The sequence below is a fragment of the Nicotiana tabacum genome, chromosome 15, assembly GCF_000715075.1.
Source record: "Nicotiana tabacum cultivar K326 chromosome 15, ASM71507v2, whole genome shotgun sequence".
Classification (NCBI taxonomy): domain Eukaryota; kingdom Viridiplantae; phylum Streptophyta; class Magnoliopsida; order Solanales; family Solanaceae; genus Nicotiana; species Nicotiana tabacum.
Window position 1 is genome coordinate 113,796,130 of NC_134094.1, and position 72,089 is coordinate 113,868,218.

The 72,089-nt window shown below is 38.1% G+C and overlaps 1 protein-coding gene, 1 long non-coding RNA gene and 1 pseudogene across 2 annotated transcripts; 1 reads left to right on the forward strand and 2 right to left on the reverse strand.

The window, feature by feature from the left end:
* Nucleotides 1-19,233: 19,233 nt before the first annotated feature.
* Nucleotides 19,234-22,442, reverse strand: LOC107782592 (uncharacterized). Its single transcript, XR_001647269.2, has 2 exons — nt 22,021-22,442; nt 19,234-19,427 (listed from the first exon to the last, which is right to left on the reverse strand). It is a non-coding gene; the product is annotated as an uncharacterized LOC107782592 (long non-coding RNA).
* Nucleotides 22,443-36,706: 14,264 nt separating this feature from the next.
* LOC142169805 (serine carboxypeptidase-like 19) lies at nt 36,707-49,470 on the forward strand (annotated as a pseudogene).
* Nucleotides 49,471-68,239: 18,769 nt separating this feature from the next.
* On the reverse strand, nt 68,240-71,550 carry LOC107820597 (putative glutathione peroxidase 8). Its single transcript, XM_016646911.2, has 6 exons — nt 71,360-71,550; nt 69,868-69,944; nt 69,460-69,521; nt 69,082-69,200; nt 68,541-68,708; nt 68,240-68,450 (listed from the first exon to the last, which is right to left on the reverse strand). Exons 1-6 carry the CDS (start codon nt 71,411-71,413, stop codon nt 68,418-68,420), a joined length of 513 nt encoding a protein of 170 aa, XP_016502397.1. The 5' UTR covers nt 71,414-71,550; the 3' UTR covers nt 68,240-68,417.
* Between the last annotated feature and the right edge of the window lie 539 nt (nt 71,551-72,089).

The window sequence follows — 72,089 nt, forward strand, 5'->3', positions numbered from 1 at the left end:
ACCCCAAGTCCAAGAGCAAATCCACCACCTCCATTGGCCAGTTTGAAGAGCCAGGGGTAGTGGCCACTAGGTCCATGCCTTCCACAGCCGAGTGGTCATCTGCTGCCATGCCACATCCATCCTCCGGGCCATCCACTTCTATCCCCCCATCAGTGCCTTCTTCATCAGCTTACCCTTAGACTACACTGAGGGTAAATCAGACTTTGGCCGACATCAACAACTGGATGCAGGTAGCTACATTAAAGCTATCTCCCTTATCCAGTGCAGTAGCAGCTCAGGCAGTTCCAGCACAGCTCCAGATGCCTCCATCAGTGGAGGAATCATTGAAGAGTATTCTTGAAAATCAAAAGAAGATTTTGGAGTCTATGGGTACGCATAAAAAGTTAATCAAGGAGCTGGGTAAACATGTGAGGAAAGTGAAGAAGGGTCAAGATGAGTTGAAGAAGGAGGTCCATAAATATCCTCATCCTTAGGCCCTCGGCCTCACTCAGTCATCAACCTCCCTAGTCTCTCGGACTTTCAGAAATCATGATAAACAGCCCAAAAATAATGATATGATACATCAATAATAAATAAGAGAGACTGAGGTATGATATAAAATGAATAAACATGACTGAGTGAAAAATTACAATTTGATCATATTATTCAACCACAAAAATGACCCCAGTAGGTACCAACAATAACAACATATGCCTAAGCATGATTTTTAATACGAGTCTCAGCTCAATTTTCTATGACATGCAGAGAATGTACGGATATCAACAGATTATTCAACTATACAGTCCCATGGAATTTGACCAAGTCACAATTCCTACAGTGCATGCCCACACGCCCGTCACCTAGCATGTGCGTCACCTCAAAACCAATCACATAACACATAATTTGGGGTTTCATACCCTCATAGCCAAATTTAAAACTGTTACTTACCTCAACCCGTGAAATTTTTTATTCTGCAATGTCTTTTCCTCGTGAATTGGCCTCCAAACGCCTCGAATCTAGCCACAAATAATTCGATTCACTCAATAAAATTTATTGGAATTAATTCCATAAGAAAATACTAATTTTCCATAAAAATCCAAAAATTAGCTCGAAAATTGCTCGTGGGGCCCACGTCTTGGAACCCGACAGAAGTTACAAAATATGAACGCCCATTCAACCATGAGTCCAACCATATAAATTTTACTCAAATCCGATATCAATTCGACCCTCAAATCTCCAAATTAAACCAAGAGGGTTTTCACAATTTTCCAACTTAATTCACCGATTAAATGTTAAAAACGACCATGGATTCGGGTAATTTAACCAATATTTAGTTAAGAACACTTACCCCATTGTTTCCTCTTAAAATCTCCCAAAAATCGCCTCTTCCTGAGCTCTAATCCGTCAAAAATAGAAAATGGGACAAAGTCCCATTTTTAGAACTTAAACTCTCTACCCAGACATTTGCTCTACGCGATCGCGAACATTCCCACGCGATCCCGAAGAACAGTTTTCCACAGCCGAGGTTTAACCCTATGCGATCGCGATGAACAACATCATAGACCTACGCGATCGCAGACTCGTCCATGCGATCGCGAAGAACAAAACACGCGACTTCTACCTCCGCTCCACTTACTCTACGCGAACGCGACCTTCTTCATGCGTTCGCGAGTTACAAAATATCAAAGCCACGCGATCGCATCCCGCTTCACGCGATCGCGAAGCACAAACCTCAGCAGCCCTCAATTAACGTTACGCGATCGCGTATATCCCCACGTGATCGTGAAGCACAAAACCTCTACTGACCAGCTAAGCCTACGCGATCGCAGACGCATTCACGCGATCGCGTATATGGAAATCACGTACAGATATCAGAAAATTCCAACAATTGTTTAAGCCCAAATTTTGATCCGTTAACCATCTGAAACTCACCCGAGCCCCTCGGGGCCTTAACCAAATATACCAACAAGTCCTAAAACATCATACGAACCTAGTCGAACCCTCAAATCACCTCAAACAATGCTAAAACCATGAATTATACCCCAGTTCAAGCCTAATGAACTTTGAAATTTCCAATTTCTACAAATGACTCTGAAACCTATCAAATCACGTCTGATTGACCTCAAATTTTGCACACAAGTAATAAATGACATAACGGGCCTATTCAAATTTTCATAATTGGATTTCAACCCCGATATCAAAAAGTCAACCCCCCGGTCAAACTTCCCAAAAATTTGACTTTCGCTATTTCAAGCCTAATTTCGCTATGGACCTCTAAATAATTTTCTGGACACGCTCCTAAGTCCACAATCACCATACGGAGCTATTGGAATTATTAGAATTCGAATCCGAGGTAGTTTACCCATAAGTCCCTATCCGATCGATTTTTCTAACTTAATTTTTAATTATGAGACTAAGTGTCTCATTTTACTCCCAATTCCTTCCAGACTTGAACCAACTAATCCGGTAAGTCATAAATCAATTGTAAAGCATAAATTGGGCAGTAAATTAGGGAACGAGGGTATAATACTCAAAATGACCGGCCGTGTCATTACAAATTGGTACTAGTCAAAGATTAGGGTCGAGGATGACCAGTTGGGGGCTCCTTCCGGATCCGTTTATCCAAACAGGACCATCGATGGAGTTAAAAGGGATATTGACCGGGAACCACGGTCAAATAGAGATCGATATCTGCCATACGGTGGAGATCGGAGAAGCACCACGACTATCGAAATACAACTTCAACATTGATGCATCAGCTATTGTATCGGCCATTGGGCGCATCAAAGACACCAGGTGGCCCCAACCACTACAGACTAATCCGGCCCAGAGAAATCCTAGTCAAATGTGCAAATATCATGGCACTCATGGTTATAGAACAGACGATTGCAGACAGTTGAGGGAGGAGGTAGCCCGTTTGTTCAACGAAGGGCATCTTCGAGAATTCTTAAGCGATCGGTCCAAAAACCACTTCAAGAATAGAGATTCAAACAGACAGAATGAGCAAGAAGAGCCACAACACGTAATCCACATGATTGTTGGAGGGGTCTATATTTCTCAGGGGGTCGTATTCAAACGCACCAAAGTGTCGATCACGAGGGAAAAGCGAACTCGAGACTACGTACCAGAAGGAACCTTATCTTTCAAAGACGAGGATGCAGAGGGCATCTTACAACCGCACAACAATGCACTGGTAATATCTGTCCTTATGAATAAAAATCAAGTTAAACATGTTTTGATTGATCCAGGTAGCTCGGCCAACATTATTCGATCGAGGGTCATAGAACAGCTCGGCCTACAAGATCAAATTGTGCCCGCAGTCCGAGTACTTAACGACTTCAACATGGCAAGCGAAACCATGAAAGGTGACATTACTTTGCCAGTGAACGTGGTCGGGACCATCCAAGAAACAAAGTTCCATGTGATCGAGGGTGACATGAGGTAAAACGCCCTGCTCGGAAGGCCTTGGATCCATAACATGAGAGTAGTACCCTTAACCCTTCACCAAGTTCTGAAGTTCCCGACATCGGAGGGAGTCAAAACAGTGTACGGGGAACAACCCGCTGCCAAAGAGATATTTGCAGTCGATGAAGTGATACCGGTATTGGCGCTCTCATCAACGAAGGGAAAGCAGGAGGCCAAATAACAATCACAGACACCGGCCTCGACCCAATTGCAAAAGCAAGGGATCCTTCATAATTCTCGATGACTCTGACACCACCAAATCAATGGTCGAAGAACTGGAACAAGTCACACTGGCCAAGCATTAGCCCGAACGAAAGGTATACCTGGGCACGGGGCTAACCCATGTGCTCAGGAAAAAACTTATTCATCTCATTAAAGCTAATATGGATTGCTTTGCTTAGTCCCACCTAGATATGACAGGGATCCCACCAGAAATTACCACTCCCAAACTAAGCCTGGACCCTGAATTCTGCCCAGTGAAGCCAAAAAGAAAGCCCATGTCCGAGGTCAAACATGCATTTAGCAAGGACGAGGTAACCAAAATTCTCAAAATAGGATCCATTCGGGAAGTAAAGTATCCCGAATGGTTAGCAAATGTAGTGGTAGTCCCTAAGAAGGTAAACAAACTTAGAATGTGTGTAGATTATAAAGACCTAAATAAAGCATACCCCAAGGATTCTTTTCCTTTGCCTAATATCGATCGTATGATCGATGCCACGGCCGGCCACGAGACTCTCAGTTTTCTCAATGCCTACTCCGGGTACAACCAAATACAGATGAACCCGGAGGATCAGGAAAAGACCTCATTTATCACTAAGTACGGTACATATTGTTATAATGTAATTCCATTCGGTCTAAAAAATGTTGGTTCAACTTATCAACGCCTAGTAAACCCAATATTCGAATGACAAACAGGAAAATCAATGGAAGCTTATATTTATGATATGTTAATTAAGTCCCTGTGAGTAGAGGACCATTTAAAGCATTTGTAGGAGACTTTCGATATACTGTGGAAGTACAATATGAAGCTTAACCCCAAAAAAGTGTGCATTCGGGGTTAGCTCAGGCAAGTTTCTTGGTTTTATGGTGTCCAATCGGGGAATCGAGATCAACCCCGATAAAATCAAAGCTATCATGGATATCACGATAGTGGAGAATGTAAAGGTCGTGTAGAGGCTGATGGGACGGATAGCCAACCTAGGACGATTCATTTCGAGATCCTCAGATAGGAGCTACCGATTCTTCTCGTTGCTTAAGAAAAAGCATAATTTTGCATGGACTCTGAAATGCCAGCATGCCTTAGAGGAACTAAAGCGATATTTATCGAGCCCGCCGATGCTTCACACCCCGAAAGTGGACGAACAGCTTTATCTGTACTTGGCAGTCTTAGAGATAGCGGTAAGTGGAGTCCTGGTCCGAGAAGAACAAGGTACGCAATTCCCTATCTATTATGTTAGTCGGAGCTTAGGTGAGGCCGAAACTAGATATCCACACTTAGAAAAATTAGCGTTTGCTTTAATAAGCGCCTCTAGGAAACTAAAACCATATTTCCAATGTCATCCAATATGTGTTGTAACAACTTATCCTCTTCGAAAGATTTTGCACAAACCCGAGCTTTCGGGTCGATTGGCCAAATGGGTCGTAGCAATTAGTGGGTACGATATTGAGTATCGACCTCGAACCGCCATCAAGTCTCAAATATTAGCGTACTTCGTGGATGACTTTACGCAGGCCCTCGTACCCGAGGTTGAAAAAAAAGTACTAATAAAATCGGGTACATCTTCGGGAGTCTGGACCCTCTTTACGGACGGTGCTTCAAACACGAAGGGGTCAAAATTAGGCATCGTACTAAAATCACCCACAGGTAATATAGTTAGACAGCCTATCAGAACTACAAAATTAACTAACAATGAGGCCGAGTATGAGGCCATGACTGCAGGTCTCGAACAAGCTAGAAGCTTGGGAGCGGAGGTCATAGAGGCTAAGTGTGATTCCCTCATCGTGGTAAACAAAGTTAACTGGACTTTTAAAGTCTGAGAAGACTGAATGCAGAGGTACTTGGATAAAATACAGGTGACTCTAAATTGATTTAGCGAATGGACCTTGCAACATGTACCTCGAGAACAGAACGGCGAGGCCGACGCTCTTGCAGACTTAGGTCCATCGGTCGAAGACGATGAACTCAACTCAGGGACTGTCGTACAACTCATGAGATCGGTAATCGAAGAAGGTTGCGCCAAAATAAACTCCACAAGTTTAAACTGGGATTGGAGAAACAAGTACATAGAGTACTTAAAGAACGGGGAGATTCCATCTGATCCAAAGGAGTCGAGAGCTCTGCGCACAAAGGCAGCACGGTTCACTTTGTCCGAAGATGGAACGCTATTTAGAAGGACGTTCGATGGGCCAATGGCAATATGTTTGGGACCGGGAGATACTGACTACATCCTAAGGGAAGTTCACGAGGACATTTGTGGAAATTATTTTGGTGCCGAATCGCTGGTCCACAAAGTATTCAGAGCAGGGTACTACTGAACCGATATGGGGAATGATGCAAGGGAGTTCGTTCGAAAATGCGACAAATGCCAGAGGCATACGCCCATGATTCATCAACTCGGGGAACTACTCCACTCGGTCTTGTCCCCATGGCCCTTCATGAAATTGGGAATGAACATCGTTGGCCCTCTCCCGTCGGCCCTAGGTAAAGTTCAGTTTATTTTGTTTATGAGTGATTATTTCTATAAATGGGTTGAAGTACATGCTTTCGAGAATGTCAGAGAAAAGAAAGTCATAGACTTTATTTGGGACCACATCATATGTCGATTCGGGATGCCCTCCGAGATTGTATGTGATAATGGAAAACAATTCGGAGGCAAAGTAACTAAATTTCTCGAGGATCACAAGATCAAAAGGATCCTATCAACACCTTATCATCCCAGTGGGAACGGACAAGCCGAATCGACCAACAAAACCATCATCCAAAATCTTAAGAAGAGATTGACCGACGCCAAAGGAAAATGGAGAGAAATACTACCCGAGGTTCTATTGGCATACCGCACAACATCAAAATCCTGTAACAGAGCAACACCGTTCTCATTAGTTTATGGCACCGAAGATCTGATCTCGTTCGAGGTCAGAGAACCTAGCATCAGGTTTCGATATGCAATAGAGGAGTCGAATAACAAGACCATGAATACGAGCCTAGAAATTTTGGACGAAAGACGCGAAGCCGCTCTCGTCCAAATGGCTACCCAAAAATAGCGAATCGAAAGGTACTACAATAGAAGAGCCAATATTCAACATTTTAACATCGGGGACTTGGTGCTAAGAAAAGTCACCCTCAATACCCGAAATCTGAATGAAAGGAAATTGGGTCCGAACTGGGAAAGACCGTACCAGGTTCTCGAAATCATCGGAAAAGGATCCCACAAGCTCGGCACGATGAATGGCGAACAACTACTGAGTAATTGGAACGTATCGCACCTAAAACGATACTACTGCTAAGGTGCGGCCCCTTCCATTTTCACTTATATTTTAAACTAACCCTTGCATGTGTTCGACCAGAAACAACGATGGATTCTTCGACACGAAGCCTTTAGGTCTGAAAGCATGCGTTGCACTCTTTATCCCTTAGACCGATTTTGTCCCAAATGGATTTTCCGGCGAGGTTTTTAATGAGGCAAATATTGATCGTGCTAACTTAGAACAATTCAACAGTATCCGAGGTTTCTTTACAATCAACCTCGAATACTTGGGGGGCTTTGCCCTCGAATGTCAACTTTGATGCGAAGAAATTACTTCATGGCAGAAGGGTCTCGATAGGAAAAATTTGTAAGGGCCAAACGGTCAAACGAACCTTGCCCGCGTAGTTTTATCAAGCCCTGGCACAGAACATGTACGCATGTATAATCATTTATAAAGAGAAGTATTTTTCTTTACCGATATCTCACTCCTTAGAAATTTTTTTTCTACTTTACAATTTCATATTCTCGGTCTATTATGTAAACAAGCTTAAGTGTCAACCATAACCAGAGTTCGGATAATTACCCCCACGCTCGGGGACTGCCGTCCGAAAAATAAACGAGAATGAATTATTAAAACTTCAAGATTATAAGACCTTTTAGGCAACCCTCAATGTTTATCAAGCCTCGAAAACTCTAATGAGTACAAATTTTTTTGAACTCTCAAACAGTTCCTTATTGCATGCTAAGGCATTACAAGTTTTGCAAATACAAATGATAAAAAACCTTTTCAAGCCAAAAAGGGGAGAAAGCCATAAACAATCTTTTTACAAAGGCTATATAGACCTAATACAAAAGCCTAATTGCTTTGAGTTCGAGAAACCATCCTCGCTCAAATAAAAAACCTAAGAGTTACCTTACTTCGAATTCGAGCAAGCACTCACTCGATCGTAAAGCCTAAGGGCTATACTAGTTCGGTTTCAATCAAATTGTCTAAACCTCGGACCTTAGAATACAACTTCATAATTTTATAAGGCATATAGAAAGAAAGTTTATATATATATGTCAAAAATCATTTACAAAGGCAACATGGCCCGATCAAATTTCTCTACAAAAGACCAAAACAGTCTTAAAAGAAACACAAAAAATACTAATCCTAAAGGACTTAGTCTTCTCCGGGAGCAGCATCTTCGCTCTCGAGGCCTACTCCGATTTCAGATCCGCTCATACTCCCAGAATCATCATCATCATGAAAGGCCAACACTCTGGCTTCAGCTTCGAGCTCCTTAGCATTCTCGATCTCGGCTGTAAGATCGAAGACAAGAGCATGGATCTCCTCGAGAGACTCCCTTCGAGACTGGCATTTAGCATGCTCGGGAACCCCGTTTGCTCAATCCTGAGCAGCTTCGGCAACCTCTTTTGCTCGAACCAAAGCAGCTTCAGCGTCGGACCGATAGATGGCCACCATTGCATCAGCATTAACCATGGCCGTTTTGACCTCTGATTTGGCCGCTGCAAGTTCTGTGGCCAGCCTCTCTCGATCGAAAGTTGTTGAACCCAACCAAGACTGGAACTCCTCAATTTTCTTGGCTTGCACCAAGGCCTTTTCTTTCAAGATTCGGAGTTGGGTCTCAGCCGAGGCCAGTTAACCATGTTATTCTTCCACACCTCGGTCTCTGCTTTCACTGCGTCCACTTCCTCACGAAGCTGTCCGATCACATCGAACTTTTGCTGAACCTGTATGACCAAACTGTTAGCCACCGCGCCTAGTTAGTGTCATTAACTTCAAAGATTCTTTTTACCTACTCGGGCAGATCAACTTGTTCTTTCTGAGCTGCTTCTAGCTTAGCCCGAAGTCCTTTTGCTTCCCCTTCTCTCTTCTCATTGAGACACTTGAAGGCATCTCTCTCCTCAGTAAGCCCTCGGATTTTGGCTTTGTACCGGCTCAGCTCCCCTCGGGATCAGAAGAAAGCCTCATGATAAAGCACAGAAGCCTAAAAAAATAGAAAGAAGGAATTATATAAGTGGAGAAAAGTACAAGTATGAAAATTGACAAAGAAAATATGAACTTACCCAGTTCAGGGCATGTTGGGCTTCGTTGAAAAGACAAGGCGCTCCCACCTCGTCCATCTGGGCTTGGTCTTTTTTCGTGACCAAACTTCGGAGGTAGCTAGCCACCCCTATGGGGGAAGCAAGAACCCGGGCATCTTTCGAGACCGTGATAACGATTGTTCGCTTGCACCCAGGATCAGCACTAGGGGCCGAAAACTGATTGGTCAGTTTAAAACTCAAGGAAGCCTCGCCCGAACTCTTCATCGGAACCTCCAAGTCACTCAGACCGGTGACACCTTCTACCTGAACAAAATAACCATAGAAAGGATCTTCCTCTCCGTGGGCTCCTTCTCCGTAACAAGTCTCCACGGCCTGAGCGTCGCGTATCATCGACTCGAAAAATAAAGGAAACGAGGGGGAATCCCCTATCTCTATTTCCCCAAGTGGGTCTTTTGGGGAACCGCCTCCGTCTTGGGGAGCCTCGAACTCGATTTCTGCACCAGCATCCACCACATCTTCAACGGTCTCTTTGCCTCGAGATAAAGCATCTTCGGTTCCTCCCGACTTGGGGACTTGGGCCAAAGTCTCCTCCTCGACCTCATCGAGCCTAGACGGAGTAGTATCAACTCCCACTTGTTCCGGAGTTCTCCGAATCTCGGTGCTAGCTCGCGTATGGGTCACTAGCCCAGAATCATCTTCTTTCTCTTCTTCTTCTTCTTCTTCTTCTTCTTCTTCTTCTTCCCTTAGCCTTTGGACTGACTCCATAGTAAGAAGGATTGTGTTCGCCTTGGGTTGTCGGGCTGTTCTCTTCTTGGGTTTTTGACCCTCGGAGTTCGAGGCCCTTTTCCTCCTATTCTCCTTTGCCAGTTTCGAGATAGGTGATGAAACTTCTTCATCACCGGACAAGGGTCTCATAGTCGCGTCCTTTCCGAAACCTACGAAAGGAGAAAGTAAGTAAACTCATGTTTGAAAAGATGTTTGAACGATAGACAAATCGGTAAGTCAGGAAAAAGACTTAACATGAGTACGAGCCTCCCACCGAACCTTTGACAAATCGCGCCATGCGCGCTCGGTGTATGTTGACGTCGAAACTAGGCTCCTAACCCATTTCTTAAGGTGGGGAATCATACCCGACATCCAAGCAACGACTACATTGAGAAAAACACTAATGAGAAATGATGAAGAAGTAAAAACAACGAACATAAATTAAAGACAGAATTATACTTACCTTTCATATTCCATTTCTCAAGAAATGGCATGCTCTCAGCCGGGATTAGGTCTGTGGTCTTCACCCGAGTGAACCGGCCCATCCATCCCCGATCTTTGTCTTCATATATACTCGAGATAAGAGCCTTGATGGCCCGACATTGAAGATTTATCAGCCTACCTCGATAGAGTCGGGGGGCTATATAATCTTATGAGGTGGTCAAGGGTGAAGGGAAGCCCGTCGATTTTGCTCACAAAGAAACGGAGCAGTATCACGATCCTCCAGAAAGAGGGGTGAATTTGGCCGAGGGTCACCTGGTATTTCTTGCAGAAATCTACGATGATCGGATCGAGGGGACCCACAGTGAAAGGATAAGTTTAAACACTCAGAAACTCTTCCACATGGGTGGTGATCGCTTCTTCTGGTGCCGGTATCACAACCTCTTTGTTTCCCTAGTTGCAATCTTTCTTCACCTGGTCGAGGAGGCTTTTGGGTATCGAGCATATATATCTCGATATCGGCTAGCATCGACCAGGAACCGATGAGGGTTTCTCGACCTTAAAGTCGGAATCTATGACACACCCCTCGGGAATAAGTTCTTCAGGGCGTGGCTCCACCACTGGTTTCTCGTCGGCCGGTCGGCCGAGATGAGGAAACATCCTCTTTTTGCGAAACAGTTTTAAATGTTTTGGCCATTTAGTTTTGTGGAAAAAGAATAATGGAGACTGAAGTATTTGGTGTTTTAGGAAGAACAAGCAAAGTAACTCAAAGATCTGAAGATAGGAAGCTTTGAAGAAGGCAAAGAACTATGGAGATTGGAATGAAAAAGATTTGAAAGTAAGGTTTGAAATAATGAAGAACAACAACAACAACCCAGTAAAATCCCACTAATGGAGTCTGGGGCTATTTATCATTTTCATAATGACGGCTCAAAACTGGTAGTGGCCAACCGTCGATTGATGCGTATTAAATACCTGGGAAATTGTACCGACGAGACGTTTCTGTCACTTCTACTGCTTATGTCAGGACGATTACGTCATGATCGAAGGCTCAAATCATTTCTTGTCATTACTCTCCAAAAAATGAGGGGACTATCTGTATACGGTCAAAATCAGGCTTGCCCGATTTTGTATGGTTAATCGAGACCGGGGTGGCAGACCGAGGTTTAATTCCAAGTTATATTGGATCGTTACATGAATTAATATTGCCTAGCTCGTGATTCAGGGATCGATCGAGATCGAGACCAGCTAAGGTCGAGACCGAGAAGGATAGAGATCTAGCGAGATTGAAGGAAGCCTGCTAAGTCGAATAACAGAAAGCCGAGGAATCCGTGACCGGGCGAGTATTGTGGCGAAGATCTCGGCATATATCAAGTCAAGACCAGTTGATTAGCCAATCAGAAGATTTCCTTCTGTATTTAGAATTGTTCCATATGTAGAACTCCTCTAATATATAAAGGGGGTTCCAACCATGTTGTAAGCACAGATTGACGCATAACAAAGCAATATATTGTATTTTTTCTCTTAAGCTCGCTTATTTAGTAGTTCAGTTCTTACTCTTCAATAATACACTTAGTTGGTGCGAGGGCAACCTAGCTCAAGGGCCAAAGTTGTATGATATATCGGTTTGCTTTATTTTACAGTTAAATTCTAACTTCAATATAATTTTCATGTTTCTCGGTTTGTGCCAAATGAAATCACATATCCTTAAAACCATTTACAAATTTAATTGTTATCCGATTTTAAGAGTAAACACTTACAAAGCTCGTAACCTTAAGGTTACGGGTTCAAATCCAATTTTCACATTATCTTGTTTTGATAAACTATTTTGGGGTTGACTCTGTTAATTAGTAATTAATTCCCGAGTCTCTTTTGCGGTTTATAATAAAGTGGCCAGCGTATCGATGCAGAGATCAGCACTTTTTAAAGTTAGTTGCATATATTCCCTCTCCTCCCCCAACTTTCTTCCTTTTTACTTTTCTTTGTGAAACTAAACGGGGATATAGTATAGTGTATTAAGTATTTCCTATTTTCTTTCCCTAAGTTTTAGATACAAAAGGTTTGGGAAAATTGTGAAACCTATTAATTCAGTAAAACCTATTCCAAAACGAATTAGGAATTCAACTGATTACGTGCAAAAGAAGTAAAGTGATCAATTTCCCAACTAAATTAGGGAAATATATGAGGGGCGATCTCTATTTATAGTTCATTGTGTTGGGATTTTAAGCTTGTGTAACTTAAAGAGAGTGAATGAGAAATGGATGAAAAATGAAATATTTGAATTTCCCTCCTTGGCAAAGGGACATTGTCCCATATTAGAGGAAGAAAAGGCTTTTGATGGGTATATATATAATTGCTCTTCTTCTAACTCTTAAAGAGTTAAGAAGAAGGCAAGCATCGCGCCGTCGCCGTCGTCGCTCGCTCGGCTTCGATTTCGGTCAACGATTGATTGATTAATCTTTTTGGACAAAATTTCTTTCAATTATTTAATTAAAATTCAATCCGGAATAACCCATGACCCGGTCCGGTCAGGCCCATTTTCTTTCCCGCAATATTTCAAACAACCCTGTTCCAACAGCCATGGCTGTTTCTGAAAGGTTGCAAACCTTTTCAGAAACAATGCCAGCAACTCTATAACCTAGAATCTTTCCTTACGAAATTTTCTGATCTTCTTCTTCTTCTGCACAAAAAATCCAGTGTGTTTTACAGCCTTCGAGTGGCTCGCTGTTCACCGGCGTTTTGGTACCAACACTCTGGTGAGTTAAATCGTTCTATCCTGGGAGAATATATTCCAGCACCTCGGGTACTTGAGGGGAATAAATTTCTCAAGGACACACTGTGTATTCAGTAGGCTCGATTTTTTCCTAACTGTTTTTCTAGAATTTATTTCGTTAAACAAGTATTACCAATTATATTTCAGAAAGTTTAATAGTTTATAAAACTATAACACATTGTCCCTCGAACTTATTATAGGTTGTTTTCTGCCGCTGTTCGTTGCAAGAAACCATGAGTAACTCTCATACTCATCATTCTGAGGCACATCATTCTTCTCCAAATTATAATGGCAATAATCACAGATCAGTTCATCATCACCAGACAAATTATATTCCATCTTCTCCTCCTCAATCAAGTTATGCACAATACTATCAACTGGTACGAATAGGGTCTTAAGGCCAGGTGTAGTAGACAATCTGCATCAGATCCTCGCAAAATAGTAGCAATCCGACAATTTATGCTCAGTTAATACGTGAAGTAATTCAAGACCATATTGATGTCACTGATCCCTTTGATTTGCTTAGGTTAATGCTTGATCGCCATGATTCTCTTCATCTTACCGGTGTTCATGAGGAGAAAGAGAAGGATGTTTTGTTTAGGCATTTGAAAACAAGAACACATCATGTTCCTACGCCTAAAGATGACGAAGTTAATAGTCCCACGAAAGCTGAAATAGTTGTTGATAAAGAGTTATCAGAGATTTGTGCGATATGTAAGGCAGAATATGAACATGAAGAGAAAATTGGAACACTTCAATGTGGATAAGAATATCATAGAGATTGCATCAAACATTGGTTGTTGAGGAAGCATAACTGTCCAATGTGCAGAGCTTCAGTTTTTCCCTTCACAACAACATAGATTATGGAGAGGAATTAAATTACCAATCATGCATGTAAATCAATAGCATTTCGAGATTATTTCGTTCAAAAAAAATTTCAATCTGTACTTCTATTTTTCGTTTGCTAGACCAGTCGAGTCTAGCTTGGTGTGTATAATTTAAAGATCATCTCATTAAACTTGGTAAAACAAGTTATTTTTTCTTGTGCATGGCACACACTATCCCTGCTATGTACACACACACATATATATATAAGAACATATCTTTACAATCCAATTTCGAGCAATATTTTTAAAATAAAATATTTATTTCAAGATTTAAATATTATATATCTATATATATTATATTAAAGGATAGTGGATAGTGATATTAAATAAGTGACAGATTAATAAAAACCACATGAAAACGTGATAATATTGTATATTTGATAGCATAATAGAAAAATTAAGAAAAATATTAAAAAAATTAATATTAGAAATGGAAGGGAAAAACTATTTAAACTTGAGATTAGAAATCAATATTAGAAATTTCGTAAATCATAACTTCGAAATTTCTAATTCAAAGTTATGATTTAAAATAAAATATGACACATTATTTTGATTATAGTTAAAACATTAATGTAAAAAATAATTAAAAACTTAGTAGGGAAAAAACCGTGTAAAGAGGAAAATAGAGATAGTGTAAGGATACATATACTTTGAATTAATTTAAAAATAAATAAATTAAATAATACTTAAAATAGTATTGAAAGTAATGATAAAAGAGTTCCGAATAATTGATCTCATTTGTCCAAAACCCCAATATTAACAATTACTTTTCTTATTGTACTTTAATTTGTTAGTACTTTTTTCATGCAAGAAGAACATGATTTTAGCTATTTCTGGGAAGAATTTGTAGATCAGGTATTCGGGCACTCACTTGGATGGATTTATTGAGTAGCCTATTTGTATATGATGAACTGACTTCTTATTAAATTATAGAAGTTAAAACTACTGAAAATTTGGTTTACTGCTTATATATTAGTAAAATATTTTACTCATTTCACATTTGGATTATGTTATGTTATATAAGTAACATATGCTGGACTTTTCTAATATGAAGGAAGCTTCTCGATTAGTATGTTTTTACTAATTATAGTTAAAATTTTATTGAAGAAGCAACTAAATTTTATATGTTATCCTTTTTGGCTTAGCTTGATAAAGATGGAGTTTAAAAGTGCGAATGTGACGACCCTGAATCCCAATCTCGGGGTCGTGATGGCGCCTAACATCCACTTGCTAGGCAAATCGATGTGAGATAGTTAAATAGCCAAATTTTCAACAGTTTAAAGAAAATGATAATAAATAACGAGAGATAGGAACCCAATCTAATACAATACCAGCATAAGTCATGTAATAATATCTACCCCAAAAGATCCAGAATCACAAGTACACGAGCAACAAGAAGTTCTACAAACAAAGTCTGAAATAAATACAACTATTTCGAAGGAAATGAACAGTAAAAGAGGATAGAGGAAGGGGACTTCAAGGTCTGCGGACGCCAGCAGATCTACCTCCAGTCTCCGTATGCAATGATCCGAGATGACACACCTCACACACCTCACGCACCGCTAGGACCAATACCAGAATCTGCACAAGAAGTGCAGAAGTGTAATATGAGTACAACAGACCCAATGTACTCCGTAAGTGTCGAGCCTAACCTCGACGAGATAATGATGTGTGTGTGTGTGTGTGTGTGTGTGTGTGTGTGTGTGTGTGTGTGTGTGTATATATATATATATATATATATATATATATATATATATATATATATATATATATATATATATATATATAGAGAGAGAGAGAGAGAGAGAGAGAGAGAGAGAGAGAGAGAGAGAGAGAGAGAGAGAGAGGGAAGGATACGATAACTACGGCAGGAATAACATCATGTAATAGCCAAGTAAATCATCAACCAATGAAGACGGATAAGCCAATGATATAAAATAAATTGTACGGCATCACCCTTCGTTCTTTTACTCTCATCCTTACCATAAAATAATGACATAAGTAAAAATAAAATGTCACGGCATCACTCTTCCTTCTTTTATTCTCGATCTCACCATGTAACCTTTTACTCTCGATCTCACCATGTAACAATGAATAAATGAGATGAATGGCACGACATCACCCTTTGTACTTTTACTCTCTTTCCTCGCCATAATATAATGAATAAATGATATAAATGGTACGGCATCACCCTTCGTGCTTTAACTCTCTTCTTCACTATGTATTAATCAATAAATGAGATAAATGCAATGGCACGGCATCATCATTCACGCTTTAATACTCTTCCTTACCATGTAATGAAGATAATATAAATACGGGAAATAAATAATGCGGAGAATGTATTTAACATCAAATATGATGTTAATATACCCAACTTCAACTTCCAAAATACTTAATAATTACTAAATAAGAAATAATTATGAGAGAAATGATCAAATAAGTAATAACCTAACCTAAACATAGATATCATAATTAGAAAGGCAATAAATGATCACAAGGAAACAAGTTCCACCTGCATGCTTTAACGTAACAACAATGCATAAGTAATCGTCACCTCACATATACGTTGTACCCACACATTAAACATATAGCAAATAGGCAAACAAGTCATAATCCCTCAAGTCAAGGTTAATCACGACACTCACCTTGCTCCGCAATCAAATCAAAGCTCAACCGGGGCCTTTCCTATAAAATTCACCTCCAAACCAATCGAATCTAATCAAATAGTGCTCTAACAATTCAAAATAAGCTTTATAAGCTACCCGTGAGTGAAAAGATTCAACCTTTAATGATTTAGAAAAAAGTCAACCTCGAGCTTGCTTGGTCAAAATTCGAGATCCAGATCAAACCCCAATTATCCATTCACCCCGAGTCTGATTATGTAATTCGTTTCGAAATACGACCTCAATTTGAAGTCTAAATCTCAATTTTATAACCACTCCCCCCCTCCCCCAATTCTACCCAAATCTCTAATTTTCTACCATGAAAGAGCATAAATTAAGGTTAAAAATCAATAGGTGTTGATGGAAATAGAAGAAAACGAGTTAAAGTATACTGACCTATGAAATGGTGATGAAATTTCTCTTCTAAATCGCCTCCAGAACGAGCTCTAATGTGAAGATGGTAAAAATGGATGAAATCCCGTGTTTGGGATATTTAATTGACTAGGCGTCACGCCTTCTTCGCATTCGCGAAGGGCCTGAAGCGATCGCGATAAACAACAACTCTATGGCTTATGCGTTCGCGATACTCCCCCACGCGTTCACGAAGGCTTCTCCCCCCTGGCCTTCGCATTCGCGAGCCAGGTCTTGCGTTCGCATAGAGTAATAGCTCAATCCCTAGTCCCCCCTCCTAACACTACGCGTTCACGAGGGACAGGTCGCGTTTGCGGAGGGTAGACCCCCCAGTACTCCGCGTTCGCGACCAACTCCTCACGTTCGCAGAGAGTAAATTCCTCCCCCAACCCAATTCCCCTTCACGATCGCGAGAGCACAAAATCTTAAGCATCAGATATCAACAAGACCAACATTCTTCTAAATTCAAAAATCACTCTATAGCCTATTCGAAACTCACCGGAGCTCCTCGAGCTCCAAACTAAACATGCACACAAGTGTAATAACATCATAAGAACTTGCTCGCGCGATCAAAATACAAAAATAACAAATAGAACTATGAATCAAAGTTCAAAATGAATGATATTTTTAAAGAAAGTCAAGAACATGTAATTTTACAACCACACGTTCGAATCACGTCAAATCAACTCCGTTTTGTACCAAATTTTGCAGACAAGTCATAAATACTTAAATGAACCTATACCAAGTTCTGGAACTATAACCTGAACCTGGTAGCAATAAAGTCAACCTACGGTCAAACTTAAAAATTCTTTTAGCCTTCAAATAACTAGTTTTCAACAAATTGCGTTAAATCAAGTGAGGGTCGTCTGAATTCGATTCCAGGCATTCGTCCAAGTCCCAAATCATAATACAGACCCACTGAAACCGTCAAAATACTGATCTGGGTCCGTTTATACAAAATATTGACCGTAGTCAACTCAATTCATTTTTAGGCTAAATTCACATTTTCATCAATGTTTCACATAAAATATTTTCCGGAAAAGACACGTACTGTGCACGCAAAATCGAGGATGGCTAGATGGAGATTTTCGAGGTCTTGGAACATAGAAATGAAAGATAAAATTGAAAATGACCTATCAGGTCATCACACTCTCCACCTTTAAAACAAACGTTCGTCCTCGAACGGACATAGAAAGGTACCTGGACTGGTGAAAGTGTGGATATCTACTCCGCATGCTGGACTCGGACTCTCACGTGGCTGCCTCGATCGGCTATCCTCTCCACTGCAGTCGAACTGAAGGATAACTCTTAGACCTCAATTGCTAGACCTGTCGAGCTAGAGTGGCCACCGACTCCTCCTCATAAGTCAAATCCTTGTCCAATTGGACTGAGATGAAATCTAACACAGGGGACGGATCACCGTTATACTTCTGAAGCATGGACACATGAAACATCGGATGGACTACTCATAAACTAGATGGCAATGCCAGTCTATAGGCCATGTCACCCACTCTCTCAAGAATCTTAAAGGGTCCGATATACCTAGGGCTCAACTTGCCCATCTTTCCGAACCTCATCACATCCTTCAAGGGCGAAACCCGGAGCAATACCCTCTCTCCAACCATGAATGTAATATTACAAACTCTACGTTCGTCATAACTCTTCTGCCTAGATCACTACTGGAAAATGAGCCTATGGCAAAGGCAGAAAAATCGTTGCAAATGATAGGTAAACCATTACCATAGATGTATTGGAACGGTTTAGCGACCGTTACATCCGCTCGCGTGCCAATAGATCTAGAGCAACGTCTCTTGCGACGGTTCACTACATCGTTGCTATAGGGCCAGCTATCGCAACGGTTTTTTCTTTGTCTGAAGCAACGAGTATTCATTTCAACAGCAACGGTTTAAAACCGTTACCATAGAGTTTAATGCAAAGGTTGTAAACTATTACCATATTATTTACTACAACGGTTGGAAATCGTTACCATTTAATTTATTGCAACGGTTGTGCAAGCTATTGCAACGTTTATTTATATATATTTTAACAGTTTTATTACGCTACTGTAACGGTTTTCTTTCTATTGCATCAGTTATAATTGCCATTTGCATCGGTTTGTCGTACTTTTGGAACGGTTTGCAAGACCTAGTAGAACAATTTAGATTGTCTATGGCAATAGCATTTGTGCTTATTGCAACGATTCTATTAGGCTATTGTAACAGTTTAATTGACATTATTGCCCTGATTGTAAATGACATTTACATATGTAACTATTTGTAATAACCTGAAAATTATATAAATAAAAAGATAAAACTCTTCATAATCTATACGTTCCAATAAGCTAATAATAACCATAATAGCAAAATGTTTTAACCCAATTACATAAGTTTTACAGTTCAACACTTCAAAAGTTAAAGTTTCAAATGTTGATAACAAAAGACTCCTAGAACATCGACAACAATTCAAAGTTCTTCTTAAGTAAGGTCTAGATCTTCACGATCTCCATCTTCCCTTTCTTCAATTGCTCCACCTACAAAAGAGGATAAATAAAGTTATTACCCTTCAAGGGTTGGTTTACCATTATAAGAATGGGTATAGTCCATGAACAATGCATAAAGTACAAAGTTTCCAAGAGAAAGAAACAATTTCACACAAATGAAGAAGCCAAAGTTTAGTAAAAAATCTAAATCATCAAAACCAAACTTGTAAGCATATGGATTCAGGAAAACTGAGAGTTGTGTGCTTTTCTCATTTTGAACCAACTCAAACATAAAAACATAAGCAAATGAACAATCTAACAGTTTCGGTAGCCAACCAAACTAACAGTTTTCAACTTTTCATTTGTTTTGCAAGTAACAATCTAAAGTGGATACATTCCATGCGAAGCATAGCAAAAACAGTCAAGCAAAATACATATCAAAACAGAATTTTTGCAATATTGACTTCGAAAAAACATTGCAACATAGCTCATATCAAACTAACAATGGACACCATGAAAATGGAAGCTCCATGTTATCTATTTGCCCAAAAGAATTATGATAATACTGGAAAGGGCACACTTTTTAACGAGCGTTATCACTTCACCCAAACATGAATGATCCATTCGGACATATTTCGGATTCTTGAACTTGTTCCTCTTAACTGGGAGTAAAGAACATGTATAGCTATATAAGGTAGTAAATTATTTCATCGTGCTAAAAACTTGCAATAGGTTGGACAAACACAGTAGTCATTCATTATCTTCTACGACTACAGCTTGCTACGGACTAACATTTTCATCGCAACAAAAACAACTGTTGTGATATCAACCTACTGCAGTCCAAAAGACCAATACATGTAGGTAATCAAGACACAAGTAGCTAATACCATAAACAAATTAAGAAGATTGCTAGGTATTAAATATTAATTCTGTAGTCAATGCGGTCAATCTCTATTTAATTTTTCTTCTCCCTTTCTACGCAAAGTTAACACGAGGAGTACAGAGCAATGGTCACGATGGTGCGTGTTGTAACTTCTTTACTAAGCCGTTACCTCGAGATTATTTGACTTTAGACTACTATGTTGTCATTCATTCCCACATTGTAGCTTTCCACGTGTTGTGAATTATGGAAAGCATGTATAGAGAATACTATAGTCTTCTATTTCCTGAGAATTTACTCATATTACAGTTATACCATGTACATTATTCCCAAAAAAGTGAAGAACAGGCTAGATTTAAGTAAATGACACTGGAAACTTAAAAATAGAAGGCTCACACTGTTTCAGCCTATTGGATATTATGGTTTCACTTTTTAACGGTGCTGGAAATCAAGGCCTACAGCTAAACGCGGAAAATGTCAATAAGTAAATGGTGCAAGAATAAAATCAAAAGCAAAGGAAAGCACGAATTGCTTTTAGAAATCCTGCCAAAACTAAGCACACCATAGAAACTATCAGGTATCAAAACACTCAACTTACTCAATTGGCAAATAAATGGAGAGATTAGGAACAATAATTGTCAACATTTATACTAAAGTTCTACTTTAGAGATCACGAACACTCAACTTCTACTGTTATGGAAGCTTGTCAAAGCTACAAGATCTAGGTCTTAATTCATTTATATTAAAATGATGCACAACACAATAAAACTTTATAAGACAATATACATAATAGAATAAAAATTTGTAAGACCAAATAAATCATATTCTACTTGAACCTGAAAAACATTTGTAATGCAGGAATATTAGGTCAACATTATGACTATGTTCTCCAATGAATATTGAATAAATAATCAAAAGCCAAAATGCAATTACGATATCTTTAAATTGGAGTAAACCTAAACTTCAAACAGATAGAGAAGACAAGGGACTGAGAGGTTGTCGATTCACATCAAGACATAGCAGTGACAATGTTATTGTATGAAGTAGATGACAAAAGTTTAACTCATAATCTTTAAAATATAGAAAGTAGAAAAACACCCAGCTCTTTTACCCTATTTCCTTTTGTAGGTCTTTCTTCTTTAAGATAAGAAGAAAGTTTTTATCTAGAAATGAGCATACATCCTACTTTAGTAAGATACAAACCAATTAAGATTGTATACGATTTTACCATACTAATCTCATCTTGTAACAACCCAATTTTACCCAAGCAAAACATACTTCTTTGAACATAGTTGAACAAGTTTGCCTCTTTTACCTTCGTTGAGTTTTAAACAAATAGAGAGACTAAACGAGGAGTACAAAATTGTACTAATCTCATGTTGTTACCTTCTATGATTCTCATATCACTTAGGCAGAAAAACAAAATAATATCACTCTAAATGATACTACAGTCAATTACATAAGAACAATCCAATCATTCGACCAATACTATCTTACAGCTCTATTAGTGGATATAGCAGTAGACGACCAAAAAATATCTACTCCATACACAACTCTTAATTGTTAGCAAATTTTCAACCCCAACAACCAAAAATTACTCTTTTCGAACAAAAATTATTAGAAAAAAAAAAGGTAAGGAAGAAAGAATCAACAAGAAACAAGAAAATCCAGTATACTTTTTTCCTTATTATCAATCAATATAGCTACAGAGAATAAAATAAGCAACAGAGAATAAAATAAGCAATAAGGAATTAAAATAAGAACCTGTTGGGACAAAAGGAGACTTGGGCAAGAGAAACATAAGCCCTAAGAGAATCCAATTTGGGTCAATAGAGGAAAACCCAGTTGGTAAAATTAGAGAGTGAAGAGCTAGCGTTGGAGAAGGAGGCTATCTCATTGATGGAGGAGGAGAAGAGATGATAATATCTGATATTTGGGTGTTTGGACATTTACGAAGCGCCTATAGAATAAGGGATTTTGGGTGTTTATTGGGGTTAAAATAAAATAACAAAACTAGGCCACTTAAAATAAGAATGAGGGACTGATAGGGTTTAATGAAATTTAGGGAGGGAAAACGAGGTGGGAAACATTGATGGTCGCCAAAGTATATTTTTTCAGATAACCATTACCACAGAATAGCCTACTACCACGGTTACACAAACCATCACAATAGATTAATTTATGGCAACAGTTATTCTGATAATGCAACGATTTATTTTAATAAGTGTCCTAATAGGTTCAACGGTCTATAGGAACGGTTATAAACATTGCCATAGATTTTCTATGGCAACAGTTTAGTAACCGTTGCTAAATAACTGTTGCCATAGGTTCATTTTCCAGTAGTAGATTGAGTTGTGCGAAGCCGATCCTGAATAATATTGACCTTTTCCAATGCATCTTGAACCAAATCGGTATCCAACAACCGAGCATCTCCCTACTCGAACCATACAATAGGTGAACGACATCGCCTCCCATACAGTGCCTCATAGAGAGCCATCTGAATGCTCGACTGGTAGCTGTTGTTGTAGGCAAACTCCATAAGCAGCAAGAACTGATCCCAAGAACCCCTGAAATCCATAATGCAAGCGCGAAGCATATCCTCCAGTATTTGAATAGTGCACTCGAATTGTCCGACCGTATGAGGGTGAAATGATGTACTCAACTCAACCCGTATGCCTAACTCATGCTATACGGCCCACCAGAAGTGCGAGGTGAACTGTGTACCTCAATCAGAAATGATGGACACTCCATGAAGACGGACGATCTCGCAGATGTAGATCTCGGCTAACCACTCTGAAGAATAGGTAACTACCATAGGAATGAAATATGCCGACTTGATCAACCTGTCCACAATGACCCATATTGCGTCGAACTTCCTCTGAGTCCATGGGAGCCCAACAACAAAATCCATAGTAATACGCTCCTACTTCCACTCAGGAATCTCTAGCATCTGAAGCAAACCACCAAGACTTTGATGCTCATACTTTACTTGCTGATAATTCAGACACCGAGCTACATATTCAACTATATACTTCTTCATCCTCCTCCACCAATAATGTTGCCGCAAGTCCTGATACATCTTGGCAGGAACTGTGGGCCTCCTCAAGAATCAACTTAAGAAACCCATCCACATTGGGCACACAAATACGACCCTGCATCCGCAAAACCCCATCATCTCCAACCGTAACCTGCTTGGCACCGCCGCACCACACTGTGTCCTTAAGGACAAACAAATAGGGGTTATCATACCGACGCTCTCTGATACGCTCAAACAAAGAAGACCGAGCGACTGTGCAAGCTAGAACATGACTGGGCTCCGAAACATCTAAGCTTATAAATTGGTTGGCCAAAGCCTGAACATCTGATGCTAACGGCCTCTCCCCAACTGGAATGTACGCAAGTTTACCCATACTCATAGCCTTTCTACTCAAGGCATCATCCACCACATAGGCCTTTCCGGGATGATTCAAAATGGTGATAATCATAGTCTTTCAACAGCTCCAACCACATCCTCTACCTCAAGATGAGATCCTTTTGCTTGAACAAATACTGTAGACTCCGATAATCCGTGAATTCCTCACACAACACGCCGTAAAGATAGTGCCTCCAAATCTTCAGCGCATGAACAACTCTAGATCATGAACTAGGTAATTCTTCTCATCAACCTTCAACTTTCACGACGCGTATGCAATCACCTTGTCATCTTGCATCAATATTGCACCGAGCCAAAAACGAGATGCATCACAATACACCGTGTAGGATCCTACACATGTGGGTGACACCAACACTAGCGTCGTAGTCAAAGCAGTCTTGAGCTTCTAAAAGCTCAACTCGCACTCATCTGACCACCTGAATGGAGCACCCTTCTAGGTCAATCTAGTCAATGTGGTTGTTATGGATGAAAACCCATCTGCAAACCAGCAATAATAACTCGCCAAACCTAGGAAATTCCAAATCTTTGTAGCTGAAGTAGGTCTAGGCCAGTTCTGAACTGCCTCAATCTTCTTAGGATCCACCTTTATTCCCTTTGCCGATACCACATGCCCCAAAAAGGTGACTAAGTCTAACCAAAACTCACACTTTAAAAATATGGCATATAACTTACTATCCCTAAGGGTCTGAAGTACAATCCAAAGATGTTGCTCATGCTCCTCTCGACTGCGGGAGTAGATCAAGATATCATCGATAAATGCAATCACAAAAGAATCCAAATAAGGCTTGAACACCCTATTCATCAAATCCATAAATGTTGTTGGGGCATTTATCAACCCAAATAACATCACTAAGAACTCATAATTCCTATACCGAGTACGGAAAGTCGTCTTAAGGATATCCAATGCCCTAATCTTCAATTGATAGTAACCAGATCTGAAATCAATCTTCGAAAATACCTTGGCACCCTGAAGCTGATCATATAAGTCATCAATCATCACAAACAGATACTTATTCTTGATAGTGACTCTGGTCAACTGCCGATAGTCTATACATATCCTCATCGAGCCATCTTTCTTCTTCACAAATAATAGGGGCGCATCCCAGGGCGAGATACTAGGTCTAATGAATCCCTTTTCAAATAAATCTTACAACTGCTCATTTAATTCTTTCAACTCCGGCGGGGCTATATGGTATAGTGGAATAGAAATGGGCTGAGTGCCTGGAGCTAAATCAATATAGAAGTCTATATCCCTACCGGGTGACATCTCCGATAAATCTGCAAGAAACACCTCTGGAAACTCAGGCACAACTGGTACTGAATCCATGGAAGGAACCTCCGTACTCGAATAACGAACATAGGCCAAATAAGCTAGACATTTCTTCTTGACCATACGCCGAGTCTTGACATAAGAAATATACCTTATGGTAGAATGGATGATAAGTGGGGATTTTGACTACTTATTAGCACCTTTTAACTTTCGTTTTAGTCCGAACGTATGGAGTTGTGTTCCCAAAACTAATGAAATTGTGCAAATTGTAGGAATGTTGGAAGTTTGGTCTCCCGAGATGAAATCCGTCTCAATAAGGAGTGTTCCGAAGCACAAGGCAATAAAAGGCGTAGAAGCACAAATGTGTTGTTCGCGGAAGGAATTTTGCGGCCGTAGAAGAAATTGCGGACCGTAGAATTCCACCTGCGACCGCAAACCAAGAAGAAATACCCAACAGGACTTTCAGCAATATGCAGACCGCACATGAATTGTGCGGCCGCAGTACTAGGTTTAAGAGTCAAATATCAGAGAGTATGCAAAAATACCACGTCTAGGATCCTTTGTAAAGTGCGGACCGAACAAGAACTGTGCGGCCACAGAACATTGCCTCGCGGCCGCAGTCCAGAAATGTGCATCCACAGAGCTCACTTACCTGCCAACTGAAGAAATTTGCGGACCACAGATGGAATTGTGCGGCCGCAGAACCTCCCGAGGGGTATTTTTATCCTCGTTTTTTGGCCCTGTATAAATAGGCGAGTTTCAGAAAATTAGGTCAAGTTTGAACATACACAACTATTATAGCCATTTCTCTTTGTTATTTTAGGAAGTTTTAGCTTATTTGAGTATTTTTTTAACTTTAGATTTCATCATTTTGATCTTTCATTATGCGTTTAATTAGCTTTTCATCTTTTTCTTATTCAAATCCCATTATGAGTAGCTAGATTTTTATTAGGGTTGTAACCCAACCCTAGTGTGTATACCTTATGTGTGATTAATTTTATATTTGTTTATGATTGGGTGTTGATTATTTAGCTTAGTTCATGCTTCAATATTAGAATTAATGGTTAAAAATATTGATTCGTGCCTATTTGACTTAGCCCCTATTTGAGAAAGAGAGACCTAGTCTAGGATAACTTAGCTAACAAGGAATTGGGTTAATTGAGAGATTGATTACCCTAATTAAAGGGTTCACACTAGAGATGGTAAGAACTCGACTTAAGCTCTTATCAACTGTTTTGATTGACACCCATTTGGACTTGGGAAAGCCAAATTGGGCAAAATCACTCTTTGACCGAGAGGTATTGAGTGGGTAACGTGGAGTTGATAGCTATAATACACCCCAATCAACAAAACAAGTACAAACATCTTTATTCCATTAGGAAAATACCTAGGTTATGGTAATAATCCTAGGCCTTTACTTTAATCCAATTGGAAAAACCTCAAAAATATTTATCTATAATATTTTTTTTTTAGCTTGCATTCATTATAGTAATAGTAGAAATAGAAAACAAAAGCTTGTTGTGGAAGTGGAATCTTAGATAACCCATTTGCTTGCTTCAAATATATACTCCTAACACCTCTCATAACTCCCAGTGGATTCAACCCCGACTCATAGTTGGGTAATTATTATTGGATACGACCGCATCATATCTCCTATAAAAGTGTATTGTGGACGTCATCAATGGTCAGGAGTCCCTATCCACTCTAATTGAGGCAATCTTGGCCTGGCTAAGGTCATCATCTTGGCGTGACAATCCAGTATAGCATGATAAGGTGATAGCCAATCCATACCTAAGATAATATCAAAATATACCCTATCAAGAAGTAGAAAATCTACACTAATCTAAAGACTCCCAATATTAATCACACACGAGTGATAGACACGATCTAAAACAATAGAATCTCCCATATGTATGGACACATACACAGGAGCACTTAAAGAATCACGAGGAACAACCAAATATGAAGCGAAATAGGAAGACACATAGCAATAAGTAGAACCCGGATCAAATAGGACTGAAGCATCTCTATGGCAAACTAGAACAATACCTATGATGACGACCTCACATCTAGTTGGGAAAGAATAAAATCGGGGTTGGGCCCTACCACTCTGACCTACGTCTCTAGGATGGCCTCTAGTTGGTTGGCCTCCACCTCTAACGGCCTGACCTCCACCTCTAGCTGTCTGGCCCCTGCCTCTAGCTGGCTGAGCAGGCGGTGGAGAAACCAGTGCTGGAATCATGGCACGAGAACCCTATTGTTGCATGCCGCCCTGTGATCTGGGACAAGATCTAGCAAGGTGCCTCAAATCCCCACAAGTATAATAAGCCCTCGGTAGCTATGACTGCTGACCTTGGAACTGGTTATGTTGACCTGGGTGACCACTCTGATAACTCTGGATCGGAGGTGTACTAAAATGATCTGGTGGGGCACTGCAGGCTAGCTGCTCAGGATGAGACACATAAAGACCCCGACTGCCCGAAGCACTATGGGATGCCTGAAGCACTGACTGGAACGTCCTGGAGGATGGCCTCTACCAAAAGTACCCCTACGTCCAAACAAGGCACCACTGAAACCACCAAATTGACGAGGCCTCTTATCAGACACCGACCCCCTCTCCTGACCACGAATCATCTTGATCCGTCTAGAAATATCTACGGCCATTTGAAAAGTAATATCATCTCCAGTCTCCTTGGTCATATGTAGCCTGATAGTGAAAGTGAGCCCATCAATGAATCTCCTCACTCTCTCCCTCTTAGTAGGGAGCAAGATAATGGCATGGTGAGCTAGGTCCACAAATTGAGTCTTGTATTTGCGAACCAGCTGATCTAGTCAACATATAATCTCTCCACCATCTCTTGGCGGAACCAGTCATCTAAAACACTGCAAAATTAACCCCATTAGTCTCAACTATATCCATGTTCTGCAACACCTCATGGCAGTGGTCTAGATAATCGTGTGGGTCCTCAGAAGGTGCACCACTGAAATGAACAAGGAAAATCTTGGTAAACTTGTCCAACCTCAACAAAGTCTCGGAAGACATAGCTGGCCTATCACCGGTCTATGCCGTAACAACCAACTGAACCATCCTAATTGGCGGGGGTGCTGAAGTTTGATACTGGGGAGTCGCCTGCTCCGGGGTATGAGTACCAGGAGTCTGGGCTCCTCCCCCATCCTGAGAGACGGCTGGTGCCACCTGGAATGTACCGGGCTGGGCCATACTCTTCATAAGACCCACCAAACGGACTAGAGCGTCTTGAAGCACTGATGGCTTGTCACGACCCGGAAGCCCAACCTCGGGGTCTTGATGGCTTCTAATATCCACTTGCTAGGCAAGCCGACGTGAGATAGTTAAATAGCCAAATTTTTAACAGTTTAAACAAAATAATAATAATAAATAACGAGAGATAGGAACCCAATCTAATACAGTACCAACATAAGTCATGTAATAATATATACTCCCAAAGATCGGAGTCACGAGTATACGAGCAACTAGAAGTTCTACAAATAGAGTCTGAAATAAATATAATTGTTTCGAAGGAAATGAAGAGTAAAAGAGGAAAGTGGAAAGGTACTTCAAGGTCTGCGTATGGCAACAAATCTATCTCAAGTCTCTGTATGCAGTGATCCGAGTTGACGCACCTCATGCATCGCTGACACCAATACCAGAATCTTCACAAGAAGTGCAGAAGTGTAGTATGAGTACAACCGACCCAATGTACTCCGTAAGTATCATGCCTAACCTCGATGAGGTTGTGACGAGTCTATGACAGGACACCACGTAATAGCTAGGACACCACACAGTAACAAAAGCAGATATTAACAATGTACATACTGGGAGACGACATGCAAAAGGGAATGATGCGATAACTATGGTAAGAATGACATCACGTAAGAGCCAAATATATCATCAACTAATGAAGACAGATAAGCCAATGATATAAAATAAAATGGTACGGCATCATCCTTCGTGCTTTTACTCTCATCTTTACCATGAATGATGACATATGTAAAAATAAAATGGCATCACCATGTAACAATGAATAAATGAGATGAATGGCACGGAATCACCCTTTGTGCTTTTACTCCCTCACCATAATATAATGAATAAATAATATAAATGGCACGACATCACCCTTTGTACTTTAACTCTCTTCCTCACTATGTATTAATAAATAAATGAGATAAATTCAATGGAACGGCGTCACCCTTCATACTTTAACACTCTTCCTTATCACATAATGGAGATAATATAAATTTGGGAAATAAATTATGCGAAGAATGATTTAACGACAAATTTGATGCCAAGATACCCAACTTCAACTTCCAAAATACTTAACAATTAATAAATAGGCAATAATTACGGAAGGAATGATCAAATATATAATAACCTAAACTAAGCATAGATATCATAATTAGAAAGGTAATAAATCACAAGGAAACAAGTTTCACCCGCATCCTTTAACCCAACAACAACGCATAGCACTCTTCACCTTACATACGTTGTACCTGCACATTAAACACGTTGCAAATAGGCAAACAAGTCATAATCCCTCAAGTCAAGGTTAACCACGATACTTACCTCGCTCAGCAATCAAATCAAGGCTCTATCGGGACCTTTCCTCTAAAATTTACCTCCAAACCAATCGAATCTAATCAATATTGTTCAAACAATTCAAAATAAGCTTTAGAAACTACCTGTGAGTGAAACGATTCAATCTTTAATGATTTCGCAAAAGGTCAAAAAAATTCAACCCCGAGACCGTTTGGCAAAACTCGAGATTCTGACCAAAAACTAATTACCCATTCACACCCAAGATCGATTATGTAATTAGTTTCGAAATTCGACCTCAATTTGAGGTCTAAATCTCAATTTTACAAAAACCCTCAATTCTACTCAAATCGCTAATTTTTTACCTTGAAAGAGCATAAATTAAGGTTAGAAATCAATAGGTATTGATGAAATTTCTATTCAAAATCGCCTATAAGCTGAGCTCTAAAATGAAGATGGTGGAAAATGGGTGAAATATCGTGTTTGGGATATTTAATTGACTAGGCGTCAGACCTTCTTCGCATTCGTGAAGGGCCTGACGCGGTCGCGATACACAACAGCGCTATAGCCTACACATTCGCGAAGGCTTCTCCCCACTAGCCTTCGCGTTCACGTAGAGTAACAGCTCAATCCCCAGTCCCCCCTCCTAACACTACGCGTTCGCGAAGGACAGGTCACGTTCGTAGAGCTTAGCCCCCCCCCCCATTACTCCACGTTCGCGACCAAATCCTCGCATTCGCGAAGAGTGAATTCCTCCCCTAGCCTTGTTCCCCTTTGCAATCGTGAGAGAACCTTCGCGATCGTGAAGCATAAAATCTCAGGCATCAGATATCAGCTAAACCAGCATTCTTCTAATCAAAAATCACTCTGTAGCCTATCTGAAACTCACCTGAGATCCTTGAGCTCCAAACCAAACATGCACACAAGTGTAAAAATAACACCTAGAACTACGAATCAGAGTTCAAAATGAATGATATTTTCAAAAAAACACAAGAACTTGTAATTTTACAACCGGACGTCCGAATCACGTCATATAAACTCCATTTTGTACCAAATTTTGCCGACAAGTCATAAATACTGAAATGATCCTATACCAAGTTCCGAAACCGTAATCTGAACCTGGTAGCAACAAAGTCGACCTACGGTCAAACTTAAGAATTCCTTTAGTCTTCAAATTACTAGTTTTCAACAAATTACGTTAAATCAAGTTAAGGACTTCAGAAATCGATTCCGGGCATACGCGCAACTCCCAAATCATGATACGGACCCACCGAGACCGTCAGAATATATATTTAGGTCCATTTATATAAAATATTGACCGTAGTTAACTCAATTCATTTTAAGGCTAAATTTTACATTTTCATCAATTTTCACATAAAAACTTTTCCGGAAAAGACACGGACTGTACATGCAAATCGAAGAAGGATAAATAGAGCTATTTGAGGTCTCGAAACACAAAAATGAAAGTTAAAACTGAAAATGACATATCGGATCATCACAACAACTAAGATAAGAAACATCTATTAACATTTGTCTTTGTAATAACTTTTAGGATAAATATTTCTTAGCAAAATATTTAGGTGTTGAAATGCTGAAAACGATGATGAATTATGGTGATAAAGTTTCAAGTACAAAATAATGGACAATAGGTTTGGAGAACAAGATAGGAGGTTGGAGCAATCTACTTAAAATTCTGAGATTATTATACAATGTCTAAGCAGTAGATCTTTTTTGATACAATACCAAATTGTTGAAACTTCAATGGAGAAGACAATATTCATGTCGAGTAAACTAGGCATTAATTTTTTTTAATAAGTATGTTTACCCTAAAAATCGGATAACAATTGAATTTGTTAGTGGTTATAAGTACATGTGGATTAACTTGATACAAAGTGATAAATTAGATTATAATTAAAATAAATACCGATAAAATATCTGCAAGCCACAGGAATTGGATGATTTCAGCTTAAGAATGCAAGCCACCCTTGAACTGAATGCACTTTGATTGACACCAAGATAGAAAAGAAATAAGTATAACGGTAATGTATTGCTTATCAGTGTATGTTACAATGTCGTTAATAAATTGTCAAGTCCCTTTTATATATTATGGGAGATCTACCTTTTAAGGTATTATTCTATTATTCTATAAAATGCAAAAGTCCTTGATTTGTTGACCGTTAGTTCCCTTTTTGAGTAGTTTCTTTATTTCTACCATAATGGCTGGTTAATTGTGAGAATTATGGACCCATGTCAGATGAGTTGGAAAAGCTTTCATCGAGGCCGTTGGAAACAGGACCGGATACGCCTTCAGTAAAATCAAGTGAAAATTCGATGATTTCGATGGCTAACTTTGACAATGATTTGGGTTCGATCATAATCACCATGTGCCGATCTTGGCCTATGGTGTTAGATTGATCTTCGAGCTCAACTTCACCTGATCACAGATATTTCGACCCTGGCCTAATCAGGGAGTTCGGAAGCTCGTTCGAATATCGAGCTCGATTTTACCTACATACAAATAGTCCCCTCATTCTTCGGAAAGTAGATGACGAGGAACGACATGAGCCTCATATTCTCACTTCGATATATCATGACGCAAGTGACAAAAACATGACATCAAAATCCTTTTTGTTGGAGAGTAATTGATAAGAAATGATACGAGCTTCCGATTCCCATTCCGATAAATCATGATGATGAATTCATGACGTAAGTGACAAGAATAGTCGAAATATCCCATTAACCCAGTCTCCAAGGCATTAAATGTGTGTCAGTTAATGGTCGGCAACCGTCATTTGAGAAAACTATAAATATCCTTTAATCCATTCATTAGAACTTTTACATTTAAACTCTTCTCTTGTGTATTGTGAAAGCTTCATCACCTTCATCTTCTGGTTTTCTAGATTAGCCTCAAAACTTCTTCTCTTCTAGTTCTTTGAAAATTTACATAAGTTATCTGCTAAGCTCGCCTCCTCTTTTACCAACACTTTCTTTTCTCCTGTGTTTATAAGAAATGGAAAAGAATTCAAAATATGTTCCTCAAAAAGAAAACCCCTCTTCCTCATGACCATCTGTTGAGAAAAATATTTCATTTGTTCCAACTGAGAAACCGGTACCAGAACCCCCCTCTAAAATTGTCCATACCTACGGGGTGCCCAACAGGTGCTGATTTTAAGGTTGAGAAACCCTCCTCGGTGCCCGGTCGATGTGAGATGATCTCGAGATATATCTGCTCGGTCATCGAGGACGTCCTTTCCGAAGTAAAAAAGGATTGTAACTGGGCTGGCAAGCACGTGGTGGTACCTAAGCCCGAGGAAGCCATTACCACCCACGTGGAGGGTTTTTTGAGTGTTTATACTTATTCCTTCACATTGGGCCCCTGGACCCGGTCATCGTCTCCTTATGTAAGAGGTACGAAGTGACCCTTGGTCAAACTCACCCCTCGTTTTGGAGGAAAGTAATTCTTCGTGAGCAAGATCGAGGGGTGCCATTCACCATCCATCATTTAATGTGTTTTTATAGTACTTTATCGAGGGGGATTAATCAAGCTTGCACGTCGGGCCAGTAAGGCCCCATTCTCAAGCATCGACGAGGATCGAGACAGAGGTTGGTTGGGCTGATTTGTTAGAGTGAAGACCTCGAATTTAATCCTAGCTAAGGAAATGCCATTTCCTGAAAAATGGAACATGAAACGTAAGTAAAACCTTGACTTCAAGATTTATTTTATAGCGTTTCCTTTTCTTTCCTTCTCCGTCGATATTTTGTGATGGTGCAACTACTGCTTGGATGCCTGATGTGGTACCCCGACTCAAGGAGTGGGTCGAAGGTATCGCAACACAGAGATCTTTCTCCGAGCGCTTATGACGTGAGCTTCCGAAGGGCCGATGGGAGGCATGTTTTCATGGTGAGATTTTTTCTTCAAGTTACATTCGACCTAGCTTTCACGCCGTCGATTTTTAACTTATTTTACTTTCCTTTTGAAGGTTTACCGAAAGACGTTGAAATGCGGCCTTCATCCGATGATGATGACATTTTCACTAAGACCCCCTGCTCCGAAGCAGGATAAATAAAAGAAAGGAAAAAAGCTCCGAGCTCCTCGAGCCCAGAAAAGAAGAAACCGAGGAAGCGGTTGACGCACAAACTTAAAGAAAATACAAGCGCCGAAGACTCCCATCGGAATCAATCCACCAGTTGAGGGATGTGTCCGAAGAAGAAGAAGAAGGAGGAGGAGGAGGAGAAGGAGGAGGAGGAGGAGGAGGAGGAGGAGGAGAAGAAGAAGAAGAAGAATCTGAATTGGTGTCCCGCGTGATAAGCGATTCCGAAATGCTTCAAACCAGGGAGGCCGAAGAAGAAGCGATGGTCGAGTCCCTCGAACTAGGGATGGTTGAGGCCAATATCTCTAGTCTCCCCTACCCATCATCAGTCATAACGGGACCCTCCTAGGCCTGAGCAGATGCAACTGGTTGGGCTGGTAGTACCCCCGGTATCTGAAGTTCCTACACTACCTACTCTGGAGTACGGGCGACATGAGTATGAGTACCTCCCCCGGCCTGAGAAGTGACTGGTGCGGCCTGAGCCGAAACTACCTGAGCAAGGCCAGTGCAAACAGTCAATATCTAGACCAAAGCCTCCAGAAGGCCTGGAATCGCAATGGGTACAGATGATGCCTGAGCTATACCCACTGGCTCAACCACATCCAGAACCTGCTCCTTATCTGGAGCAACTGGTGGATCTACACGTGCTGCTCTAGCTGTTGTATGAGTTGCACCTCTGCCCCTACCGTGTCCCCTAACGCAACCTCATCCTCTCGTGGTGCTAGTTGGTGGTACTGGTGGGTGGTCGTCCTGTCCGGTAGCACGTGTCCTCACCATCTGTGAGAGAATAAAACAACAGAAATTTAGTTACCGGAATCAACAAATTCGCATGACAAGAATACAAGAATGTGAAGTTTCTCAAGGATTCGACAACCTCTCGAAGATAAGTACAGACGTCTTCGTACCGATCTACAAGACTCTACTAAACCTGCTCATAAATCGTGAGACCTATGTAACTTAGGCTCTGATACCAACTTGTCACGACCCAATACTTAGCCTGTCGTGATGGCGCCTAACATGGTACTAGGCAAGCCGACACTTCAAAATACTTCCAACTGGATAGAAAGTCTATACAATACAAGTTTAGAAATATTGTCTATGAAAGACTAAAACTAAATACATAAAGCTGAAAGATAGGGAAGGAGAGACAAGGTATGTGAATGTCGGGTAGCTACCTTGGAATCTCCAAACGATCAAGCTATGCAAAGATATCAACACCCACCGTATCTGGAAACACTTGGATCTGCACATGAAGTGCAGGGTGTAACGTGAGTACAACCAACTCAGTAAGCACAAAGATAAAATAATGGACTAAAAGTAGGGACAAGCTTCACGGATATAATTCAATTACAGAAATTACAACATTGAAAGATAGGCATGCTTTCAAGTACATGTGTATGTACTTGAAGATATGAGGAATATGACATCTCTATTTCTACATGCCAATGTACATGATGTATGTAATGCACCACACTAGAAGCTTCGTGTACTCACACTTTCGGAATACTCAATCACTCAGTATTGTATATGGCCAATCCAGCCCAGGGAAGATCCATATATCTATATATATATATATATATATATATATATATATATATATATATATATATATATATATATATATATATATTGATAGTCAGTCACCTAGTACTGTATAAAGCCAATTCAGCCCATATATATATATATATATATTGACAGTCAGTCACCTAGTACTGTATAAAGCCAATCCAGCCCAGGAGAAAATCAATCCCCAAATATAAATGATTCAGGGAAGATCCATGCCCAGGGAAGATCCATCCCTCAATATAAATCAACTGCGCTCACTGTGGGTGTGCAGACTCCGAAGGGGCTCCTTCAGCCAAAGCACTATAACAAGCCAAGCATGGCACAAATCAATAAAACATGTTGCGGCGTGCAACCCGATCCCATAATATCCTCACAAAATCAGGCCCTCAGCCTCACTCAGTCATCAACCTCTCCAGTCTCTCGGGCTCTCAGTAATCATGATAATCATCCCAAACAGCAATGATACAATGTATCAATAATGAAAAATAGAGACTGAGATGTAATATGCAAGTAAAACTGTGACTGGGTACAAAACAAAAATTTAGAAGATAACTCAACATGTACATGACCTCTGTGGGTCCCTACAGTGCCGGCACATAGTCTAAACATGATTTCTAACATGATTTACAGTTCAATTTCTATAACACATGGAGAATATACGGATAACAACAGATTTTTCAACTATTCAGTTCCATAGAGTTGATCAAGTCATAATTCCTACGGTGCACGCCCACATGCCCGTCACCTAGCATGTGCATCACCTCAAAACCAATCACATAACACATATTATGGGGTTTCATACCCTCGTAACCAAATTTAGAACTGTTACTTACCTCAGACCGTGCAAATCCCTACTCCAACATGCTCTTGCCTCATGAATCGGCCTCCAAATGCCTTGAATCTAGCCACAAATAGTTCGATACAATCAACACGAGCTAAAGGATTTAATTTCATAAGAAAAACACTAAGTTATTAATCAAATGTCAAAAGTCGACTCAAAAGCCGGTCCATCGGGCTCATGTCTTGAAATCCGTTAAAAGACAAAACACGAAAACCCATCCAACCACTAGTCCAACCATACCAAATTTACCAAAATCTGACACCAAATCGACACCCAAAACCCAAAATCAAATTCTCCAAATCCCTGGCCTAAAATTCCTAAATTCCACCTCAAATACACACAAACTAGGTGGTAAATTCAATGGGGAAATAAGATTATTGATTAAAAATGAACACAAGTGACTTACCTCAAGAAACTCCTCAAACATCGCCGAATCCCGAGCTTGAAATGTTCAAAATGAAGAAAAATTGTAACCCTTGAATTTAAGGTTCTGTCCAGCCTTTTCGCTCCTGCGGAAACTTAACTGTATATGCGGTTCCGCTTCTGCTAAAAATCCATCGCTTCTGCGGTTCTGCCAAGGCTCTAGTGCCTCCGCTTCTGTGATCGTGCTTCTGCTTTTGCGGACTTGCTTCTGCGAGAAACAATCCGCTTATGCGGACACCTGCGCTTCTGCGACCCCTCGTCTGCATCTATGATCATGCAGGTGTGGAATTTCCCTCGCACCTACGTCCACTGCCCACTCTCTCCCTTTCCGCTTCTGCGAGCTCACACGTGCGATCAAAAATCCGCAAGTGTGATTACACCAGCAGACTCCCAGCTTCAGCAATGCACCAAGTCTCGTTTTGATCTGTTAACCATCCGAAATCAACCCGAGGCCCCCGGGACCTCCACCAATTATACCAACAAGTCCTAAAACACGATACATACTTAGTCGAGCCCTCAAATCACATCAAACAACATCAAAACACGAATCGCACCCCAATTCAAGCCTAATAAAAATTAAGGAATTCCATTTTCTACGAACGATGTCGAAATCTATCAAATCACGTCCGATTGACCTCAAATTTTGCACATAATTCACAAATGACACCACAGACCTACTCCAACTCCCGGAACCCCAATCCGAGTCCGGTATCCTCCAAGTCCACTCTCGGTCAAACTTCCAAATTTTTAACTTTCGCTATTTCAAGCCCAATTCCTCTACGGACTTCCGAATCACAATCCGGATACGCTCCTAAGTCCAAAATCACCCAACGGAGTTAACGAAACAGCCAAAACTCTATTCTGGAGTCGTTTACTCATAAGTCAACATCTGGTCAACCTTTTTAATCTAAACTTCCAACTTTGAGAGTAAGTGTCGCAACTCATTCTGAAATCTCTCCGGATCTGAATTGACTACCCCGGCAAGTTACATAACAGTTATAAAGCACAAAATGAGCAGTAAATTAGGGAACGGGGCTACAACTCTCAAAACGACCGGTCTGGTCGTTCCAGTATAATGGTAGCTTGCCAACATTGTCTTCCAATCCATTTGCATACACAAAGGTGAGAGATAAATTAATACTATGCTTTGTGGGGAAGTGTTTTCGACAATGGACTTATTACTAACCATCTGAAAGATATACAATTGACTTCATACAAGTACTAATGAATGAAATTTTAGGTGGCAAACATTATATATGTAGATTTCCCGGAAGGGACTGAATTCCCGTATGCAACTACACTAAAGTCAAATCACTCAAATAATTTACAAGCAGGTGATCACGCTTATCAATTTCTTCGGAAGGTAATAAGTTTAGACTTCATTTTGAAGCCTTAATGCTTGTTCATTAATGAATTTCAGTTTATTTATTTTCATACGTACTTGACATGGAAAGTTTGAATTATGTGGTTTTGTAATTTACTAATTTTCTATAGTATTTTACAGTGGCTATTAACTGAGCACCCGCAATATCTCAATAATCCTTTTCTATGTTGGTGGAGACTCATATAGTGGAATTACTCTTCCTATTGTTACCTAAGTGTTATCAGATGGTAAGAAATTAAAGACGAATTTAGGTTTATGCATCGACAGTGTGAAGATTTTTTTATTCGGTCAGTGTATACTTTAACCTATAATAGCGTGCAAGGGCAGATCTACGTAGAGGAGAAGGGGCGGTATGCCACCCACATGCTCGGGTAAAAATTCCTTGTATATAGTACTATTGTTATACCCCAACTGAGGTGGGACGTGATTGGAACTCAACCCTTACCACTCGTTGAGTGAACCCTGTGCTAGTTGTATCAAAACTTCAGGTCCAATAGCAAACAATCTAATGCGCTTAAATATTTATTCTAGTCAAGTTGCGAATCTTAAACGGACTGATATAATAATCAATAAAAGATAAATCCCAAAATATCTTAATACTAACCCACTAACAAGTCATGAGCCTCTAGAATTTGAAAACAAACTGAAATATATAGCCTGCGGGGCATTCCCAGAAAATAAAATAAACATCTAAACATAAATAATAGTCCGAAAAGAGTCCTCTACCGCTGAGATGAATCAACGAAATCTGTAAACTAAATCCGAAATATCTCCTTAGCCACGTGTCTTGATACCTGCGTCCTCAATACCTGCCACACGACGTAGCAGGCCCAAACGGGCTAAGTATCACCAAAGGATACCTAGTAAGTCTCATAGGCTACCTCGTAAAAAGGTGGAGCGAGACTTTCGAAAAAATAATATGAAAGAAAACGGATATAGGGAAAATCATATAAAATATTATAAACAAGTAATGAGCTGGAAACTGAAACTATAAGCTGAACTATAAGCCAAAATTGAACTTTTTTCTGAAAATCAGTGCATGTAGTGGCCATGCATACGTGAGCATCTGGGAATACGTACGGGGGAGTGTCAGCCTATCTCACCAACAAACAGTTGGCACCTAGAAGCGTGGGATAACTAACCCTGGCATCATGGCACTCACGCTGGGGGAGGTTGGCCACTTCTCCTAACTAAATGATTATATTGTGCATGAATTAATATTAAAACTGAATAATTAACTGAATGTAAATATCAAGAACCAATGCACTTAACAACTGGTAGTAAAAATGAGCATGTGTTTCTTTCACATATATCGTCATACTGAATAAGAATGAAGTGAACGTAGTATTTGGATCGCAAGAAGACATGGCTTGAATTTATTGAACACATAGAGCACATGGGTTCTAATGAAATTCTCTACTAGGAGAGTAAGTCTCAACTCACCTTAAAGCTAGCTCAGCTTCGACTTTACATATCCTCCAAACACTCCTGATTCACTAATTTTCAATCTACATGTAATAATATGGTTCAATTCACATCAATACAGGTCTAAAGAATATAACATTACTCTCTTCAATTTAAGAATATTGCTCAAATCTTCTAACTCGTGAGTTTTTAATAATAAAGAGAAACTATGTATACCCACTTCAATTTTATAGTCCAATGAGTTATAATCATCAGTAAGAACATATCAATTGTAACTTGCCATACTTAGTCAAGACTCCATTATCAAATTTTTACTTTACTGCTCAATCCTTAACTCTTGTTTGGAATTATAATTAACTATCTTCATATATAACTGATAATTAAAGTAAAAGAACAAAAGAAAATAAAAAAGATGAAAGGAAAAGTAGACTCCTCTTACTCTATGTCAACGACGAGCAATTTTTGTTTTTGTGTTTCTTTGCATTTCTTACCGGCGTTCAGAAGCCAAGAAAGGCTTGATACCTTATGTCTTTTTTTTATTTTAAATAGACCAAATGAAACCCAAATATGACCATAATTTAAAGGTCAATTGGATGGCCCACTATATATTTAATTATATGCAAATTGGTTGAACGTGCTGCCACCCACGCTACTTTTTGACTCGAAATAAAAGCAAAGGTTTTGCCACTTAGAAAGACTTTTTATTTTCTCTACCTCTGGCCCACGTGTCTTTCATTGCTCACCAAGATCCTTGTATATTTATTGCTAATTCCTTATATATAAAATAGATGTACTCTTTTTATAAGGATAAATGCATCTAGTGTTGTATTTCAACCGAGTGAGAAAATAAGATTTTATTATTCTTAACTATCCGTCCTACCATATTAGTTCATATCCTATACACATATTATCCCAAATACTTCGCTTAAACCGTGCAAGTCCTTATACCCTTCAAGCACTTTAATTACGTTATGAACTCCGAGATTATTAAAAAAAAATTAAGCTAGAAATTTATGGCTCTTTACATTCTCCCCCGCTTAGGAACATTCGTCCTCGAATATGGTGTCGTAAATGTTCTTTAGTCTAAAAGAAAGATCTTAGGACCCAATATTTGTCTAACTCGTAAACTTTTAAATATTTCGGCAAAGGTTCCTCTATAACTGGAGTTATCCAAAATTTTCAACATATCCAAGCAACCCAACAATAACATTTCGTACATTCAGCTGCTCAATCCAATAAAATACAATTTTAAGACATACCAATATACCCGCTAAAGCCACTTTACATCACTATAAGCATAAATATCCCATAACTTACCAATCTAATTATTTTAAAGTATTAAATGAATTATGTACCTGAAATCTCGAACAAATTGGAATACTTTTCCTTCATGGCTTCCTCTGGCTCCCACGTAGCTTCCTCAGCTGAATGGCTACTCCATATTACTTTTACCGAAGCAACATTTTTGGTTCGAAGTCTACGAACCTGCCTGTCTATTATAGCTACAGGGACCTCCTCATATAACAAAGTATCATCAAACTCTATGTCCTGCCTATCAATTACATGACTCGGGTCGTGAAAGTACTTTTTCCGCATGGACACATCAAAAACTGGATGCACCAAAGATAACTCTGGAGGTAAAGCTAGATGATACTCCATAAGCCCAATCCTTTTAAGAATTGGATAAGACCCTATATATCTCGGGCTAAACTTTCCTTTTATACCAAACCTCATGATGCCCTTCATTGGAGACACCTTTAAAAATACATAGTCACCCACTTTGAACTCAAGATCGCGGCGTCTAACTTTTGTTGGCTTTGAGCTATTTTAAGTCGTTCCTGAATTAGTTTCACCTTTTTCAAGGCATCTTGTACTATGTTTGGCCCAATAAGCTTCGTTTTACCTATCTCAAACCATCCTATAGTCGAACAACATCTCCTCTCGTATAGGGCTTCAAATGGGGCCATCTGAATACTTGCTTGATAACTATTATTATATACGAATTCAATCACAGGAAGATGATCATCCCAGTTTCCTTTAAAATCGAGAACACATACTCGTAACATATCTTCTAAGGTTTGAATTGTCCTCTCGGACTGCCCCATCTGTTTAAGGGTGAAAGGTCGTACTTACATTAATTCGGGTACCGAGACCTTCCTGAAAACCCTTCCAGAACTGGGCACTAAACCGAGCACCCCTATTAGAAATAATGGACACAGGAGAACCATGCAACCGAACAATTTCTTTTATGTATAATGTTGCATATTGGGGTGCTGCGTAGGTTTCTTTAACTGGCAAAAAGTGAGCTGACTTAGTGATTCGGTCTACTATGACCCAAATAGAGTCATGTTTCTTAAAAGCTCGCGGCAAACCAACCACAAAATCCATATTTATTCGTTTCCATTTCCGTTCTTGTATTTCAATGACTTGAGCTAAGCCGCCTGGTCTATGATGTTCAGCTTTTACTTGCTAACAGTTTAGGCACCGTGATACAAAATATGCAATATCTCGCTTCATATTATCCTGCCAATAAATATCCTTCAAATCATGATACATTTTAGTAGAACCTGGGTGTATTGAGTTTATGGATCTATGAACTTCTACCATAATTTCTCTTGGAAGATCATCTACATTAGGCATGCATAAGCGACCATTAAGTCTCATCACACCATTCACATCAAGTGAAAAATTCTTAATCTTGCCACTAAGGACACCTTCCTTGAGCTTAAGCAAGCTAGCATCATCGAATTTTTTGGTTTTAACTTGCTCTACTAAAGTAGACTTAGCACCCATACTTGATATAAACCTTCTATCACACTTCTCATCAAGACGTAACCCTTGGCTAGCTATTTGTTGGGATTCTATTACTATTGGATGTTCGACCACAAACAGCTTGGCCAAACTCCCCATGGATCTTCTGCTAAGAGCATCATCAACCACTTTCGCTTTGCCTGGATGATAAAGGATATTACAATCATAATCATTAAGTAATTCTAACCACCTACGTTGTCTCAGGTTCAACTCTTTCTTCTTGAATATATACTGCAAACTTTTATGATCTGTATAAATGTCACATTGCTCTCCATAAAATTACTGACGCCATATTTTTAGAGCAAAAATAAATTCCGCTAGCTCAAGATCATGGGTAGGATTATTTGTCTCATGACTCTTTTACTGCCTAGAAGCATAAGCAATTACCTTTCCATTCTGCATAAGAACACATCCTAACCCCACTCTAGAAATATCACAATAGATCACAAATCTACCTGTAGGGCTAGGTAGAGTCAGGATTAGGGATGTAGTCGACATGTTCTTGAGTTCTTGAAAACTTTTCTCACAAACTTCAGACCATTGAAACTTTACATCTTTCTGAGTTAACTTTGTCTGTAGGGCAGCTAGTGAAGAGAACCCTTATACAAAATGACGGTAGTAACCTGCCAATCCCAGAAAACTGCGAATCTCTGTAGGGATCGTTGGCTTAGTCCAACTTTTAACTGCTTTTATTTTCTGTGGGTCTACTCTAATGCCTTCTCTCTAGACCACGTGTCCCAAAAATGTAACTATATCGAGTCAAAATTCACATTTGGAGAATTTGGCATAAAGCTGACTCTCCTTGAGTATTTGAAGGACTATTCCCAAATGATTTTCATGCTCTTTTTGGCTATGGGAATATACCAGAATATCGTCAAAAAATACAATAACAAAGGCATCTAAGAAAGACTTGAAGACTCTGTTCATTAAGTCCATAAAAGCCGTTGATGCATTGGTCAACCCAAAGCACATTACTAAAAATTCATAGTGACCATACCGAGTCCTGAAAGCTATTTTCGAGATGTCTGCTTCTTTGATTTTAAACAGATGGTATCCCAGCCTCAGATCTATTTTTGAGAAATACCTAGCACCTTGTAACTGATCAAATAAGTCATCTATCCTGGGCAGTAGATATTTATTTTTGATAGTAACCTTATTCAGCTGGCGGTAATCTATACACATCCATAGGGAACCATATTTTTTCTTCACGAACAACACTGGAGCACCCCAGAGTGAAATACTAGGTCGAATAAAACCCTTATCTAATAGATCTTATAATTGTTTCTTAAGTACATTTAGCTCAGCTGGAGCCATTCTGTAAGGAGGAATCGAGATTGGTTGAGTTTCTGACAATGTGTCTATGCCAAACTCAATCTCCCTATCTAGTGGTATCCCTGGGAGATCATCCGGGAACACCTCTAGAAATTCTTTCACAATTTGTACTAATTCAAGCATTGGGGAGTCAGCTTTCATATCCCGCACATGTGCTAGATACGCCAAACACTCGTTGCTCTCCAGTTTTCTAGCCTTAAGGTAAGAAATAAACTTACCTACAGGTGTACCCACCTCACCTCTAATTATAACTAGATCTTTCCTAATAAATGAGAATTTAACTGTCTTCTCAAGAAAATCAATTGTAGCATGACAAGAAGATAACCAGTTCATGCCAGCTATGATGTCAAAGTCAACCATATCTAATAGGTTCAAATCGGCTAATGTTACCCGACCCTAAATTGTGATGATGCAATTTTTGAATATATATTCAACTTTAACAAATTCCCCTATGGGTGTGGAAACCTCAAACGGAGCCCCTAATTATTTTGGTTTTTTTCCAAACTCGACACAAAAATAATGAGACACATATGAGAAAGTTTAACCATGATCAACTAATACATAAGTAGGGCGACTATAAACTGAGAGAATACTTGTAATAACTTTGTTAGACGCCTCCACATTCTGCATGTCTAGAACTACATAGAATCTGGCTGGTCCTCCTCCTCCCTGAGCACCACCTCTATTGGCACCACGCCCAGTCTGAGTATTAGTTCCCGAATTGGAGGAGGTGCAATCGCATAATTATCTATGGATGTTGCCTGAGTAGTTGGAGCCTTCCTTGGAGCTTGTCCATGCTGTGGACAATCTCTCTTAATATGACATGGATCATGGCAGGGGAAACAACTTTTCTGAACCAAAATGCATCTCATTGGATGTCTTTTGCTGCACGAAGAACATATAGGATGGGAGAACCGAGGTTGGCCTTGACTAGTTAAAATATACCCTTGATGGGCCTGAACCTTACTCTGCTGGCCATGTCTGAGTGGAGCTGGATAAGGAGACAAGTAAGTTATTGATTAAATGTGACCTGAATGATTCATATTCTTACCCCCAACTGAAAGTTCACTATAACAATATGTTGTTCTAGTCTTCTTGCTATTATCTCTAACTTCCCTGGAAATTTTATCAAAAGCCTCCTTACGCGTAGAAATATTAATAACCTGAAGATAAGTCTTGTCATCCTGATGTGAAGTCATATCTTTTGCCATATGTGGATTCAAGCCTTCAATGGACCTTCTAATTTTTTTCTCTCTCTGTCAGTATTAAATTAGGTGCATACTCTACCAATTTTGTAAATTCCATCTCATATTGACATGGTACCCTGTTTAAGATGTTCGAACTGACGTCGAAGCTCATCTATTCGGCTGCTAGGGAAAAACTTGGCCCTGAAAGCTTCTTTGAACTGTGGCCAAGTAAGTGGCAGTAATATAGAATCTATGGTCTTCTTGTAACCTCTCCACCATTTCGATGTTGCACCTTTCAATCGAAACCCAATCAACTATGTGACTTGCGTTTCAAGACGACCCAAAGAAACAAACATTTCCTCTATCTCCTTCAAAAATAACATTGGTTCATTTGGCTTATTTGTACCATTATAAGTAGGAGGTTTTAATCTCTGAAAGGCATGTGGATCAATTTTTCCTGTTGGTAACTGCACTGGCTGGGCAATATTTGTAGGGACAACTGGTGGTGGTACCTCGAGTGGATCTTGAAACCCTTCTTCTATAATCTCTTCATCTGAAGCATAATGGTCTTGAGGAGGATCATGAACAGGTGTAGCCCGACCGCCAGCCGGAGGGGCTAGGTACTCCAAAAAGTCAAAAATTATGTTTATTCGATCATCGTGTTGTTGTGGTTGATTTGCCCTGAGTGGGTTAAGAGGGGGTGTGACATCCACCTGATCATTATCAACCTGCTGAGGTGGAGCTTGTTCCTGTCTAGTGGCCCTACCACGAGCCTAATTACCTATGGCATTTCCACCTCTACCCCTGGCATTCTGACCTCGACCTCTTCCTCCGCCACGTCCTCTAACTACAACTGGTGTCATTGGTGCAGTCTGCACCTCTGTTGGTGCTTCTTAATGATTACCAGCTGATATCTCAACATTGTTAGTAGCAGATGACAAGGTTGATCTTGTTCAAACCATTTTGTTCTGAAACAAGAGACAAAATGATTGTTAAAATTCTGACATGTTTAGCTCTAACGTACAATGTAAGAGTCAAAGAAAAGAAATTTTTTTAACATGTCCTACAGCCTCCCGGATATAAGTATGGTGCACAATATACCCATAAATGAGACTCTACAAAACACGGCTCATGACTTCCTAGGACTTCTCAAACCTAGTTGATCTGATAATAACTTGTCACGCCCCTCACTGAGGTGGGACGTGATTGACACTCAACCCTTACCACTCGTTGAGTGAACCATGTGCTAGTTGTATCAAAACTTCAAGTTCAATAGCAAATAACCTAATGCGGTTAAATATTCATTCTAGTCAAGTTGTGATTCTTAAATGGACTGATAAAATAATCAATAAAGGATAAATCTCAATTATCTTAATACTAACCCACTAACAAGACATGAGCCTCTAGAATTTAAAAAAAAAACTGAAATACATAGCATTCAGGACATTCCCCGAAAATAAAATAAACAGTTAAAAATAAATAATAGTATGAAAAGAGTCAGCTACCGCTGGGATGAATCGACGGAGTCTGTAAACTAAATCCGAAATATCTCATATAGCCACGTGCCTTGTTACATGCATCCTCAATACCTGCCACACGACATAGCATGCCTAAACGGGATAAGTATCACCAAAGGATACGCAATAAGTCTCATAGGCTACCTCCTAAAAAAGCGGAGGGAGACCTTTGGAAAAGAAATATGAAAGAAAACGGACATACGAAAAATCATATAAATCATATAAAATTTTATAATCAAGTAATGAGTTGGAAATCGAAACTATAAGCTGAACTGTAAGCCAAAATCGAACATTTTTCTGAAAATCAATACACATAGTGGCCCTGCGTACATGAGCATCTGGGAACATGCACGGGGGAGTGTCGGCCTATCTCCCCAACAAACAGTTGGCACCTACGAGTGTGGGGTAACTATCCCTGGCATCATGGCACTCACGATGGGGGGTTAGTCATTTCTCCCTACTGAATGACCATATTGATGCATGAATTAATGTTGAAACCTAATGTAAATATCACGAACAAACGCACTTAACAACTGGTAATACAAATGAGCATGTGTTTTTGTCACATATATCGTCGTACTGAATAAGAATAAAGTGAACGTAGTATTTGGATCGCAAGAAGGCATGGCTTGAATTTATTGAACACATGGAGCACAGGGGTTCTAATGGAATTCTCTACTAGGAGAGTAAGCTTCAACTCACCTTAAAGCTAGCACAGTTTCGACTTCACGTATCCTCCAAACACTCTCGATTCATAAATTTTCAATCTACATGTAATAATCTGGTTCAATTCACATCAATACAAGTCTAAATAATATAACATTACTCTCTTCAATTTAAGAAGATTGCTCAAATCTTCTAACTCGTGAGTTTTCAGTAATACATGGAAACTATGCATACCCACTTCAATTTTATAGTCCAATGAGTTATAATTATCACTAAGAACATATCAATTGTAACGTTCCATACTCCGTCAAGACTCCATTATCAAATTTTTACGTTACTGCTCAAATCCTAACTATTGTTTGGAATTATAATTAATTGTCTTCATATATAACTGAAAATTAAAGTAAAGGAACAAAAGAAAAGAAAAAAGATGAAAGTAAAAGTAGACTCCTCTTACTCTATGTCGACGGCGAACAATTATTGTTATTGTGTTTCTTTGCATTCCTCGTCGGCGTTTAGAAGCCAAGATAGGCTTGATACCTTATGTCTTTTATTAATTTAAAAAGACCAAATAAAACCCAAATATGACCATCATTTAAAGCTCAATTGGTTGGCCCACTATATATTTAATTATATGCAAATTTGGTTGAACGTGTTGCCACCTACGCTACTTTTCGACTCCAAATAAAAGCAAAAGTTTTGCCACTTAGAAAGTCTTTTTATTTTCTCTACCCCTGCCCCGCGTGTCTTTCATTGCTTACCAAGATCCATGTATATTTGTTGCTAGATGTACTCCCTTTACCTACATCATTGTATTGTCATTATAAGAACAAATGCATCCAGTGTTGCCTTTCAACACAGTGAGCAAATAAGTTATTCTTAAGTATCCGTCCTACCATATTAGTTCATATCCAATACACATATTATTTCAAATATTTCGCTTAAACCGTGCAGGTCTTTATACCCTTGGAGCACTTTAATTACGTTATAAACTCCGAGATTATTAAAAATTTATGGGGCTTTACAACTATCTTGCATAAAAAGAATATATATGTAAGGAGTGGCACCGTAAGTCAGAGATACACCTTTCCAACCTACACGCGCAGGAACGAGACTCATTAATGGCCAGTCAATTACTCTTTTCCTCTTGGCCCTACTTTCTTTTTCTCATATCTTTTTTCAGTTCTTCTCTTTTTCTTAGTTTCTTTATTTTCTTCATCATTGTGTTTCTTCTTCTTATACAACGCCATTTTTATCATTTGAATTATATATATGCTTCCGTTTATCTTTTAGATCTCAAAATTCTTATTTGAATATAATTTTAATCATTTTCTTTTTACCATCAAATGTTATTTTTTCCTTGATTTCAGATAAAGGAACAAACATCTTCACTTTGGTTATGATGCATTTAATTATGCACCAAAAATCTTGTGGAATGAAAATATAATTTAAAATATGAATCCGAACCGAATTAATTAAATCAAGAAAGAGCGAACCAACTAAATATACACTCTAATTCAATCTTCTTGGTAGTGGTAGATTTACATTAAATATAGTGGCACCCGTAGCCATTAAATCTTCAATCCGCCTCTGATAGCGCGTGTAACATATATATAACCTTACAGGGATTGATGCTGAAATCAACCAGTGGATCGATTTTAAGGTTGGTAATCCTTCATCTATTTTAGTTATAAGAATAAAGAATTCAAATACAAGCATAGTGATAAGATCCTTGAGAAACACAACATTTGCTTGTAAGATAGACAAATGCGACATCAAATAACATGAAGTTAAAACAGTATACCAAATTAATGATATATTATTGGAAAACAACATAGTTGCAGTTTCCACAAATTACATAGAGTTATTTGTTAAAGTGTTTGGCCATCTCAAGTAAGAACTTACTTAGTTAGAATTAGTATATTTGATTTATTTCCTCACGTCCGAGCCTGCCTGATTCTTTTTTATTTTTCAATCACGTGGAAATTCATTTTGATAATAGGTATTGGTAAAATTCGAATGCAAGAATACTAGGTTGAATTGTTTAAATATCTCATCTAAAAGATTAAAATGTTAGAGTTAACATATTTTTGTTTATTTAATTATGCTCTTGAATTACTCTTCATTTACGTTTGTTATGGAGTCCACAAAATGGTGGCAGGCAGGGGCGTAGGCACCTTGCTTGAAGCGGTGTCACGCGACAGTACCTTATTGAAATTTTTTCGTAATTTATACGTATAAATAATAAATAAAATTAAATATTGGGTATAAATATATAAAAAATGATACTGATTGCCGTTAAAGTAATTTATTTATTTGTTCACTTTTTCAATTATTGATACCGCTTACGAAAATTCTTACATATCGTCCACTAAATGGTGGCGGGGATACATACTTGGGAATCCAGTAACAATAATTCCTGATCAAGATAACTATAAGATCCCTTTTGCTCATGGGATGGGCCTTATTTCTGATGAATTATACAAGGCATGGAAACTACTCTTTTACATTGCTTCTTTCCTTTCAAGTTTTTGTTATCACCCACCAATTAACGTACTAATTAAGTGGATTTGATTATTTTCTTAAACAGTCATTAAAGTCTAACTGTGGAGGAGAGTACAACCATATTAATCAAAGCAATACACTCTGTTCAAGTGATATGCGTACTTTCAATTGTGTTAGTGATACATTTTCCTCTGAAGAAAATTCTGATTAAATATCTATTTTTACCAGTGTTTAAACCAAACAAAACAACTTAATCTTAATAGTTAACTTGTGCCATGGGTTACTGCGTGCAGTTGCTAAAAGGAATTGTTGTAGCTCACATTCTAGAGCCCAATTGTAACCAGTCGTCGTATGGCTCAAGAAGATCGTTGGCTCGCAAGCTCCCTCTAGAGCTAAACACTCCTGCTAAACCTGGAGTAAAATGTCTAGTAAAATATGTGCCTTTTTTTCTTCTACTACTAGCATTATATTACAACGTAGCATTTTGAAACAAATTCAATTTGGCTAAACGACTAACATTTGGGACCTGACAAAGTAGGGGGAAGTGCAGCAATAGTTACTTTTAAGCTCGCTTTTTAAAATATATTTAAAGATTAGTCAATTTACCCAAATTCCAGGACTAAGAGCCCGTTTGGACATAAGAAATTTTTTCTTTTTTCCAAAAAAAATTTACTTTTTTCAAAATCAGTGTTTGTTCATAAAATTTCCAATTTTCACTTGAAGATGCATTTTGAAAATTTTCAAAAATTTGAAAAACTCCAAAAAACTGTTTTCAAAATTTTCACTCAAATCACTCACAAAACTTAAAAAAAAATCCAAAATGATATTCATGTCCAAACACAACTCTAAAAATTTCAAATACCATTTTCACTTGAAAAATATCTTCCCTCTATTTTGAAATTTTACAATTCTTATGTCCAAACTCCCACATATTCTGAATTTGGAAATTCAGGACTTAGTGTCCTGAATTTTTGAGATTCTAATTTTAAATTCAGGACTAAATATTCTGAATTTTTGAATTACTAATTTAAAATTCAAGACATAAGATTCGAACTTCTTGATACAATTTTCGAACTTTAGGACACGATGTCCTGAAATTTGAACTTTGAGGTTTAAACTCTAGGACATCGTGTCCTGAAATTTGAGCGAAATTAGCTAATCTTTAACTACATAGTAAACTATGGATATATTTTAAACAGAATACTTAAAAATAGCTACCTGGTGTCATTTCCACGACAAAGTACTTGTTAATATTTTCTCATTTTCCTTGTCGAACAATATTTTTCTATTATGGATTGAATGTTTTGTTGAGATTTTACCACTTGACCAAATATTTACATTGGTGGGTGACAGGGCAGGGGCGGAGCCAGCCTTTCAGTCATGGTTCGGTCGAACCCTGTAAGTTTAATCTAAACCTTGTATTTGTCTTAAGAAATTTATTGGATATATACAAATTATTAATTTAGAATATAGTAACTTAAAAAAACTAGAATCCCACACTCATAAGCTTTAAATCCTGCCTCCACCTCTGTAACAGGGTGAGTATATAATGTTGTAATTCGACATGTATTTCATATATAAAGTAAGTGGTGCTCCTTTTCTATTTTATAGGGTGATGGGTGTTATAAATCTGTATCGCTGTAATAAACAATTAAACCATTAAATTTTCTGAAATATATAAACAAAACAGAAAGTTAGTAATACTTGTTTAACGAAATAAATTCTGGAAAATTAATATAGGAATAAATCGAGCCCACTGAATACATAGTATGTCCTTAAGGAAATTATTCACCTCAAGTATCTGAGGTGCTGGAATATATCCTCTCAGAATAGAACGATTTAACTCACCGGAGTATTAGTACTAAAATGCCGGTGAACAGCGAGCCACTAGAAGGCTGTAAAACACACTGAATTTTTTGTGCAGAAGAAAAAGAAGAAGATCAGAAAATTTCGTAAGGAAAGATTCTGGTATTCAAAGTATATTTATAGAGTTCCTGGCATTGTTTCTAAAAAGGTTTGCAACCTTTCAGAAACAACCATGGTTGTTGGAACAAGTTGTTTAAAATATTACGGAAAAATGGATTTAAAATAATTCAGGAAAGAAAACGGGTCTGACCGGACCGGGTCATGGGTTATTCCGGATTGAATTTTTCGTTAATTAATTAATTAATTAATTGAAAGGAATTTTGTCCAAAAAGATTAAACAATCAATCGATCTTTGACCAAATCCAAATCTAAATTCGAAGCCGAAGCCGAGCCGAGCGAGCGACAACGACGACGGTGCGAGGCTTGCCTTCTTCTTAACTCTTTAAGAGCTAGAAGAAGAGCAATTATATATTTACCCATCAAAAGCCTTTTCTTCCTCCAAGGAGGAAAACTCAAATATTTTATTTTTCCTCCATTTCTCATTCATCCTCTTTAAGCTACACAAGCTTACAATCCCAACAATCCCCCACATGAATGGGGAATGGCTATAAAATAAAGGAATGCACGGACGCGTGTGTGTTTTACATGCAAGAATTAATTGCATCTGGATAAGTAGGTTTCCCTTTGAACTTCCATAGTGAACTTATATCGGATATACTCGGTCAATCGGTAGATTTTATATCTTTGAATCGTCGAGCTTTATTGTATACCTAGACAACATAAGTCACACAATCAATCCTTAACCATCTATAGTTCTCACGGTTATGTTCATTTCAGCCATGAACACCGCCTAGTTTCATGAGTGCTTAGAGAATGGGCATTTACTTTCATTCCTCTTGAAGCGGCTTACACTTCACACTCACATAGGTGATTTCTAAACGTGTAATCCTATAGACACACTATCTGGTCATATCCTGCCAGACTTAGCAAATCATTAAAAAACCTTTAAGCTTTGTTGACTAAACAAAAAGCCTTAATACTTTACCTCGATTTTTGAACATTGTCTTCATCACGAGAATGGGTTGAGTTATTTGACAATATTGAACCGTCATTCATAACTTTGTTTGATCTCTTTGAACCTAGCTCGTGGGATCTCCAGTCTGCTAGGTAGAGTTACCTCCATGATGACTTGTCCTAGACCTTAACCCCATTCCCTTTGATGATCTTTCAACTGACTCTTTAGATAGGCCTTTTGTAAGTGGATCCGACACGTTATCTCTTGACTTTACGTAGTCAATTGTGATAACACCACTAGAGAGTAGTTGTCTAACAGTATTGTGTCTCCGTCGTATATGACGAGATTTTTCGTTATACATAACGCTCCCTGCCCTGCCTATTGTCGCTTGACTATCACAATGTATACAAATAGGTGCAAAGGTTTGGGCCAAAATGGAATATCTTCTAAGAAATTCCGGAGCCATTCAGCTTCTTCACCGGCCTTATCTAAAGCTATGAATTCAGATTCCATTGTAGAACGGGTGATGCATGTTTGTTGGGATAATTTACAAGACACTGCTCCACCCCCAATTGTGAAAATATATCCACTCATGGATTTAACTTCAGATGATCCAGTGATCCAATTTGCATCACTATATCCCTCGATCATGGAGGGACATTTGTTATAATGCAAAGCGTAATTTTGGGTATGTTTGAGATACCCCAAAACTCGTTTCATTGCCATCCAATATATGTGATTGGGATTACTTGTAAAATGACTTAGTTTACTAATAGCACATGCTATATCTGGTCGCGTACAATTCATGATATACATCAAACTTCCCAATACTCTTGCATAGTCCAGTTGTGAGTCACTTTCACCTTCATTCTTTTGAAGTGCATAACTCACGTCAATTGGAGTCTTGGCAATTTTGAAATCCAAATACTTGAATTTGTCAAGTACCTTTTCAATGTAGTGAGACTGTGATAATACTAGACCTTGTGGAGTCTTGTGAATTCTGATTCCTAAGATCACATCAGCAACTCCTAAGTCTTTCATATCGAATTTGCTAGCCAACATGCGCTTAGTAGCATTTATATCTGCCATGTTTTTGCTCATTATCAACATGTCATCAACATATAAACAAACAATGACTTCATGACCTGGAGTGTTTTTAATGTAAACACATTTGTCGCACTCGTTAATTTTAAATCCACTTGCCAACATTGTTTGGTCAAATTTGGCATGCCATTGTTTGGGTGCTTGTTTAAGTCCATAAAGTGACTTAACAAGTTTTTACACTTTTTTTTCTTTACCAGGAACCACAAAACCCTCAGGTTGTTCCATGTAAATCTCTTCCTCTAATTCTCTATTTAAGAAAGCTGTTTTAACATCCATTTGATGGATTTCAAGACCATACATGGCCGCTAGTGCCACTAACACCCTAATAGATGTTATCCTCGTTACTAGCAAGTAAGTGTAAAAGTAATCAAGGCCTTCCTTTTGTCTATAACCTTTGACAACAAGTCTTACCTTATATTTGTCAATAGTGCCATCAGCTTTCACTTTCCATTTAAAGATCCATTGCGAACCTAAAGGCTTATTTTCCGGAGGAAGATCTACCAATTCCCATGTATAGTTATCCAAAATTGATTGAATCTCACTATTGACCGCCTCTTTCCAAAATACTGAATTAGAAGATGACATAGCTGCTTTAAAAGTTTGAGGCTCATTTTCAAGCAAGAATGTCACAAAATCTGGTCCAAAGAAAGTAGATGTTCTTTGACGTTTGCTACACCTCGGATCTTCTATACTTGGAGTATTTTTCTTTGGTTATTCCCAAGGTCGTTTAGGTCTTTCACTTAACAACTCACATTCAGTTTTATACGGATAGATGCTTTCAAAGAATTCAGCATTATCTGATTCCATTACCGTATTAACGTGAATTTCGGAATTATCGGATTTATGAACCAAAAACCGACATGCTTTACTGTTTGTAGCATATCCAATGAAAACGCAATCAACAGTTTTTGGTCCAATTTTAACCCTTTTAGGTAAAGGAACTTGTACATTTGCTAGACACCCCCACACTTTAAAATATTTCAAATTGGATTTTCTTCCTTTCTATTTTTCATATGCAATAGATTGCGTTTTACTGTGGGGTACTCTGTTGAGTATTCGGTTAGCTGTAAGGATAGCTTCACCCTACAAACTCTGCGGTAATCCAGAATTTATTAATAAAGAATTCATCATTTCCTTTAATATCTAATTTTTCCTTTTCGCAATTCCATCGGATTGAGGTGTGTAAGGTGCATTAGTTTGATGGATAATTCCATATTCCGAACATATTTCTGCAAACAGAAATTCATATTCTCCACCCCTATCACTTCTAATCATTTTGATCTTTTTATTCAATTGATTCTCCACTTCATTCTTGTATTGCTTAAATGCTTCAATTGCTTCATCCTTACTATTAATCAAATAAACATAACAATATCGAGTGCAATCGTCAATAAAAGTAATAAAATACTTTTTCCCACCTCGAGATGGTGTCGACTTCATATCACAAATGTCAGTATGAATTACGTCTAAAGGATTTGAATTCCTTTCAATAGACTTATAAGGATATTTTACAAACTTAGACTCAATACATATTTGATATTTTGATTTATTACACTCAAATTTAGGCAATACTTCTAAATTAATTAACTTCCGTAAGGTTTTGTAATTGACATATCCTAAACGAATATGCCATAAATCATTTGACTCCAATAAATAAGAAGAAGCTGAAATTTTATTCATACTGTCAACAACCATTATATTTAGTTTGTAGAGGCCCTCTGTGAGGTAGCTCTTTCCAACATACATTTCATTCTTGCTTACAACAACTTTATCAGAAACAAATACACATTTGAATCCATTATTAACAAGCAAAGAAATAGAAACTAAATTCTTCCTAATAGTAGGAACTTGAAGAACGTTGTTGAGCGTTAGCACCTTGCCGGAAGTCATCTTCAGCAATATCTTCCCATAACCTTCAATCTTGGTTGTTGCAGTATTTCCCATGGAAAGCTCTTCTTCGGGACCAGCAGTAGAGTAAGTCGCAAATGCTTCCTTGACAGCACAAACATATCGAGTGGCTCAAGAGTCAATCCACCACTCTTTCGGATTTCCAACTAGGTTGCATTCCGAAAGCATTGCACACAAATCATGAATGTCATCATTCTTCTCCACTATGTTGGCATGCCCCTTCTTCTTATACTTTTTCGGGAGATGACAATTAGGGGCTTTGTGACCAGTTTTTCCACAATTGTAGTAGCTTCTCTTAAATTTCTTTTTGTTTTGCTCCTTAGTCTGTCCAAAAGACCTCTTTCTCTTCTTACTTTTTAGAGCAGTCTCCTCAACGATATTAGCTCCCATGATCGTTGAATTTCCATGAGACTTCTTCTCGGCTGTTTTGTTGTCTTCCTCAATCTTGAGACGAATCACAAGATCTTCCAACTTCATTTCTTTGTGCTTGTGCTTAAGATAGTTCTTGAAATCTCTCCACGAATGAGGCAATTTTTCAATCATTGCAGCCACTTGAAATGCTTCATTCACGACCATACCTTCAGCAATAAGGTCATGAAAAATAAGTTAAAGCTCTTGAACTTGGGTTCCAATAGTTTTGTTGTCTATCATTTTATAGTCTAGAAACTTGGCAACCACGAACTTCTTCAAGCATGCATCTTCAGTCTTGTACTTCTTCTCAAGTGTGTCCCATAATTCTTTCGAAGTATTCATCACATTGTACACATTGTACAAGTCATCCTCTAAAGCGCTTAAGATATAGCCTTTACAAAGAAAATCTGCTTGCTTCCACGCCTCAACAATTATGAATTTTTCGTTGTCCGGCATGTCCGCAACAGGCATAGGAGGTTCTTCACTAGTGAATTTCTGCATACCAAGTGTGGTAAGCCAGAAGAATACCCTTTGCTGTCATCCTTTGAAGTTGGCTCCGAAAAATTTCTCCGATTTATCTGTCGGTGAAACAGCAGTCCGGCTTGACGAGGCTATCGTCATTTCCGCAACAGTCGCAGAAGAATTTTCATTATCAATTGCCATTTCTCACTTAAACAACAGAAGAGTTCAATTAATGAAAAAACCAGAACAGTAAACAATATTGTTATTAACAAAAAACAGTATGTATAATAAATAAAACCGAAGTTTTTATATACTGTTTTACAGAAAACGATGAAGTTTTTATGTTCTTCAAATCATTTTATGAATTTCAATAGTCTGATGAAGTTTTTTATATCTTCAAATCAGAATAGTAAAATTCAGAAGGAGTAGAAAACCACACAGGTTTTAATCTCCACAAACAAAATACAGAATATAATAAAATAATTTTTTTAAGATTGTTATAAATCTGTATCGCTGTAATAAATAATTAAACCATTAAACTTTCTGAAATATATAAACAAAACAGAAAGTTAGTAATACTTGTTTAACGAAATAAATTCTGGAAAATCAGTATAGGAATAAATCGAGCCCACTGAATACACAGTGTGTCCTTAAGGAAATTATACCCCTCAAGTATCCGAGGTGCTGGAATATATCCTCCCAGAATAGAATGATTTAACTCACCGGAGTGTTGGTACTAAAATGTCGGTGAACAGCGAGCCACTAGAAGGCTGTAAAACACACTGGATTTTTTTGTGCAGAAGAAGAAGAAGAAGAAGATCAGAAAATTTTGTAAGGAAAGATTCTGGGATTCAAAGTATATTTATAGAGTTGCTAGCATTATTTCTGAAAAGGTTTGCAACCTTTCAGAAACAACCATGGCTGTTGGAACAAGTTGTTTGAAATATTACGGGAAAATGGATTTAAAATAATCCGAGAAAGAAAACGGGCCTTGGGTTATTCCTGATTGAATCTTTCATTAATCATTTAATTAATTAATTAATTAATTAAATAATTGAAAGGAATTTTGTCCAAAAATATTAATCAATCAATCTTTGACCAAATCCGAATCCGAATTCGAAGCCGAAGCTGAAGTCGAAGCCGAGCGAGCGACGACGACGACGACGCGAGGCTTGCCTTCTTCTTAACTCTTTAAGAGCTAGAAGAAGAAAAATTATATATATACCCATTAAAAGCCTTTTCTTCCTCCAATTTGGGACAATGTCCCTTTGCCAAGGAGAAAAACTCAAATATTTTATTTTTCCTCCATTTCTGATTCACCCTCTTTAAGCTACACAAGCTTACAATCCCAATAATGGGTTAGATGATGACTAAGTTAGGAGATCAAACACGTACAGGGGACAATTGGAGCTTGGGAAAAATGCAGGAGTAACTTGCCTTTTACAATGAATGTGAACAACACTATATCATATCATGCATATCTTAGCACTAAAGGCTTAAAATCTCTTATTTACGGGTAAGAAAACTATATTTTGAAATTTGAAGGTATCAAAGAAATATGAGAAATAGACTAGACATATTAATTAAAAATGCAGAGTATTGAGCAAGGAGGAATGCAGCTGAGCAGTGGTCGAATGCAGCTTAGCAATGATAGTTAGTCTTAGCTGTTAGTGAGCTGTCAAGAAGTTAGTTACAAAGTCGGTTAGTTAGAGCACGTGATGTGCACGTGTGATATGTGAGCTAATATAGTTGACTAGTATATATTGCAGTTGAGCAATGGTCGAATGCAACTTAGTGGTGATAGTTAGTCTTAGCTGTTAGTGAGCTATCAAGAAGTTAGTTACAAAGTCGGTTAGTTAGAGCACGTGATGTGCACGTGTGAGATGTGAGCTAACATAAATGACTAGTATATAACTGTGTATCGGCTCTCATTTCTGCTATTGAAAAATATAGAACACTCTGTCAATTTCCTCTTCTCTTCTTCTTCCTCTCTCTTATAAGAATTAGGTCAAATTCTTGATTGCATCGCTCACTTGGACATGGTATCAGAGCGAGTGCTTTGACAACTATCTCTGTCATGTATAATTTTGTGAGTTGTAGAAGAATACGAAGCTCTGATTTCTGCAACAATGGCAGGACATGAGGCTGCCTCACTAGACCATAATCACCCACTGTATCTTTAAGCTGGAGATATGCCTGAACTAGTATTAATCCCTCTCAAGATCACAAGGACAGATAATTATGCGTTGTGGAGTAGAGCGATGAAAATGGCTCTTCGAGGCAAAAGCAAATTAGGTTTTGTGGATGGAACCTGTGTCAAAAGCATGTATAGAGGAGAATTAGTAGAACACTGGGAGGAGTGCAACGCAATTATTCTTTCGTGGATAGGAAGTACAGTTGCAAATGAACTAATGCCCAGTATCATGTATGCGTCTAATGCTAAGAAGGTATGAAGTGAATTTCAGGAGCGATTTGATAGATCAATTTGACTAGGATATATCATTTGTGGACTGAAATTGCCACTTTAAGGTAGGGTACTGATTCAGTCACCTCATATTACTCTAAAATGAAGGATTTTTGGGATGAGTTAGATATTTTATCTCATTTACCTTTTTGTGATTGTGAGGAGTCTTTGCCTTATATTGTGCATTTAAGATCACAACGGTTCCTGCAGTTCTTTATGGGACTTAATGAGTCCTACAACAATCTAAGAAGTAATCTGCTAGAAAGGAGACCTATAGTGTCAGTGAATGAAGCATATACAACAGTATCTCAGGAGAAAAGTCAAAGGTCCCTAGGTGTAGTTGATGTGAACAAGGATCCACTAACAATGTTAGTAGGAAGAACACCCCAAGGTTTTAAGCCTAAAAGGTCTGGTATAATCTGTGAACATTGTGGATACAAAGGGCACTTGAAAAAAAATTGTTATAAAATTATTGGCTACCCATATAACTTTAAGAGCAAGAAAAAGAACACACAAACTAGTGGATTCGGACCTTTTTCCAGTTCTACAGTAGCAGGAAAAAAATATGAATCCATCAGAGATACAAGGACAAGGTCATTTCTTCACTGAACAACAATACAAGCAGATCCTGAGTATGTTGGATAAACCAATATCAAATGACTGTGCAAACAACATAACAGGTAATATGGCAAGTATGACCTCACTATTATCCAACTATTTTGCTTATGAATGGATAATAGACACATGGGCATCACATCATATTACACCATATAAGGAGTTGTTGACTACCTTTAGAACACTGAGAGATCAAAATAATAGTAGAGTTTAGGTGCCTACTAGTGGTAGAGTAAAGATCACAAGTGTAGGAGATGCAGCGATCTTAGGAAGCTATAAGCTTGAGAATGTTTTAAATGTTCCAGATTTCAAGTTCAATCTTCTTTTAGTGTCCAAGATAATCAAATAGCTTTTTGTGTGACTTTGTTTTCCCTGATTTCTGTGTATTCCAGGGACTTTTCAATGGGAAGGTTCTAGGGATTGGTAAGAAAAAAGAAGGATTGTACATATTACAAGAAGCAATAAAACCTTCAGTAGGAGCAACAGTTCATAGGGAGGACAATGGTGGAAAGCTATGGCATTAGAGACTGGGGCATCCCTCTATTGGAGCAATGCAACACATTGCAGACTTCAAGAATAAAGTAGATGCTGAAATTCTGGAATGCTGTGAAATTTGTCCCTTGGAAAAACAAAGCAGACTAAAATTTTCTAGTAGCAATAGTAGATCAAGTCCTTTCCATTTGGTGCACTTAGATGTATGGGGTCCATACAGAAAACCTACATATGATAAAATGTATTATTTTGTTACCATAGTGGATGATCACAGCAGATACACTTGGGTATGTTTAGTTCATTCTAAATGTGAAGTGTTTGTAGTGTTGAAGAACTTCTTTGCTCTAATAAATAATCAATTTGACAAGAACATCAAGATCCTTAAATCAAACAATGGTAGTGAGTTTTTTTTTAATTCAAAGTGCAATGAACTCCTGACTTCCTATGGTGTAATTCATTAAAGTAGATGTCCATACACTCCACAACAAAATAGAGTTATGAAGAGAAAGCATAGACATATACTAGAAGTAGCAAGAGCATTGAGTTTTTAGAGTTCAATGCCTATAACATTCTGGGGAGATTATGTTAGAACTGTTGTCTACTTGACTGGGCAGCTTGTCCTAATACCAGGCGCTCAGTCACAGAATATGTCATTAAACTAGGTGACTCCTTGATCTCCTGGAAGTCAAAAAATAACACACAGTTAGTCGAAGCTCAGCAGAAGCTGAGTATCGCAGCATGGCAGCTTGTGTGGCAGAAGTTGTGTGCTTAGTTGGTTTGTTACAAGATTTAGGTATGCCTATCTCCAGACCAATCCAACTTCATTGTGATAGCAAAGCAGTCATCCAAATTGCAGCAAATCCCACATTTCATGTGTGCACCAAGCATATAGACAGTGATTGTCATTTTGTCCGAGAAAAGGTAAAGGAAGGCCTCATTCAAACCAAGTATCTTGCTACACAGTCTCAGATTGCAGACCTCTTAACTAAAGGTCTGGGAGTGAGCCAGCATCACCTCCTTCTATCCAAGATAGGAGCGCTTGATTTCTTTCACCCTCCAGCTTGAGGGGGAGTAATGAAAGATGCAAAGTATTGAGCAAGGAGGAGTGCAGTTGAGCAGTGGTTGAATGCAGCTTGAGCGTGATAGTTAGTCTTAGCTGTTAGTGAGCTGTCAAGAAGTTAGTACAAAGAAGACAAAGTCAGTTAGTTAGAACACGTAATGTGCACGTGTGAGCTGTGAGCTAACATAACTGATTTGTATATAACAGTGTATCAACTCTTTTTTGCTATGGAAAAATATAGAACACTCCATCAATTTCCTCTTCCCTTCTTCTTCCTCTCTCTAAGAATTAGGTCAAATTCTCGATTGCATCGCTCAGTTTGACACATATCTCTTTGTTGACATGGACCTTGAGGATTCTGGTTTGAGACTGAAGCGTAATAATCATATCTTTTGTTGTTTTCATGTTTTTCGAGAACAGTGGTGACCATGTGTCACGACCCGAAATTTCCATCTTCGGACCGTGATAGCGCCTAACATTTCACTTGATAGGCAAGCCAACGTTAGAATAATATTATCTATTTTTTTAAAATAATTTTAAATTTATTAATAACAAGGAAGCAAATGCGGAAGCAATTTTGAAATAATCCATAAAAATAACGGTGTCTAAATACCATCCCAGAATTGGTGTCACAAGTGCACGAGCTTCTAGAATAAATACAAATTAAAGTCTGAAAAAACTAAAGTTGTCTTGAAATAAACACACTGCTAAAGTAAAATAGGCGGGGACTTCAGAACTGCGGACTCCATGCAGTTATACCTCAAGTCTCTTTCGAGTAGCTGAAATCCGAGCAAGTCTATGGCACGCCGCTGGGACCAACTCCAAAATCTGTACAAGAAGTGCAGAGTATAGTATCAGTACAATCGACCCCATGTACTGGTAAGTGTTGAGCCTAACCTCGACGAAGTAGTGACGAGGCTAAGGTGGTTTACTTACATTAACCTGTACGCAGTATTAATAACAACCACAAATAATAAAAATAAATCAGGTAACTCATTTATAACAATTGAAGCCAACCCAGCAGTCATAATCCATTATTATTTCAACCAATTCTGTTGCAGCGTGCAACCCGCTCTCACAATATATTCACGTTCAATTCTGTTGCAGCGTGCAACCCGCTCTCCCAATATTTTCCTTTTAATCAAGTCTGTCATATATTTATTTCAATCAAGTATATATATAGACTTTTAAATAAGTCTGTTGCGGCTTGCAATCTGATCCCCCAATATTGACTTTTAAATAAGTCTATTGCGGCGTGCAATCTAATCCCCTAATATTAACTCTATTGCGGCGTGCAATCCGATCCCCCAATATTGACTTTTCATTAAGTCTATTGCGGCGTGCAACCCGATCCTCCAATATTAACTTTTAATAAGTCTGCTGCGGTGTGCAACCCGATCCTCCAATATTAACTTTTATTAAGTCTGTTGTGGCGTGCAACCCGATCCTCCAATATTGGCATTTCAATTAATTCTTATAGAAGAAATTTTCTCAATAAATGCAACAACTAATATAAAATCATAAGACAACAAGCATACAACAATTATGATTTAATTATGAAACAAACAATGACAAATAGTAAATTATTATAGAAATCAGGAAAAAAATAGGCAGTTTAATATTTAATATGCTAAATGTCAAATAACAATTAAAACACATAATTCAAATAGCATGTAACAATTAATGCAGGAATTCAAGAATTAATATTTGACAAAGAATAGGAGAGAAACAATTATTATAATAATTAATTTATGATTTAAAATAATTTATGATTTTTCAAGTAAGCAGGCAAATAATTAATTTGACGACGTATAGACACTCGTCACCTCGCCTATACGTCGTTCACATGCATTTCACATAACAAATAATTTAAGGGTTCTATTCCCTCAAGTCAAGGTTAACTACGACACTTACCTCGCTTTGCAAATTCCAATCCATTACTCAACCACAACTTTTTCTTTTAAATTTACCTCCGAAAGGTTCAAATCTATTCACAAACAATTCGATATATTCAATACGAATCATAGGAATTAATTCCATATGAATTTATAAATTTTTCGAATAAAAATCTGAAATTCAATAAAATATTCTGCAGTGGGACCCACATCTCAAATCCCGAAAAAACTCATGAAATCCGAACACCCGTTCCGATACGAGTTTAACCATACAAAATTTGTCCAATTCCGATATCAAATGGACCTTCAAATCTTAATTTTTCGTTTTTTGGAAGATTTTAGAAAATCTGATTTTTCTTCCATAAATTCACGGATTCATGATATAAACGAGTATAGAATCATGAAATATAATCAATATAGGATAAGAAACACTTACCTCAATGTTTTTCCCTGAAAATCGCCCAAAAATCGTCTTACCCGAGCTCAAAAATGGGAAGGAGTTGAAAATGGGTCGAAACCCCATTTCTAGAACTTAAGTTCTGTTTCTGGGATTTTTACCCTTCGCGTTCGCGAAAGTACTCTCGCGAACGCGAAGCACAACTTTGTGCTGTCCAACTTTTACTCTTCGCGAACGCGAAGCTTGCCTGGCTTGGCCTTTGCGAATACGAAGGCAATTGACCTGGCCAGTCTCTTTCCCTTCGTGAACGCAAGGCTTCTGTCGCGAAGGCGAAGCTTTGAACCTCAAGCCTTCGCGAACGCGGTCGCTATGTAGCGAACACGAAGCACAAAATGTGCCAGCCCCAATTTGCTCTTCGCGAACGCGAAGAAGGAAACCAAAAGTAGGTTTCTGCAGTTTTCTCAAGTCCAAAAATGATCCGTTAACCATCCGAAACCAACCCGAACCCTCGGGGATCCAAACCAAATATGCACCCAAGTCTTAAAATATCATACGAACTTGTTCGCGCGATCAAATCGCCAAAATAACACCAAGAACTACGAATCGGACACCAAATCAAAGGAAATTTTCAAGAAAACTTTAAAACTTATATTTTTACAACCGGGAGTCCGAATCACGTCAAATCAACTCCGATTCTCACCAAATTTGGCAGACAAGTCATAAATATTATAGTGGACCTATACCGGGCTCCGGAATCAAAATACGGACCCGAGGTCAATATATCCAACATCAGTAATTTCTTAAAAATCATTAAGCTTTCAAGCTTCTAATATTTCATCAAAATTCTATATCTCGAGCTAGGGACCTCGGAATTCGATTTTGGGCATACTCCCAAGTCCCAAATCACGATATGGACCTATCAAAATTGTCAAATCACTGATCTGGATCCGTTTGCTCAAAATGTTGACCAAAGTCAACTCAGTTGAGTTTTAAAGCTCTATTTCACATTTTAATTCATTTTTCTCATAAAAACTTTCCAAAAAATTATACGGATCGCGCACGCAAGTCGAAAAATGATACATGGTGCTTTTCGATGTCTTAGAATACAGAATTACTTATTAAATTCAAAGATGACATTTTGGGTCATCACATTCTCCACATCTAAAATAAACGTTCGTCCTCGAACGGAGTTAGAAAAAGTACCTGAGCTGGAGAAAAGGTGTGGATATTTACTCCGCATGTCCGATTCAGACTCCCAGGTAGATGTCTCTACCGGCTGACCTCTCCATTGCACCCGAACTGAAAGATAACTCTTAGACCTCAACTGTCGGACCTGCCAGGCTAGAATAGCTACCGGCTCCTCCTCGTAAGTCAAATCTTTGTCCAACTAGACAGAGCTAAAATCTAACACATGGGATGGATCACCATGATATTTTCGGAGCATAGACACATGGAATACCGGATGAACCGCTGATAAACTAGCTGGTAATGCAAGCCTGTAGGCTACTTCACCCACTCTTTCAAGAATTTCAAAGGGTCCGATATACCTAGGGCTCAACTTGCCCTTCTTTCCGAACCTCATTACACCTTTCATAGGTGAAACCCGGAGCAATATTCTTTCTCCAACCATGAATGCAATATCACAAACTTTACGGAAAATTATACGGATTGCGCACGCAAGCCGAGGAATGATACATGGTATTTTTCGAGGTCTTAGAATACATAATTACTTATTAAATTCAAAGATGACATTTTGGGTCATCACACCATGACATGAAAACTCCATTTATATCAACGCAAGCATGGATTAAATCGCTAAACTACTCCATTGTTGACGATTGGAGGCCATGGATTGTCAATGGTCAAGTTGCAGGGTGCGTTACCAAAATCTTATTTTTTCTTCAGTTCTAACTTTGATTAGCACACCTCTAGATTTAAAGAATGAAATTGAAATCTTTAATCTTTATTGTTGCATAGATATACAAGAAGTTTCTCCAACCAAATGACATTTGCGACATTGAAGGCAAGAATAGACTTCCATTATTTTTCTATTACCTAAATATATATGTACTTCATTCTTTTGGATCTAACTCATGTGGTCATTGATCTATTTCAGGGAGCAGGACATACTGCCCCAAATTGGGCACCAGCAGAATGCCTTGCCATGCTAAAGAGTTATCAAATGAACCACTCTAGACAAAAGGGCTAATCATATGGTCCGCACCCCACCTACAACTCTAAAGTCGTGGGTTTGAGTCACCAAACAAATGTGAATCAAAGGGAATAAAAAAAAATGGACCACTCTAGTTGATTTTAGAATCTATTTCACAATTTATTTTTCTCCCATTATTGCCTTTCTCTATAATAATGGTCTATGGAATCTCGTCAATTTTATGATAAATAATTCTAGAGATCTATGAAGCGAGCTTTTGTAAATTTATAAATATTTGCAATATTCTTATATTCGTCAAAACATTGGTTAGGATTGTGATACAATTAAGGCAAGAATTTCGAAGAGAATGTGATACAATTAAGGTAAGAAATCTAAAATTTATAGAAATTGAATTACCATATATTCTATTAACTGTTCTGCATTTAAAAGGTTGCGATCTCGAGGACGAAAAATTTGGTGATATTAAGGAGTTACCTCTATTAAAAGAGATTTTCATTACGTTCAAATCTCTCCCACAACTTTCTACATGCTTTTCAACAAATGCCCTTCTATTTTTGAATTAACGTTGAAAGATCGTTCTCCCTAAATTTCTTCTCAGTGCCTTATCTTAGTGAACTTAAAAAGGTTCATTTGAATGGCAATAGAATTAAAAGCTCGAAATTTGGAGGAGTTTCACTTGTTTAGTTCATTATCATCAGCACTGAAAATTAATTTGTGCACTTGCACTAAGCTAAAAGTCCTGAAAATTGATTGTGAGTACATTCCCATCAGATTTCCTAAAGAGATCCTTCGTGCATTTTCGCATCTTAAATCCTTGTTTCTTTGTTTGTGCAAAAGATTGAATAAAATCAAACTTTTGAGTCATGAATTGGAGAATTTAAGCGTAAGTAATATGGTTGACTTATAAGAAGCTATCATTGTTACTAACAAATTACGTTCTTTTAAGCTAGTAGATACAAAATTCTCAAGCTCGTACAGGCCGGTTGGTTCAAGGCTAATGGAAGTTCAGATTGGATTGAAGTATGTTCGTGCAACCAATAGTTGCTTGAGTTGAGAACTTATACTGAAAATTTGGGTGAAAATATCACCATTTCCTTGGCAACTGAACCAAAGGTATGTTACATGGCTAAATGGCCAATTGATAGCTACATTATGTTAGTTTTATTTTGAGATTGGAAATTTAATGTGCCTATTATTGAAAAGGCGCAACGTTAATTTCTGTGAAAAGAGGTATTCAAAATTGTAGGACACGTATCTTCAATAACTGAAGTGTATCTAATATTTGTCGAAGCACAACATCACCTTCCTAGCGCATACTAACTTCTTGTTTGCTAATTGTTGATCGTCTTTGATCTATTCAGTATTTCCATCTTTAGTATTTTCTCAACAATTTCAGAGTAGATAATTTTTCCATTTAAGTTTGACTTTTCGGGCTGAATTTCATTATCTATGGAGGAGGGAAAATTTCATTCAGACAATTTTGGAAGAAATATTCAACCACTTTGTATCAAACACAAAAATTTTGAAAATACTCTTTTCGTTGGTACCAAGATATAAATCTTTAATTGATGTACTGTTTCGTTAATATTTTCCTATCTGCACTCTCTTTCTCCCCTTTTTCATTGTACATATAATGTTATGAATTTGTAGGTAGACGAATTGAAAGGCCGGGGAAAATGCAACAAGTGGTATAAATGCAGTAATTGCATGCATTGGTGCAATTTCTTGAAAGGTTTTAAGATTATTGAATTAACTACCAGAAAAGATCAAATTAGCTTGGAGCTCCAATGGTAATTGCCTCATAACACACATCTGATTTTTCTTCTTCTTCTTTTTTAACAGTGCTACTGAAATTAAAATCAATATACAATTTAGTAATTTTTCTAGAAAACCTTATAAACTGGTCATATTTTTTCATATATTAACTGATTAGTTAACTATTACTCTGATGCAGGTCTGAATAAATCAGAACCGCAACTATGCAAGAGTGCTTCTTGAAGCAACAAGCTTTTTCCTTAGAGAAACAATAATACCCTACCAAACTTCAACAACTAGAAGATGGAAATAAGTAAACATCAAATATCAAACAATAAACAATTGTCAGCTGGAAACCACACAAACAATAAACTGATAGACCAATGATGTCAAATGCCTGGATATCAGTTTCAGGAAATGTTCAGCAGATTGGTAACTATTGTTGGTCTAAGTGAAGGTTAGTTTTGAATATTGACAAAGGAAGCTCAGGCATGAACCAGGTCTATCCCTTGTATGCATAGACACGGGTAGATTCGAGCATGTGAGATGCACGTGAAGGAGATAAGCTTAACTTGGTACAATTGATATCTCCTGATCGAAAAGGTTACATAATCGATAGGGAGAAGGACTCCTTAATCAAAGAGAACACTATCCAAGATAAGAGAGAAGTTAGAAGTTGAGGTCAACTAGAACTATTCCACCAAGAAAGAGTAGCATTAGAACTCTAGTTATTTCTTCATCTACTAACTCTATATATTGCAGAATGTTCTCACTCTACAGGGAACGCACAAAAGCAGAAGTTAAACGTGAATTGAGAGCAAAATAGCAAGGCATTTTGCAAGCAATTCGTGTGTGATTCAAGTGTGCAAACTTGAAGTTACATGAACCAGATAGAAGAACCAGCTCCAAGTGTATGTCTTTTATTCTAATTCAATTGTAGTATGTGTTTTCATATTGTACCTTTCAGCTTTATCTAGAGGCAATTGTAATAGGTACTCAGAGTATTCAAATTAAAGTTAACTTGAAGTTGTCGCAACAGTTAGATGCTGGTTGCCACAATGGGATTAGAGTTAATCCTAGGTTTACAAAAGTGTTTTGTAAATGCTGTTTTTTGGCCCAGTGATTTAGTGGAGAGTTTGGAAAAATCCTACTGGGAAGTAGGTCGTGATTTTTTCACCTTTTGAGCCAGGTGTTTTTCACGTAAAATACTTGTGTTCTTTACTTTCCGCATTTACTGGTTCAGCAATAGTAGGTTAAGGAACACATAGAAGAACCCGGTCTTCTATAATCAGTTTAGGCGAAAAATTGGATATCACACAAATCACCCCCTCTTGTGTGGTATTGAAGTTAAAAACATCAACTATCAAGGGAGAGAATAATGATTAATAAATAAGTCGGTTTAAAATTTCTCCAAAAGAACATACAAGTTCTGTTATCAGATCACCAAATGAAAATAAGGGACAAACTACTACAACAAAACCAAGCCAGAGCATTAACAAGTCAAAAATTGATACCCATCGGTGAAGGCTCAACCTTGGCAACTACACAATTTCCAGCAGCTTTATTATATCCCTCTACAAAAAGATCATGACGCCGCCATAAGAATCACTACACAAATTATGTTATACAAGCAGTTGGAAGAAAAACTAGCACAAAACGGTTACCTCAATTGTCAGAGGAGAGGTGGTAGGATAATAGCGATCAGCAGCCTGTCCATTCTTATCAACCAGGAACTTAGCAAAATTCCACTGAATATCATCCCCAAATATTCCCCACTTTCCCGATTTCAAGAACTTATAAAGAGGAGATGCATTTTCACCATTCACTTCAATCTATTCAAGAAAGATCACACAAAGTTGTGAATAAAAAGAGACTCCATTGAATAGTAAATCATGATTCTACGACCATGAATTCTAGGGGAACAGGTTATTTCATAATGTAATTGTGTCCATTAACAATGCAACACGAATGCTTACAATCTGACAAAAGAGGTCTATGAATTTATTATATATAATCTAATTTAGGATAAAAAATGCAACTTTTCTATTTTTTAAGGATATTCTAACAAAACAGTAATCACTTTTAAAACACTGAAACACAAAAGCAGCGAGAGGTCTGTTTAAATGATGGGACATATTACCAAGCAAATCACCAATTAGTAGCTAATAAAACAATGATCTATCAAGAATATTGTTCTTTCAATACCTTGTCAAATATAGGGAACTCTGACTTGAAACGTGTACAAACGAAGTCTAAGATCTGATCATTGCTCCCTGGTTCTTCCTCGCCAAATTGATTGCAAGGAAATGCCAATATTTCCAGGCCTGTGTTTAAATATTAAAAGAACTTAAGTTTCAAATCTAAAATGGAAAGAAACTAAGAGACAAATAAGGGCAGTTTACTGATGCTCATAGCATAATAATTTGATTCAAATAGTCTAGATGTAAATTTCAACTGAAGATAATGTTTCATTCTTTTCAAACACTACCCTTTCTTCTTCTTTATTGGCAGAACTCATCCTCCTAAATATAAGTTGAGAAACAACCAGAAGAGTAAAATGGTCACTTGACTAAATACGCATACCTTGATCTTTGTACTTCGCATATAATTGGTTGAGTTCTGCGTAGTTTGGGTTAGTCATCCCGCTGTGGACAACACAATTGATTACGTTGAAAAGTTCAATGGCGAGAAATATTATATGAATCATAGAATGTGTAAAACAAATGAAAGAAAAGAAAAGAGTTAAGATAGGTAGCAATACTTGAGAAAGCTGACAATGTTTTATGTTGGCTGAAGTTCTTGTAATGTTCATTGGTGATAATAAAATCATTTAGTTACCAAAAAAGAAGAAACAAATTCTTAGAATTATGATTTTCATCTTAACAAAGGTTGTTTGTTTCCCTGGACTTCAACTGGTACTTGAGAAATTTCAAAAAGAAATCACACACGCATACAACTCTAGATGTGATGGATGGAAATTGATGATTTTACCACTTTGAAGCAACATTCACGATAAGTAGGACCTTTCCTTTGTAGCTACTAAGATATATATCATTTCCCTTTGAATCCTGTGAGCAAAGGAGACAGTATGCTCAGAAAAGGGAAAAAGGTACAAGTAAATGAACAATTTCATTGTCGTCACTTGTGCCGTTTTTATGGTATATATTTTTAGCAGACTCAACCAAGTTATTTCATCTTTTTATTATGTGTTTTCTCAGTGTTTATAGGGCGAAGGCACATAAAGGTGCTATTTCAGCATGGAGAAGAGCTAAAGCCTCGAGGCATGGGGCGAAAGCAATTAAAATAACAGCAGATAAGGTGTAGAGATGCTAATAGAAATATCTAAGCATGTGTGCATCTTCTCTGCCTCCTTTCATTCTGTTGAATAGTTGAAATTCAGCATTACTTCAGGTCCTTTAAGATGGAAATGGGAGCCATAAATGGACAAACATTGGATAGTAATGAGAGTGATTAGATAGTAAATTTGGCATAAGGGATTGGCTAAGTGCATAGAAAGGAAAATGCAAAGCTCTTACATTTATGAAAAAGAAGAACCCTTTTACAAAAAAGGGTAAGGTGATTTCTTCCTATTTTCTTAAACCTTGGTGGCAGTGTTCTCAGTACTTGTACTGTTGAAAGTTACAAGTAAGGAGAAATAGTCGAGGGACAGCCTTGACATTACTATTATTTTATTTTTGTTTCAGAAAAAGAAATAGACACCGTTCTACTTAGGGGTGTCAATTTAACCCCAAACTCATTCAACCCGTCGAACATTGGGCCGCTCATTGATCCGCCCATTGTTGAACTCAGCCCATCTTGACTCAATCCATCTAAAGTTGGATTTATTCTTAGCCCAAATTGATCTATGAACAACTTCGCTAAAATATTTTTAAAATAATTCTTTTTTGTTTGTATATTATATATGACCATAACAAAAGATAAAAAAAAAGTCTTATTTACTAATTAAATAATTCGTAATAAAATAACACACATTAATTAAAGCTTGGTAAGAATTTGGCAGGTTGGACTATGACCCAAATTTTAGCCCATCTTGACCCAGTTCATCTCAGCCCAAGTAACTTATGGACGGGTCATTAACCCGCCTATTCATTGACTCAACCCATTTTGACCCGTCCAAAATCAGTCCAACCCGCTCATTTGACACCCCTAGTTCTACTCAAACATAAGGTACTTATCATACTTTATACTTCCATCCAATCTTTCCCTCAAAATTAAGATGAGAAAACACAAATATATGCAACCAAATAGATGAGAAATCCCTTCAATCGATGCCTATTCTAGTGTAATATTTCCCCTTTCAATAAAATATTGGGGATCATACCTAAGCTTACTTTTTTTTTTCTTAAAGAATTTGGCAGTATATATTGGACAGATATGCAATGAACTAGAGTTAGATCAGAAATAGAAGGGATTAAGTTAGATATGGCAGAAGAATTAAAGACTGAGGACATTAGGAGCTAACCTTTACAGTGAAGTCAAAAACAGATTCTGGTTTCTTCTCTGATTGGCTTGCCATTGTCGATATGAGAATTTGGCTTCAGGTACTAAAGTCTGAAATCAAAAATATCCAACCAGGCATTGACCCATTAATTCTTTTATGAATTAAAAAAAGTTCGTCTTTAGGATATTCTAGGGGGAAAAATGGTCCTATTTGTGGTGATAGGTTTAAAATAGTCCATTAAATATACTCTGAGCAGTTTTAGTCCTTTACGTTTACCAAAAGTGAGCACTTAACAAAATGATGGTTGTTAGATTTAACAGAAACGGTAAGAAAATAAAATTTAACCAGAAACATCAGGAAAGTCTCATCAAATTTCAGTTGCGACACCAAAAATTGCATGAGACAGAAAAAGTAAATCATAATGATAAAAAATGCACCTCAAAAAGTTCCATCAGACACCAAAAATAACATAAATGCAAAAGTTACATCTGCATATGTGAGTTTCTCATTAAATATTTTTATCACAGTTCCGTTAAATCTAACAAGCAGAGGTTATTAAATATTTAAAGGAAATTAAAATGCTCACTTTTGTAAAATTTAAAGGACCAAAATTGTTCAGGAATATCTTTAAGGGACTATTTTTTACCTACTCCAAATGTAAGGAATCATTTTGTCATTTTCTCATATTCTATAAACGAAACATATTAATAGTCGAAAATGTACTTAGCGGAGCATAGGAAGTTCATAAAAT

What these genes read in the sequence shown, in the direction of transcription:
- LOC107820597 (XM_016646911.2), bottom strand. Translation starts at nt 71,413, where the DNA reads ATGGCAAGCCAATCAGAGAAGAAACCAGAATCTGTTTTTGACTTCACT. An exon ending in TTTTTGACTTCACTGTAAAG is followed by an intron (nt 69,945 to 71,359) that starts GTTAGCTCCTAA and finishes CTTTGCTCACAG; the next exon opens with GATTCAAAGGGAAATGATAT. An exon ending in AGTTCCCTATATTTGACAAG is followed by an intron (nt 68,709 to 69,081) that starts GTATTGAAAGAA and finishes TTTCTTGAATAG; the next exon opens with ATTGAAGTGAATGGTGAAAA.